The following is a 72,089-nucleotide window of genomic DNA, read 5'->3' as shown; positions in this document are numbered from 1 at the left end:
TGTTCTCCTTCTAAGAAGGGCTTAAGCATCTGTTTTCTATGGTATCTTCTACATTGGAGAATTTCTCTTCTGTCTCTTGTATTCTGTTGTTGATGCTTGCATCTATGACTCCTGATCTCTTCCCTGGGTTTTCAATCTCCAACATTGTTTCCTTTTGATTTCTTTATTGTTTCTACTTCCATTTTTTACATTCTGAATAGATTTGTTCAATTACTCACCTGTTTGGTTTCCTGTATTTCTCTAAGGGATTTATTAGTTTCATCTTTAAGGACTTCTACCTGATTACCTGTGTTTTCCTATATTTCTTTAAGGAGGTTATGTAATTCTTAAAGTCTTCTATCATCTTCATGAGATCGAATTTTAGATCTCAATTTTATTTTTCCTGTGTGTTGAAGTATTCAGGGGTTGCTGTGGCAGGAGAACTGTGTTTTCATGCTGCCAAGTAATATGGGTTTCTGATGCTTATATTCTCATGCTTACCTCTTACAATCTGGGTAGCTCTGATGTTAGTTGGCTTTTCTGTTTCTGATGGGAGCTTGTCCCTCCTGTGAGCCTGTTAGCCTGTCAGCATTGGTGTATCAACACTCCTGGGGGACAAGGTTTCCCAGGGCAGGATTGTGGTGCAGAGATCTGTGGCACAGAGTCAGCTCCAGGGCACAGATATAAACAGAAAGGTTCCTGTCCCTGGCTGCATTGTGGTTCCTGGGTCCACTGGGCCCTGGGCTAGTTCCACTTGGGCCAGGTACTGGGGTGGTATTGGTGGTCTAATTTGTGTGCTTTCAGTGTGTAAGCATTCCTGGGCGACAAGGTTTTTTGGGGGGTAGGATTGGGGTGCAGAGGGCTGTGGCACAGGGTCAGCTCCTACCAGCAGATAATTTCAATTTATTGTCTCCAACATATATAGTATTGTTTATAAATTTGCAATGTATACAAATATGTTCATTATGCTCCTAGTCTATCAAGAGTTTTATCATAAAAGGATATTGAGTTTTCACCAGTATTTGCTGAATCTTTTGAGATTAGTGTTTGATATGTGCAGGTAAGGCCATTTATTTTTATAAATTACATTCATTGAGTTACATTCTTTGAAATATCTTAGCATCTGTAGACTGAAGTTAATTTGGTCAGGATAAATGGTCTTTCTGATGTGATCTTGGCTTCAATTTGTAAGTACTTTATTGAGGATTTTTGCATCCACATTCATCAGAGAGATTATTTTCTAATTATCCTTGTTGTTTCTGTTTTGATTTATAGCTATAATGCTTGCTTCAGGGAAATAATTTGGAAGTATTCCTATCTTTCATATAAATGCAATACTCTGAGAAGAATAGATTTAAGTTCTTTAAAGTTTTGATGAAATTCTGCACCAAATATTTATATTGGATCTTAGCTAATAAGGAGATGGTTTATTACTATTTCAATATTTGTTTGAATTTTCATATTGAAAACTCAATATTGAAATACTGAATTTCAATATTACTCCTTTGTTATTTAGTTGGTTGCTGGTCTGTTAAATTATTTATTGTAGAAGTTTCTTCCTCTCAGGCCCATGCTCTGAGATATAAGACACAGATTCAAAATATATATTTATAAATACCTTAGCCATTTAATTAGACTCTTTTCTGAAGAGATCATAACCTAAAATAAATCATGTATTGTAATCTGCATTTTGCCACATGGTTGGTTACCTGGGCTCAGGTACCATACTCATGTCTTGTCAAATTTTCTCAGGTAAATCTTTCATCTGGCACTATCCCAGAATCCCTTCTGCCTCCACAATGTTCCACCTATTTCTTGTCTGATCTATAAAACACCAGATATATTATTGACAGGTGCCACATCCATGCAGATACAAGATATTCTTTCTACAGAACATCCCAGTTTTAGTTTAGTTGATAGATAATATGCTATAAGAAATCTTCCATTTCTTATTGATTTTCCAATAGTCAAGATTATATAATCTAAAAATATTTTTGTTTTAGATATAATTTGAGCATTTCTTTTTAATAGTACATGCAATCTATTCCAATCATAGTTTCTCTCCCTAACCTCTTCCCAGGCCCTTTTTATCTCCCTACTCCCTACTGATCCTCTTCCATACTTTCTTTCTCTCTGTGTGTGGATAAAACAAACAAATCAAAAAACAAAAAACAAAAAAACAAAACAAAACAAAACAAAAAACAAAGAACAAACAAATCAGAATAAAACTAAATAAATAAAACATCAGAAATCAAAAGAAATATACATACTAAACAAAATATACAAAAATGAGCATATAGGACTCAAGCTGCAGGAATGCTGTGGTCTAGACTCCACCTGGATCTGAAGGGACCCGGTCAAACAGCTCCCTGCACCCAAATCCCATGGGAGGGAGAGCTAGACCTTCAGAGGGGCAGACACACCTGGGAAGCCAGAGGAGACTACTCTCTGCCACATTTCTGACTCTAGAGGAAAATGTCTAGGGCCATTTGGGGCCCCTGTGCACAGGGTCCCAAGAGAAGGCGGGGCAGGCCCTTCTGGTTGCTGCCCTCATGGAGAGCTGAAATCCGGTTCTAAGGAGCGACTTCAGGCCTGAGACCAGAGGTAAGACCAACTTTTCTGCTCCACGTGACCTGCCAGGTGGACTCAGGACACAAAAAGGCAAAATTCCTCTGGGCACTGGGCACTTCCGGTTTCTAGCTGGGGCCTGAACCTCACTGATCCCGGCCCAAAGCTCCCTGCTCCCAAACCCCATGGGAGAGAGACCTCTTTGCCCAGACAGGTTGAGACTCCTGAGACTGCAGGGAAGGAGAGACTTCTAGTACTGCCCACCTTTGCCCACATCCCTGGCCTAAGAGGAAACTGTATAAGACCTCTGGGAACAGGAAGATAGGGGCACTCAAGCTGCAGGAACACTGCGGTCCAGATGCCACCCGGATCTGAAGGGACCCAGTCATACAGCTCCCTGCACCCAAATTCCATGGGAGGAAGAGCTAGACCTTCAGAGGAGCAGATACGCCTGGGAAGCCAGAGGAGACTACTCTCTGCCCCCAAGACAGAATCGCCTAGTGCCAGTTGTGCCCCCTGGGTGCAAAGACCTAGGAGCAATCAGGGGCAGTACCCTTTTGATTCCTGCCCATGCTCAGAGCTGAAAGACAATAACCAGGAGTGCCTATACACCTGAGATCAGAGGTAAGACCCACTTTTCTGCTCCAAGTGACCTGCCTGGTGGATTCAGGGCACACAGAGGCAGAAGTCCTCTGGGACAGGGCATTTCCTGTTTCTGGCTGTGCCTGGAACTGAACTGATACCATCCCACAGTTCCCTGGACCCAAATCCCAAGAGAAAGAGAGCTGAACACCCAGAAGCGCAGACCATCCTGAGACCACAGGACAGACAGCCACTTCTGCCAATCTCTGGCAACAACCCTGGTCCAAGAGGAAACTGCATAGTGCCTCTGGAAACAGGACCATAGGAAGAGTCAGATGCTGCTACCTGCAGTTCTGATCTGTGCCTAGAACTGAACTTAACTGAACTGAACTGGTCAAACAGCTCCCTGACCCCAAATCCTGTGGGGGAGAGAGTTGGACCCTCAGAAGTGCAAACACTACTGAGAAATCAGAGGAGAATACCCTCTGCCCACATTCCTGACCAAGAGGGAATCGCCTAGTGCCAGCTGTGCCCACTGGATACAAGGACCTAAGAGCAGTCAGGAACAGGACCTGTCCCATTCCTGCCTGCACCAAGAGCTGAAAGACAATCACCAGGAGTGCCTACACACCTGAGAGTAGAGCACCTGTTCCCAGAAACGGCTGAAAGAAAACGTGAAAATGGTTCTATAGGAGTGCTGACACAGACTACAGGACGGTCAAGCCACTGTCAGAAACAGCAAGATAGGCTAGCACCAGAGACAACCTGATGATGAGAGGCAAGCACAGGTACCTAAGCAACAGAAAACAAGACTACTTGGCATCATCAGAGCCCAGTTCTCCAACCAAAGAAAATAATGGATATCCAAGCACTGCAGAAAAGCAAGATTTAGATCGAAAAATCACATTTTATGATAATGATGGAGGACTTTAAGAAGGACCTACATAACTCCCTTAAAGAAATTCAGGACAACACAAGTAAACAAGCAGAAGCAATTAAAGAGAAAACACAAAAATCCCTGAAGGAATTATAGGAAAACACAACCAAACAGGTAAAGGAATTGACTAAAATCATCCACTAGAGAACTATTTAACCTGATAAACAACTTCAGCAAAGTGGCTGGGTATGAAATTAACTCAAACAAATCAGTAGCCTTCTTCTATTCAAAGGATAAACAGACTGAGAAAGAAATTAGGGAAATGACACCCTTCACAATGGTCCCAAATAATATAAAATATTTTGGTGTGACTTTAACCAAGCAAGTGAAAGATCTTCATGACAAGAACACAAATCTCTGAAGAAAGTAGTTGAAGATCTCAGAAGATGGAAACATCTCCCATGCTCATGGATTGACAGGATTAATATAGTAAAAGTGGCCATTTTGTCAAAAGCAATCTACAGATTCAATGCAATCCCCATCATAATTCCAACGCAATTTTTCACAGAGTTAAAAAGAGCAATTTGCAAATTCATTTGGAATAACAAAAACCCTGGAGAGCAAAAACTACACTCAACAATAAAAGAACTTCTGGGGGAGTCACCATCCCTGACTTCAAACAGTATTACAGAGCAATAGTCATAAAAACTGTATGGTATTGGTACAGGAACAGGCAGATAGGTTAGTGGAACAGAACTGAAGACCCAGAAATGAACCCATACACCTAAGGTCACTTTGTCTTTGACAAAGGAGCTAAAACTATCCAAATGAAAAAAGATGGCATTTTCAACAAATGGTGCTGGTTGAATTGGAGGTCAGCATGTACAAGAATGCAAATTGATCCGTTCTTATCACCCTATACAAAGGTGAAGTTCCAGAGGATCAAGGACCTCCACATCAAACCAGATACACTCAAACTAATAGAAAAAAAAATGTGGGGAAGAGTGTCGAACACCTGGGCACTGGGGAAAATTTTCCGAACAAAACACCAATGGCTTATGGTCTAAGGTCAATAATAGAAAACTGGGACCTCATAAAACTGCAAAGCTTCTGTAAGGCAAAGAACACTGTCATTAAGACAAAATGGCAACCAACAGACTGGGAAAAGATCTTTACCAATCCTATATCTGATAGAGAGTTAATATCCAAAATGTACAAAGAAGTTAGACTCAAGAGAGCCAAATAACCCTATTAAAAATGGAGTACATAGCTAAACAAATAATTCTCCGCTAAGGAATATCGAATGGCTGAGAAGTACCTAAAGAAAAGTTCAAAATTCTTATTCATCAGGGACATGCAAATCAAAACAACCCTGAGATTCCACGTCACACCAGTCAGAGTGGCTAAGATAAAAACTCAGGTGATAGCAGAAGCTCGGGAGGAACAATCCTCCATTGTTGGTGGGATGGCAAACCACTCTGATAATCAGTCTGGAGGTTCCTCAGAAAATTTGACATTCTACTAACTGAGGACCTAGCTATACCTCTCCTGGGCATATACCCAAAAGATGCTCTAATATACAACAAAAACTCCACTATGCTCCACTATGTTCATAGCAGCCTTATTTATTATAGCCAGAAGCTGGGTAAAACCCAGATACCTGTCAACAGAGGAATGGATTCAAAAAATGTGGTACACCTACAAAAAGGACTACTACCCAGTTATAAAAAACAAGGGCTTCAGGCTGGGGATTTAGCTCAGGGGGAGAGCGCTGGCCTAGGAAGCGCAAGGCCCTGGGTTCGGCCCCCAGCTCCGAAAAAAAAAAAAAAAAAAAAAGAACCAAAAACAATGGCTTCATGAAATTCATAGGCAAATGGAATGAACTAGAAAATATCATCCTGAGTGAGGTTACTCAATCACAGAAAAACATGCATGGCATTCACTCATTAATAAGTGGATATTAGCCCAAAAGATCAAATTACCCAAGATGCCATCCACAGACCACAGGAAGCTCAAAAAAAAAGGATGGCCAAAATACAGATGCTTCTACTCCTTGTTAAAGTGGGAACAAAAATATTCATATGAGGGACTATTGAGGCAAAGTTTGGAGCAGAGAATGAAGGGATGGCCATTCAGAGCATGCCCCACATGTCGTATCTATCTATCTACCTATCCTATCTATCTATCTATCTATCTATCTATCTATCTATCTATCGCCACCATATATATACACATATATGTATATACATATATGCACACAGCTACCAAAACTAGTTAAGATTGATGAAGCTAAAAAGTGCATGCTGAAAGGGACTGGATATAGATCTTTCCTGAGGGACACAACCAGAGCATGTCAAATACAGAGGTGAATGCCAGCAGCAAACCACTGAACTGAGAGTGGGACCCCCTTGGGGGAAATTAGAGAAAGGATTGAAAGAGCTGACAGGGCTTGCAATGCCATAAGAAAATCAGTGCCAACCAACCAGAGCTTCCAGGGACTAAACCACTACCCAAAGACTACATGGACTGACCCAGGGCTCCAACTGCATATATAGCAGAGAATAGCCTTGTTGGGGAAGCCCTTGATCCTGCCAACTTTGGACCCCCAGTGCAAGGGAATGTTGGGGAGCGGTAAGGAAGATTAACTGGGGGACACTCTTATGGGGGAGTGACTAAGGGACATATGGACAGGAAACCTGGAAAGGAAATAACATTTGAAATAGTAATAAAGGAATATATCTAATAAAAGAAAACAAACTGGAGTTCAATCTAATAAGAAAGCAGTTGGCCACACCTTTAACAGTAATGTAATTCTTTTGTGGGTATTTGCATTGAATATTTAGGTGTGGGTGTTTCTTTTGAAATACTAAGTGACTGGAGAACAGAAAAGATGTTTGAGAGAACCTCTAAAAGAAAATCACACAGATTGAGGTAATAAAAGGGTTAATAATGAAACATGTTTAAATGTAGTAAGAATAAAGGGGAGGGTAAAAGGGGAGTACGATGAGAAATGATCAACACTAAATTCCTTTCAAAATGCCATATGGGTACCTAATACTGTAGAGGTTTCCATAAATATATATATATATATATATATATGTAAAAAGAGCTACATGGAATTATGCTGAAATAAATTAGGGCTATATCCCAACTAGGTACCATATAGTAACAAATAAAAACCCTGTAGTATGAATTGGTTTACCTCTTTCTAGCCAACAATGTCCCATAGACCACCAAATATTACAGGGTATTGTCTTTCCTCCTTGTTAGCCTCCAAAACTTGGTAGCCAGGCCCCACTGCTGAAGACGGTGTATTCTTGATTCAAAACCAGGTCATGTCAAGTTGCTACTGACATAAGTTTCAAACCTATTTGCTATATTTTCAAGTGTCTGAAAGTTGCTGAAGACAACATATTTTTGAGTCAAAACATGGTAAAATCAAGTTGTTAGAAATCTGTAAACTTCAAATCTATTGGCTAGTTTTCAAAGTTTCTGCAAGTGTTATGAATGTCACCAGAAGAGGAAGAAATGTTTAGTTTTATTGAATTCCAAATTCTTTGAAAAAATATATATATGTCCACTGATACAATAGTGGTGTGAGTGTTATTGAAGCAGCCGACAATTTTACAATTGAATTTAAGAAAAACTTCCTGAGATGAAACTCAAGCCTGACATCATTTCAGGGCCAAGAACCTGTGAACAGTTAGGTCATAGTACCTAAAGGAAAACCTAATATCACTAAGCTAAACAGACATATAAAAAGGAGGAGGAGCAGGGGGAGGAGGAGGAGGAGGAAGAGGAGGAGTTGGAGGAAGAGGAGGAGTTGGAGGAAGAGAAGGAGGAGGAAGAGGAGGAGGAGGAGGAAGAGGAGGAGGAGGAAGAGGAGGAGGAGGGAGAAAAGAAGAAATAGCCTAATGACTGAGTTGCATCCCTTGAAAGAGGAATTTCATCTGGCAGTTCATAGCAAGTAACACAGAGACTCACTATTGCTCAATGTAGAGAATAAGAGTCAACAGTAAAATGAATGTCTTTATAACATCTCTCTTCTCAAGAGACCACCACTGAAGAGGTTATTGAAAGATTATAATACCTAGAGGTGCAGAATGAGTATAAAGAAACAGTGTCTTCTGAATACAAAAGGGCAATTGCACATATGAATTCACAATAATTGTGTCAGTGTGTACAAGGTACAATTGCCACTTTTATTTCCTCAGATGAAATAATGAGATTGGAATACATGGCTTGGGCTGAGCTCAGAGTATTTTTTTCTCAGTTCTAACTTTTCCTAGGCCTAGTCCTGGAAGTTTTTATCCTCCATGTAATTTAATCTTCCAAACAATCTTCTGACTGATTCACAGCTTTTCTTGGATTCTGACTGAATTCTGCCTGACCTCATACTAATTTTTGCAATTTGTTGTTATCTTCTGACTCTTTCTCATTCTCTGGTTAATACTGACTTCACTTATGTCTAGCTTGTTCTCTCTGTAATCTGTCTTTGTAAAGATGTCATTTGCATATACTACACAGCATACCACCTTCCTTTTTTATCTCTTATTCTCTATTCTTCTGATGTTTTCTTGTGAATTTGGCTTATTCTGTATCTGATACATTCTCTCAACTCTTTGTCTGATTTATCACTTTGTCTGTCTGTCAATTAGATATCACTTTCAAACATGGATACTACTTTCTACAAACTAACCTTACCTTCATTTTTAGGAATTAAATGTATGTACTAAGAATGTGACTCTATTTTAGCCACATCATACTAGAATCCAGGGTGTATGTGAGTTCTGTCCAGATCATATCTTTTGATGTGATCCCTTGCCACAGCAGCCATGTTGTTGAAATAAAATTGCTCTGTCAATCCTACAGAATCTCAAGTCTGGCAAAACCTAGATATTGAATGTTGTAGATTTCTGTTTATTGCTTATATAGTGTTAATTGTGCTCCCAAATTTCATGATAATTTTCAAATCTGCATGAGAGACACTGATGTTCCCTTTCTGCAGCTGGTTCTAATTGGTAAATAAAGTTTCCAGTGGCCAATGACTGGGCAGGGAGACAGAGGCAGGACTTTGAAGTTCTTGTGGAAGGAATGCAAGGAAGGGAGAATTGACAATGCTGGGGAGGAAAATGTCCGAGTCTGAAACATGTAGAGACAATGCAAAGATGTGAGTTGGGGTTCATGTCCCATAAGGGTTACAGGCCTAGGTTCATGGTGGCCAGGGTAGAAAATAGGTTTTAGTAAGTATTAATTCAGGAATATCAGAGGCAAGAGTCTGTTAATCGCTGGGAGGTTTAGAAGTACCCAACCATTGAGCTGTTTAAAGCGTATTAAAATAGAAGACTCTGGGGGTTGGGGATTTAGCTCAGCGGTAGAGCACTTGCCTAGCAAGCGCAAGGCCCTGGGTTCAGTCCCCAGCTCTGAAAAAAGAAAAAAAAAAGAGAAGACTCTGTATGCATGTGTGTGTGTGTGTGTGTGTGTGTGTGTGTGTGTGTGTGTGTGTGTGTGTGTGTGTATTTCACTCATGGATCCAAAACATTTGGGCACATAACAAGGAACAAAAGCAGATTAACATAGTATATCTCAGTGGAAGTAGGGAGGCTAACTTACAGCCCCTCCATTAGTTGAAGTACAAGTAGTAAACGATAGCTGCTGGAAAAGGAGATTCAGTTTCTTTTATGAATCTGACTTTTAGTAGGTCAACCAAACTCTAGCAAAGACCCCAAAACCAAACCTTAGGAAGCACATATTGAACTTAATGAGTTTAGAACACTCAGGAGATAAGGGCAGAAATTGAGTAGGTGGCAATAATAAATCTCTCTGCAAAGAGTTGTGAAAGAATCTATCCCCATCCCTTAAGATCTTTCAGGATTTGTTTGCTTATTTGTTTTTGTATTCACACAACTCTTTGAAGATAGTCATAGTTCTTCCTATTTCTGTGTCTTGAATGTTGTCTGGGTTGTTATTATTTGGAACTATTACTAAGGAGTGAGTGATGTGGAGACAAGACATATCGTTCTGGTTTTCATATTGCTTATGTTTGTGCAATGGGATCTGGAAAACTGGTGGTATTAGATGGGGCTTTTTCTATAAATTTTTGGCTATTCTGTGTTGAATGAGTGTACAAGTCTAGATTCACTGTTTGACTTAGCTGGTATGAAATCAACTATGAAATATTTAAATCTCAATCTTTTGCATATATAGGAACATAGATATTTAATTAAGTTGCTTGTTATGTATTTTGTATAAAGTATTGGCTAATAACCTAGGCCTTGTATGTTCCTATTTGATCAAGGATAGCAACTCGAAGATGAAGGAAGAAGAAGGAATGCAGTTTTTTTAGAGAGACATGAGAGGGACAAATTGGGAAAAGAAGCAATGACATTATATGGCCTTGTGCAATGGTTATAGGTTCATGAAAGTGCAGTAGGTAAAAGTTTTGAGTATCCTTAGGGCAAGGGTCTAAGATCCAATAGCAGAAGCACCTACTAAGTGTCATACCTGCTGGAGGGTCCCTGGAAGATTGTGCATAGTTTGAGAGAGTCCAGAAGTCAAAGGCTTCTGAGACCTCATGTGAAAATTCATTGGTCAATATCCTTATTTTGGAGACAGAGTCTCTCTGAGCCTAGAATGTCACAAGTTAGCTAGGTATGACAGCCTGTGACACTTCCCAGAGGTGTGATCATCAGGGCATGCCATCAATCCTTTTACCACAGTCATCCTTTAAAATGTAAGTTCAGGAGATAAGTATATCTCAGCTCCTAGAAGTTACAAAGAAAGAACTTTACTGACTTCATCCATCTGCCCAATCCCAAATCTGAGGCATTTAGAACTTCATTGTCCTCCCATATCTATATACCCATTTCTAGGCTAAATATTATTTTTTTAGCAAGAAATCTCTTTTACTCTTATTTTCTAGATTTTGAAAGCAAATAGAACTTTTCCTAGATTCTGCTTTGTGATTTTATCTCCTTTGCCAGAGAGAGGGCACTGACCTCCGATGGAGGCATCTTTGAATTTTTGACTTAAAAAATCCTTTTACTTAAATCCTTGACCAAAATTAGTGATTGCTGAACTTCTCATTTTAATTTATCAGTTATATACCCTTTATTTCTACAGATTTGCTTTCAAGCTCTTCCTCTTTCATTCTTTCTTTCTACTACATAAATATACTAAGCAAAATGCACCATTATTTAAACTTCCTAACTTCAACTGTCCAAATATCAGTGGTTATGGATACAGTGATGCTGACACAATATTTGATTCAGTACAAAATTTTAAACTATGGTTCATTCAATAGAAATTGAATACATAAAAAAAATATTAATTTTAATCCATTTAATTGTCCATTGTTTTTGCTCTTAAAGCTAATCTTATTATCCAATATTTTACCAAGACTTGACTTCTGTGTTTTTAATATAAGTTCTTAGATGAAATAGCTTATAATTTCAAATAATACAGTCATCAAACCAAAGATGTTTTGATATTTTCAATAAATTAAAACACAACTGTAGAATCTAAATGTAAATCTTAGTTAATAACTACAACCCAAAAGAGGAAGTGTTTTAAAATTTTATATTCTTCTGATGCTTCATACATAAATATAATTCATTTAGATCATATCTACTCTACTTACCTGCTCCAACTCCTCTTGAACCTCTTCATAGTCTTCCCAAATTTAACACAGCAACTTCTTTTCTCTCTCCCGTTTGTTCTTCCTCCTCTTCTTCTTTTCTACAAATTATTGAACAAAATCAGTGATATTATGTTGGTTATATTTATGTCAACTTGACACAAACTATAATCATTTGAGAGGAGGAAATCTTGATTGAGACAATATTTCCATAAGATTGAGCTGTCATCTGTCCTGTAGAGCATTTTCTTAATTAATAATTGATGGAGTACATCCCATTTTTAGTAGTGTCATCCCTGGGCTCATGGTCCTGAATTCTATAAGAAAGCAGGCTGAGCAAGCTATGTGGAGCAAGATAGTGTCAATATCGTCGCTCTACTGCCTCTGCATCAGCTTCTGCCTCCAGGTTTCTGGCCTGTTTAAGTTTCTGTACTGGTTTCCTTCAGTGATGAATTACCACATAGAAGTATAGGTGTAATAAACACTTTCCTTTCCAACTTGCTTATTGGTTATAGTGTTTCATCACAGTAATAGAAACATTAACTATGATAGATGCCAATTTCTGTGCTTCTAGTCCCATTCAATGAAACATGGGAAATTACCCCATGAGACACAGTGATAAAAAAAATTAACATTGTCAGTTTATGCTTCAGAAGTCATCACCTGCCCAACGTACAACCATTAGTGGTAGGATCTCATGGGTTTTTCTCTCTATCCATGTTGGAGAATTGTATGTCTTGAACTGGTTCTGATGCTGTGCAGATGACCAGAAAGACCATAATTTATGAATACAACAATCATGGCATGCCCAGAAGATACTTTTTTACCTCAGTACTTTAGAAGATCTTGCTCTTATAGTTTTTCTGTCCTATTTTCAGTGATCTTTCCCAAATCTTAATAGAAAATAGTGTAATAAGGATTTTCTGTTTGGTACTAACCACTCCACAGTCACTTATTCTCCACATTTTCACATACTGTGAGTGTCTTTATGAACTTTCATCTGCTCCATCAGGAAGTTTTGCTAATGTATCCTTACATTAATCTATGTGTGTAAGGATAAATACCTTGAAGGCGATTTGATATTATGCACATTTGACAAAAGAAGAGTAGCATATTCTCTCCAAACCTATGTCCTCAAACTCATTCCAGCCATGGCATGGTATCCTTGTTTACATGTTTACTTTAACAGAAGTGCATTTTATCTTATGAAGTGGATGCAATACGTATTAGAAAATTATTGGTCATCCTCATAAAATCCATGCCACTGTTATACCAAGTATCATAGCTCACCATGCCAGTCTCTATTGTAGTTTACCCATTTCACAGCTAGGTAAGACTATTAATGACTTTTTTCCTCTTCTGGCCAAGGATATTACCATCAATTCTGGTGGGAAGCCAAGAGCCATAGCAATAGCCCCTATTGTATTAGTATAAGTTGTAAGAAAATGTGTAATAATAAATAAATATAAAAAATAAATAAATAATAAAAATTAAATTATGAACTTAAAATAAAATGGATAAAATTTACAATTATTATATCAAGTAGTATACCACAGTGTACCTTGGAATTAGAAAGATAAATAAAAAATAAATACTTATTAAAATCTCATAGAAGCAATGTAAATGAGGACACAAACTAAGACATGACAAAACTTAAAAAAATGTCTTCTCTGATCAAAAAGCATTATTCAATTCAGATCACTAAATGTCTTCTCGGTGTGACTTATATCTAACAGTTTGGAAGATTAAGTGTCTTCTCCTAAAGGAAAGGGCTTACTCTTTTCACAATGTGCCTATCCTATGAACTAATTTAGAGCCTTCATCACAATAAAATAAGATCAATGTTGGAAATCAGGGTGTGTACTATTAAACGTTTGCATATGTGATCTTAATGTTTCTAAAAACAAAGATGATGATTTAATCAACCCTGTTCACTCATATTTAGGTTTCAATTTATTTATTAATTAATTTGGTTCATATTATTTATTAACACAAACAACCACAAAACAACAGATAAAGCTGGTGAATTAATGCAGAAAGTAGAGGAGAGTTTTGCACACTAGTATTCAATGAACACATTTTTTTTCCTTGCTAAAAACAGAACCACCTGTCTTCTGCCCTTGGTCTCTATGATAATGAGAGAATGAATGCAGTTGCCAGAGTAATAAGCCTTAATTAGACTAATGAGATGACTCAACAGGTAAACACACTTGCTACCAAGCCTATAGCCTCAAGTTGTATATGCAGTGTGATGGTGTAAAGAATTATGGAACCCATAGCCTCAAGCGTTTGAATATGTGGCTGATAGGGAGTGGCACTATTAGGAGAGGGGGCCTTGTTAAAGGAAATGTGTCATTGTGTGATGGGCTTCGAAATCTCATATATGTTCAAGCCACATCCAATGACACTTTGTCCTGCTGCCTATGGATCAAGGCATAGTACTCTTAGCTCCTCTAGTATGCCTGTTATACTGACATGTTTCTCACCATACTGAAAATACACCAAAATCCTAAAATTGTAAGCCAGGCCCAATTAAATGTTTCCCTTTATAAGACTTTCTGGGGTCATGTCTCTTCACAGCAATGAAACACAAGACATTCAGAACTCACATGGTAGAAGAAGAAATACAAATTGTAGCAGCCATATTTTTAATAAATAGCCAGAAACTGGAAAGAACCCAGATGTCCCTCAACAGGGGAATGGATATAGAAAATGTGATACATTTGCACAATGGAGTACTACTCAGCTATTAAAAACAATGACTTTATGAAATTCACAGGCAAATGGTTGTAACTAGAAAATATCATCCTGAGTGAGGTAACCCAGTCACAAAAGAACACAAATGGTATATATGTACTCACAGATAAGTGGATATTAGACAAAAAGCTCACAATGCTCATGACATTACTCAAAGTCCATATGAAGCTCAAGAAGAAGAAAGACAAAAGTGTGGATGCTTCGGTTCTTCTTAGAAGAAAGAACAAAATACTCACAGGAGGTAGAGAGTAGGAAGGACTTGGGAGGAAGAAAGAGGGGGGATGGGGAAAGGAGGAAAATGTGTATGGGAGGAAATGAGTGTAATATACAGAGGGTCGGGAAATTAGAAAAAGGTGTGTATTAGTGGGGAATAGAGAACTGGGGGTAGCCACCAGGTAGTCCCAGATGCCAGGAAAGCAAGAGGCTCCCAGGACCTAATGGGAATGACATTAGCTGAAATTGCCCAACAAAGGGAAGAGAGAACCTGTAGAGATCATATCCAGATGTCAATGAGGGTGCTGAGGGTACCTAGGAGAGAATGGGGTACAAGAGACACGAAGAAGGACACCAAGACAAGAGTCTGATCAAGGCAACAATTTTATTTTTTTCCAAGACTGAATTTATACCATAACAGGGGTAACAGAGGGAGTGGGTAAGTGTGAAACATTTCCACAGGCCAAGGACACAGTATTCGTGTGGTCAGCTGATGTCAACCGGATGTCAGAAGAGTCACAGGTTTGTCATATTATTACTCAGCAGGATGTTGGCTTTTCAGAAAGGTTACAGTTCATTACATTGGGTATCTTGACATCAAATGTATTTCTCAGCAATGTCAGAACTTTATCATGTCACTACTCATCCTGACTACCAGATTTGTATTAGTCTTTTGCAGTTGGCTGGGAATTTTCCATGAACTCAGTCATACTTAACTCTAACCATAATATTAACATCAATAATGGAGGGTTTCAAGGGCATCACTCCGAACATCCCCCCTTTCTTATAATCAAATGAAAATGTGACCAAATGGCCATGCTATCCTGGAATGAGCCCCTCGGGAACTGTGTCTGTCTTAGGTTGGAGTGATATTTGTCACATGGCCAAGAGAATCTTGTGGCCAGGGTCTGTCATGGGATAAGGCAGCAGCTAATGGCGGCCCTCCTCTCTTAGGCCCTTCACCCATCATTGACTGTCCAGCTCAACACGGAGGAGGGTTGACAATTCATTGATTCAGCAAAGGTATAAGGACAGCAGGCAGAAAAGAATGTTGGCCTCATTTGGCTGAAGGACAAAAATGTCCTTGCCTGAGCTGGGAGGAGATGTGTAGGTGAACTTGGCCCTCATCAAAGGCATCATCCATAGCTAGCCTATGATAACATACCTGAATAGATCTTACTGCCATTTTATCTACCTGTTGTTTAATAAAGCTAGTTAAATTATTAAATGCCCAAGGGCCAAAAGATATAAGCAAAAGAAGGCCTATTGGCCTATTAGGGGGCTCAACAGAGAGGGAAGCAGGTTGGACAACCAAGGGGAGGTGGAGAACCAATTTTGATATCAGCTATCAGATTCTTCTCTTCCTCATTTTCTCTTTTCCAAGCCTTTTCTGACCTTTTTCATACTCTCTTTAACCATATTCTAAGACACAGGAAGTATCCAAGCACTGCCTTTCTCTCACAAATCAGAATTCACTGTGATTGCTCATAGTTGGGAAATTAAAGGTAAAAAGTCAATCAAATAATTACACTTGTTAGCATATATGGCTTATGTAAAAGTGGGGCAGACAATTGTTCTTTTTGATTAACCTCTGACTCTTAAAGACAGTGTGGGTCAAAATTAAAATAGTCAGATATACTTAAAACACTGCTCCATTTTTGATAGATATGGAAGTTTAAAAATTGAATGAATTTATATGATTGTAAATGTTTACCATGAAATATCACAGAAGGGATGCCACCAGGCAGGAAATTACAATTTTAACTGATATTAAAAATCTTAAATAATTTAGAGAAACCTCAGCATTGAATTATAACCATCAGAAAAAAATAAAGACATAAATAGGTATCCCATGTATGTCTTGTAAGAAATAAACAAACCCCATGTCAGTACAGTATAGTATCAATGACTGAAAGTTAAATAATATGTTGATACATAGAAGGAAAAGATAACAAGTTGACTGCCATTGTTGAAATTCCCAAAATAATTCTAATAGACAATTCAATTTGGGTTCCTGCAATAATCATAATAATGTTATTCAAAAAGCCAAACCCTACGAAAGTTATTGTATTGTGGAAGAATACATATCTCAGCTGTCCTGAAGTGGGTGGTTGAGCTCCCAGTTCTTCTTGTGCGATGGCAATGGACTCGAAGCAGTGCAGTTCTTTGAGCAAGCAGCTCCTCTTTGTGGAGTGCAGGCTGTAGATGAAGTCATGTGTGCCCTGCACGGTGTTCAGCGCCTCCATGGGCTCCTTCTTGGGATGAGTGCCCAGAAGCTGGGGAGTAGGAATATACAGGCTCTTTTAACAATTTTATGGTAAATATAATCCCTGTATCAGCACCTGATTGAAACATTCTATGACCCTAAGTATATCCAGGTGTCCCATCCTGCTTTCAAACCACGGAAATAAATTTAATATTTAGGGGGATGCACCATTCCCTTGTTTTAGAATTAGAACCTTCACAACGGGAATCTGGGAACATGTATATTAGTAGAACAGGAGATATTATAAGTCAAACAACACAGTGTATCAGGTGATAAAATTCTTAAGAACAGAGGAAAGGGGGCCAGGCAAGAAAACTATCGGACGGCTGGGTGATAGCTGGTGGAACAACCAGATCAGGTGACAAGTAGCATTCAGTCACACAGCTAAATGAGGAAGCTTTCTTGGGATGAAAAGGCCAGTGCAAAAATGAGCACAAGCTTTGTGTCTGTGAAACAGAAAGGCAAGCAGAGGGGCAGCTGGAGTCTGTTACTGGTTGTCTCTCTGGACTTAGATTCCCCTTTAAGGAGTACCTCCCTTCAGCGTCAGCCTGGTGGCTCTACCTCTCAAGAGACCCAGCCTCTAAATGATGCTAGGCTTCCAGTAAGAACTAATAACAAATGGATGGAGAGATAGTTAGGACCTGGATGCTAGATGCCAAATGACTGACAAGAGTTGTATGGCTCGTTCGCTTTAGGGGGGAAGTTTCTTCCAGACTGCCAGACACACCTGGCGACCTTGAGTCAAGAGACCAGGAGTAAATAGCATCTGAGTCTCTAGAGTGTTGAAGTTAGTGGCTTGTCCAGCGGGGGTGTGATCCGATTGAAGCCTCAGGTATCAGAGAGTAGGCTAAAGTTAGAGATAACTCGTTTTAAGGACTCTTTCTGCTGCCATTCCTGAGGCAGGAGTCCACAGTTGAGAAGGCTTCCTGCCTCTTATCCAATAAAGAGATTGGTAACACAGGAATAATGAACTTTAATAGAGCTACAACCCTCCCCGTGCCACTGAATTGCAGGACTTGAGTAGCAGTCCTTCACCAAGCTGTCTCACTAGGTTAGAGGGCCATGAAAAAGAAAACATTGATCCTGACCTTGGCCACAGCCTCCAATTGGAGTAGGTTGAAGAGCCCGTGCCAAGACTTTCTACTGATATCATCCTAGCATAAACACAGCCAAAGGCTGTTCCGAATTCTGTCTGACAAAACAAAGTTACTCACAGTCTGCTGCAGACTCTTTCTGAGACTACTTTAGGGGCTCCTCTGCCCCCTAACCTGGGGCATCTTGACCTCAGGGGCAGGAAATGACTGCTGTGGGGATAGGATCAGAGGCATTCTCTATGTCAGTGATGACTAATGGGGAAGGTGACTTAATGCTGAAGATCAACTCCTCTCTTGGAATAGGGCCAGCAGACAAGGCAGGCTCCCTCAAAGAACTTCTCTTAATGAACGTTCTTCTTTTGTGAGCAAGTGTTGAAGATCTGGCCAATGAAGGCAGTGACTGTAATTTTTTCCCAGGGCCAAAAGTCTCATAATAGTCTTTAAAATAATCACTAACTCTCCACTATCTTTTTGCTGTCAAAGTGTCAGCCCCGGCCGGCCTTATCAACTTGAAGCTCCTCTTACACCTACTTGGCCTGAGCTGAGCTGCTGCCCATGCACCTGCCACCCGTAGCTCCACATTTCCCTACTCTGTGCTGTCCCTCCCTTAGCAGCTGTGAATGTCTAAGCAACAGGGAGATCCTTTCTTCAGAATCTAAGGCAAAGCTTTCAGGTTCTTGTTAATGCTTGCTTCAGACACCATCACTCAATAACCTGGAGTCCTTCATACACAACTGTTAACAGCAGCTAGACTGGGCAAGGGGCACAAAGGAAGGGGCATCTGTCTTGGGAAGGAGGCTCAAGAGAGAAAGACAAAACTCCGGGGCAGAAAACAATTTCTCTCAAGCAAATTATTTCCAAGTTAAGCACCAAGAGGACCAAGTTAAGCTCTAACAAACAAAACAAACAGTTCCATGATTTTAAACATAGTAGTCAGTCCAAGTCCAAAAATGAAACAAAAGTCAAAAGAGACATGACAATACCACAGAAAACAAACTACAAAAACAAGACCAAGACAAGGCATCCTATAAGTGATTTCCACAGATGCCTGACACCTTCAGTACCTGGCCCAAACTGCACTGCAGCTTAACCTTAGCTGCTTCTGGGATGAGGAGGACCATCTGATCCCACCTTCCAATGGGATTCTAGAGTGTCCTCTAGATTCCCTTCTCCTCCTAGAGCATCCTTTAGGGCCTGTGGCCTGTGACAACTAACTCGTTTGCTTGTCACATCCGTAAGCCCTTCATGGGACCCACAGCAACCACCAAGGGGACTCTAACCCCTCTTCAGGGGGGACTCGAACTCCCCTCTGTAGGGACTCGAACCCTTCAGACAGTAGACGGGGACAACACAAGACAACATGAAACAAAGACGAGACAACATGACACAGAGACAAAACAGAAAGTAACCCAGAACACAGAACATAGAACACAGATTTGCTCGAGCTTACCTCTGATCTCTTGGCCAATTGTGGTCTTGGGAGAATGGAATTCCCGGCCAGTGCACCAAAATGTTGTAAGACCCCATAGTGGCATTACCTCAGGAGCGCAACCCACAGAGCACAGATTGACAAAGTGGCTGCTGCAATAGCATGAGTGTATAAGGTTTTTAATCCACATATGTAGGGTTGTTCATCCACACAGGGAGAGGCAACCTCAAAACCAAAAAGCACACAACTTTTATTCATTACAGAGGGCAGATTTCAGCAACAGGTGAGCTGGTCCATAAAACAATCACGAACTCTGCACTGTCTTTTGTATCAATTGTTCCCTCCTGGAGGAACTGTGGACACATATTTCCTTCAAAGTATAAGAATTTCTTTAAATCTTTTTCTTAACCCTATTCTTCATGTCTTGAATGACTCCTCTGAGTCCTGTCACAAAAGGTGACTGTAGAATGCTTGTCCCATCTGCGTCATACGGGGAGAAACACATCAAGCTTCTGGTCCAAGGTCGGGCAGTCCATGGTTGCAGAAGCAGGGGGAGCAAAGGCTCTAACGAAGAAGGAAGACAGGCCTGTCTATTCATAGGGGATGACGTTCTCCTCCAGGAGACCTCCAAACAGCTGCACACTGGGTGCCATTTGTCCGCGAGGGTGCTGAGGGTACCTGGAAGAGAATGTGGAACAAGAGACACAAAGAAGGACGCCAAGACAAGAGTCTGACCAAGGCGACAATATTATTTTTTTTCCCCAGGCTGAATTTATACCATAACAGGAGTAACAGAGGGAAGGGGAAACATTTCCACAGGCTAAGGACACAGTATTCATGTGGTCAGCTGATGTCAACTGGATGTCAGAAAGGTCACAGGTTTGTCATATTATTAGTCAGCAGGATGGTGGCTTTTCAGAAAGGTTACAGTTCATCACATTGGGTATCTTGACATCAGCTGTATTTCTCAGGAAGGTCCGAACTTTATCATATCATTATTCATCATGACTACCAAATTTGTATTAGTCTTCTGCAGCTGGCTGGGGATTTTCCATGAACCCAGTCATACTTAACTCTAACCATAATATTAACATCAGTAATGGAGGGTTTCAAGGGCATCCCTCCCAAGATCCAGAGCTTAGGCAAGGCTCCTTACTAAGTGATGGGGCCACCCACTTATTTCTAAAATTTTAACTCAGAATTACTCCTGTCTAAAGGAAATGCAGGGAGAAAGTGTGGAGCAGAGACTAAAGAAAAGGTCATACAGAGGCTGCCCTACCTGGGGATCCATCTCATATGCAGACCCCAAACCCAGACACTATTGCTAATGCCAAGAAGTACTTGCTGTCAGGAGCCTAATATAACTATTCCCTGAGAGGCTCTGCCAGAGTCTGACAAAAGCAGACATGGATGCTTGCAGCCAACCATTAGACTGAGTGCTGGGACCCCAATGGAGGAGTTAGGGGAAGAACTTAAGAAGCGAAACAGGGTGGCTCTTGATCCTGTAAAGGCTCAATGCCCCAGTATAGGGGAATGCCAGGGTAGTGAGGTGGGAGTAGGTGGGTGATTGGGATAGCACCTTCATAGAAACAGTGGGAGGGGGTGGGATAGGAGGGTTGTGGAGAGAAAACTGGAAAATGGGATAATATTTGAAATGTAAACAAATAAAATATCCAATAAAAATAATAAAAATCTATGTAGGTTGTCCTCTTGTCTCTTTTCATACACTGGAACATATGGACAGGCACATGGATACACAGACACACACACACACACACACTAAATATTTTAAAAATAAACCTTGATGTATCTAAAACAACCATAATATTTCATTCTTCAACATCAACTTAGTAAACATAAAGCAGAGAGTACATAATTTAAACCTAAATCACGAATCATTTTAACATCTAGTTCTATACAATAAGAAATACCTAGTTTGCTTAAGCCGCCATGTGCAAATTCTCCATCACAGGCAGAATACATTTACTATTTAATAGTTTGGTTCATATGGTTTAGAACAAATGTCACCAATTTTACTAAACTTTTTATACTTGAACTAAAAGTAAGTATATTATGTTAATATCTCAGATCTTCAGAAAATTTTCTGTGAGGGGAGTACTAAGTAAAAAATTTCTCACTGACGACTAAAATCAAACACAGAACTCTCCATTCCTAAACAAATTCATGATACAATACAAATACTATAAGATTGGGAAACCAGAACTGTATGTATTATTTTATGTAATTACATAATAGACATATACAAATGTACATAGTTGTAAGAGAAAAATAAAGAGATCAAGTTGCAAATTTCAAAAGTCTCACAAAATCTGAAGTAAACTCATTAAACTAATTTACATGCCTTGTCACAAAGTTCAAGAAAGAGTATTATAAAAACAACAGATGACATGACGTATCATATGATCGTTTAGAAAATGCTTAGGAATCCGTGAAAGATAAAATGATTTTGGCATTGAGTCTTTTTAAGGACAGGGAAAACATTAGCAGGCAGTAATGACTGCTAGTGAAGGGAAGGCTGCCTAATCTGTGACTACAGAAATGATTTTTCCTTAAGAGTAAACTAAAATCCACTCCTGTGTTGACATGACTTCTTAATCACCTTGAGGTAAGGTCCAAGCACAGACCCCCTTATGCAGCACCTCACTCTCAGAGGAGAAAGGAGATAATCCCAAACATAATGCAAAATTTTGGAAATAATGTGTGCAAAATATATGGATGAGCAAATGGGGATTAGCTTCTACTAAATTTGTTTGAATTTACTTTTATCTCAACAATTTCAGGTCACCAAAATAAAAAGTACCCTTCAGATGTCCCCTTGAAAAGTTTAGAATAAACTGCAAAATTGCTTATTTTATCTCGTTGCATACACATTCATCGTCACCTGGAACATGGACATTTATGATAATTCTGCTATTTTAAACATCACCCTAACAAGAGTGCAGCTGCCTATTAAAAGAGCTATCTAATCAGTACCAAACACTCCAGACATGTGCAAAATAAATACATAAATAAATATCCTGCCAAACACCCCATCCAGAACAAAACTTACAAGGTCAGCAAATAGGCATCTTCAAAAGAATGCAAATTATTATAACCAATATTGTTTTATCATACATTTTAATTTTTCCCCTCTATTTGGAAATTGTTTAAACTTGTAAATTTTCTAAAATATAATAGATACTTTTCAAGCAACTTCTTTGAGAAGCAACATGTTTTTTTTTTTACAACTATTTAAAAAATGAAGTAAATGGAAACGGTATATTACCAAATGTATAGAATACTATTCGAAATCTTGAATATTTTAAGACATTAGAAGAAAGCCATTGGGGATTCTGGAGACAAGATTAAATTTAGCACAACAGGACCCACAGTTCCTGTGTACCTCACATTTCTAATTCTTAGGATAGAGCCAGGCTAGCATATAAAGATAGCAAACAACCCCCTTAAGATGAAAAAGAACAACTTTTTTCATTTGCCAAAGAATCCTTGCCTTGTCTAGCTACATCTAATTCACTTAACATCTATAGTGGTTTGAAAGAAAATGGCACCTATGGGTCTACAGGGAATGTCACTATTAGGAGCTGTGGCCCTGGAGGTGTGGCTTTGTTGGAGGAGGTATGTAAACAAGGGGTAGGCTTTGAGGTCTCAGAAACACAAGCCAGATATTTTCCTGCTTCCTTTGAATGTAGAACTCTCAGCTCCTTCTCTAGTACCATGTCTCTCTGAACACTGCCACACTTCTCACCACGATGATAATGAACTAAACCTCCGAAACTGTCCAGTCCCATCTAAATGTTTTCCTTTGTAAGTGTTGCCATAGTCATGGTGTCTCTTCACGGTAATAAAAACCCTTAGGTTGAGACAACCTCCTTAGAAGTTTGGATTTTAGAGGACAGAGTGAAAACTATGATGGTGAAAATATCTTTATTCATCATGGCCAGAAACTGAAAACAATATAAATGTCCCTCAACTAAAGAATGGATAAAGAAAATATAACATCTCAACAGTGTAATACTATTCAACTATTACAAAGACATCATGAGTTTTGCAGGCAAATGGATGGAATTTGAGAATATCATCCTGACTGAGGTAACCCAGAACCGAAGAGACACGAATTGTATGAACTCTCTTATAAGTGGACATTAGCTATAAAGTGCAGGACAGCCAGGCTCTAATCCACAGACCCAAAGATACTGGGTCACAAGAAGATCCCAAGGGAGAATGCATGAGTCGCACTCAGAAGGAGAGATTAAATAGTCAGAGGTGATGGATGGAAAGAAGGAAGTGGGTAGGAAATGAGATGAGGAAGGCAACAGGGATGTAAATCAGGTATGGGGAGATGAGGTGGTGGTGTATGAGAGGGCTATAAGTAAGAATGAAAACGAGCATGTGGGGCAGTCTGAAGTTCTGTCATATTCATACAGTACTCAGTGTCATGAAAATATAAAGTGTCTACTTAATCATAGTGTACTGCAGGCTCAAGAATAAGAATCTATAAAACAATTCATTTTAATATTATATTCTTTTAAATATGTGAATGATGGATAAAAACTTTAGAGCTTCTTATCATGCAACCACACATAGTTTTTAAGAGAAAATAAAATTTAAGAATCTACTAAGAATTTGTGATTTGTATTTCTCTCATGATGAAGTAACTCAGTGAGATTAAGTTTGCTATCTTACTTGCTAAATTATTTTTATTTTCATAATTCAGGAATCATCCAAAGACATAACTCTCTCTTACTCCATTCTGACACTAAAATTTTAAACATTAAATTAAAGCTAATATGACATTTTAAATCTTAAAAATATACATACATAAATTTACTATTGGTACTTTAAAATAAAGCAACATTGCTATGCTTTAGTAGGGTCTCAGATAATTAGCACTCTTGCCTTCTGCTACAGTGTTGGTTGACTGAACATGCTTCTCTATTGCTAAATGATCTGCCTCAGCATTTAATTTGAATAATGTTCTGACAGCTTTAATCAACCATGAAATGTTACCAACAGAAAACAGACGGAACCCTTCGGATGAGTTTTGTATGTATTCAGTAGTGGCATAAACAGTACACATTGTTTGTGTTGTTCATTCTCACCCTACCTGGACTCTACTTGTGCTTTTCAACCGATATCAAGCTACACAATGAAAACCTGTTCAAAGATGATTAATTAACGTCTGTTCTCCACAACAATGGGCTCTTTCTATTCAGAAGTGAAACACAAGGAAATAGCTTTGTAGAATAAATTAGGCTAGGAAATCTCTTCTACTAAATAATAAAAATGTTTTAGAAATTAGTATTCATGAATTCAAATGAAAAATATATACTGTTGGTATATTGACCACTCCGGTGAAATTTCTGTACAAAGGCAATAGTAATAAAAGATCAGGGACAAATCCCATTGTATTTTACTTCTGTTAAATCAATTAATTAAGTATGCTTGACCTGTTATACCTATGTGGGCTCTATCTGTATAGCAGGTTGTTAACTGTCGCAAATGACTTAAAGAAGGATGACAGTTTCAAATCCCTATTTCCTAATGAGAGTGTTTTAGTCCTTTATTTCTGTAATCTAACATCGGGAGAGCACTCATTCATTGGTAGGATGGTCACAAAAGAACATTGTAAGTTCTCTTTCTGCTATTCCAAGAACAATTCTGACAAGTCATCATTGCTGACAGCTGCTTCTTGGTGTCAAATATGACAGCAGAGAATTCAGAAGAACAGTTTGTAAGTAAGGGTAAAGTAAGTGAATGTTGATGAGTACGGGCAAGTGGCTAGTAACTAAGATGTCCCCTAATAATTAGGTAGCAAATAAAGCAGGTCTGACTCAGAAGAAAAAGGCAATGATTGTTCAGGATGTTCAAAAAAGGACAGAGGTTTTGCCCCTAATTGTGCCCCAAGGGACTTCACATGAGCATAGATTCCTCCGGTTGTTTCTCAATTCTGACAGACTCTTGGTCTGACACATTTCTTATTTTAGTGGGACATCCAAATATCACAAATGCCTTATTTAGTTTATAAAATGTCCATGACATATTGATTGATTTCTCATGTATGTAAAAAATAGTTTAATTTCTCTATCTTTTGTGTTTATTCCTTATGTAACATATTTAAAAGTAGATAATATAGATTTAAATGATAGAAATATAGTTTTAAATGATAGAAACAAAACAATGAACTAGACTTACTACTGAATTGATAAAGAAAGGAATTTACACAAATGCAAAACGTTTTCCAATGGCAAAGAATTTTTACTCTGGATATAAAGAAGGAAAAGGAGCATTCTATAAAATCTATTTTAGTCTTACTTCATCAGTAATAAAGTCCAGCTGATCCCTTTACAAGGAGGAGAAACATGAGTGAATGACAGTGAAAGACAGAATTTAAATTACTTTAAAATTTTTCAAACTGTATTCTAAATCAGTGTGTTTGATGAAAATCACAGTAATACTATTTCTAATCTAGGTAGGGCCAGTTTTGTACTAAATACTTTAAAGATGGCTGCAAGTTTTTAGGGAGATTTTCAAAACAAAGGAAATAAGATGTTAAAGGTCATTTGTAACATTACCTCAAACATAATCATTAAAATTACTAGTTCGTAGACTAGTAGATATGTTTTGTAAAATACCTGCATATAAAACAAATTCTTAGTACATTGCATATAAAATATGCACTCTTAATCCTGCTAGTTGTAAGCAGACTGCATTTTCAGGCTAGAAACCATTAATTTTCACATTGAAAATATGTCCTGTAGCCGCCGCCACGGAGCGTGGTGGAGGTACCCTGCAGCTTCAGAAACCAGCTCTTATGAAAACCAGGCCCAAACAGCTAGGCGAGTCTTGTCTGGACACTGCCAGCATGTCCACGAGAGGAAGGCGACTCCAGTTCTGGGCCCATCTCGCCTGCTCGGGCTGAGTGACTGTGGTAGACTATGCCAGCTCGGATCCAGTGGTTGTGAGGTCTGGACTGGTCAAGAAAGCGGTGGCCAACTCTGTTCAACAGGAAGTAAAATCACTTTGTGGCTTGGAAGCACCCCAGGCTCCTGATGAGGAGGCTCTTTCTGGGGTGGGTGAACCATGTGACATCATGGACAGCTGTGAGGAGATGGATACCCAGGAGGAAAACACTCAGGAAAGATCTGTCTCCAAAAACAAGAAAATCAAGGAACATAAAGAAGACCTGGATGGGGCTGTCAGCGAAGAGTATCCGATTGATATTTGCCTGCTGCTGGATTCCTATATCCGTCCTGCGGACATTGTGAATTTTTCCCTGATTTATAGGAATGCTTGGACCTGAACTTGCACTGTGCCTTTTGGCCAAAGGCATGACACTCTACATGCTTCTCTACCTTTGCAGCTGCGACCAGAATCCGTGTAGAAGCTGCGCTGTCTCCAGGCATGTGTGATCTCATCTCTGTATCATATGTATGAACCGTTTGCTGCTCCAATCTCCAAGATTCCAGTCATTCTTGAAAGCACCCCCGGCACACTGAAAAATTCCAAATGCTTACTTTGGAAAGATTGTTGGGAACACACAAGATCTAATGTGGGAATTCAACTTCAAGTTCAAAAAATAGTCCTCATCGCTTCTCGACCTTTTGGCTAAGATCAAGTGCAAGAAATAGTCCCCTAGATTAAAGAGCAAGTTTATGGAACGGTTGCAACTGGCCCATTCAATATCAAGATGTTCATACCAAACCTGACCAGGACTGCTGCCTGCTGCAGGTTACTACGCTCAACTTCATCTTTACTCTTGTTATCATGGGAATGATATTTACCTTATTCACGATTAATATGAGTACACACATGCAGTATCAACGAGGAAGACTGATGTTCCAAGATTCTCCCGTACGTGCTGGTCAGAATCTGCACTGTGAACAGGGTGTGCAAGTCGTCCTGTGCCAGTATTCAGCTCTTTGCCTGGTGGTATCCGCAGAATCCGTTCTTCCTGAGAGCATAGTTCCTGCTTCCTGGTCCTTGGGATAGCTTCCAGTCTAGTCCATTAGTAATCTGATTCTGTTTGGAAGGGACAGCTGGATTGTGTAGCTGATTAGTGATGCAAAGGATTTTTGGGTTCCTGGGGCTTCTATTACAGGAGGCGTAAAGGCTGAATCAAGAGGAAAACCAACTATGATTTATAAACATTTTAATGTAAGATTTGCATATTTGAAAGGAGAAACCTGGCCTCATTTTCTGTGTTAAACCTCAGTTGGTGCTGTTGATCCTACTCTTTGTCCTTTGTCAGGAAAAAATTTAAACTCTTACTCCTCAAGGTAGAACCTTTACCCTTACAGATTAGAGGAACCCAGAGGCTTAAAATGGTTGCTCCAATGTTGCTGCTCCTCAAATTCAACTGAATATTTTTTCTTTCCCTTTACCCTTCTCCAGAAACAAAGCAGGTGACAAGGTTGTCAGAATCTTAGAAGACTGACTTGTGCATCTTTTTAAAAGAGTGCTTTTAGGATATTTATTACACGAATATTGTTTTGAAAAAAGAAGAAAATCTGTCCTGCATAAAATTTCTTGTAACTAAACATCTTGTAATAGCCTTATATTTTGTGTTAAGAAGTCTATTATATGAATATATGCACATTGTATAATAAACCAAATATAGAAAATTATACAATGTGTTAAAGTGGCTAACATACATAAAATCAATCTTGTTAGTTCACAGAAGAATTGAGAGGGAATCTGAATTCAAGTTTTACTTTCTGGTTGAACCATGAGTTGGTGGTATAGAAATATAGCATTCTGATTGGGTCAGTTTGATTTATTTTATTTTGGTGTCAGGTAAAATACTTACGCCTGTGCTTACAAGTTTCTGTATCCCATTGATTTTCTAAACTGAGTAGGAAAGTGTTATTTTTGAAACAGTAAGGAAGTGTCATATGGTAAGCAGAGAGTTTCTTATTAGCCATCATATTATTAGTCTTTTATTGATTATTAGAAAATTCATAGCAAAAATTATACTTTACTATATTTATATTTTTGACTACTACACCAGTGAAAACTTTAAGACAGCTAAGAAAGAAATTCAAGAATCTAACAGAAGATGGTAAAACCTCCCGTGCTCATGGGTTGATAGAATTAATGTTAGGGTAAGATCATCCTATTCAAAGCAATATACAGATTCAGAGTAATGGCCATAAAAAGTACCAATTCAATTTACCTAGAGAATTTTTTAAAAAGCTTAAAATGTATACAGAAACACAAAAGAACCAGGATATTTGAAGCAGTCACATTCAATAAACATAACAAAAACAATAGAGATTTTGCCATCACTGATTTCAACTTATTCTACAGAGATATAACAATATAAATCAGCTGACATAAAATTAGGCAGCCTGATCAATAGAAAGGAACTAAAAACAGACAATGTCCCTTGTTTCCACCCAATTTGCAGCAGAGGCCGTAAGAAAAAGACAGCATCTTTAACAAATATTGGTTGGTTAAGTGCAGGAGAATGAACGTGAAAGCTTTGGAGTCATACCACACCGTGAGCTTGAGAAAGGAGAAGGAGGCACTGTGCTTGAACTCAGTGGCATAGAAACAGAACTCCTGCTCCTGTTAAGAAACAAAAATGATAGAATTCTAATAGCACAGGTATTGAGACGAGAGAGAGAGAGAGAGAGAGAGAGAGAGAGAGAGAGAGAGAGAGAGAGAGAGGGAGAGAGAGGGGTGGGAGAACGTGAAACTAAACCTTCTGTACAGTCAACTGAAAAGTAAGTCTACAGAATGGGAAAAAATGTCCTCAATCGTTTCTGTTAGATATTTTTCCAGAAGAGTTAAGTATGTGATTCCCTGATCCAAAGTATAATTTCTAATTGCATGAACATTTCCATGAGTACTGTTTGCTTATTTACTTTTATTTACAACTATGTTTTATTTTTCTGAAAATAATCATAAAATGCAAGTCATTAGAAATGTTTACATCTATTAAAATAATTAGGAATAAGTCCTGCTCTTCAATGAGAGTGTGCATACAATATTCCTGATAGTGGCTTTATAATTACTGATGCAACTTCTCTTAAATCTAGGTTCACTTGCAGCGAGACACATGTGTAATTTTTACTCTAAGAATCAATTGACAGTGCTTCGGTCAGTGAGTTTAAGCAGATAGTGACACTGTACATTGGAGACTAATTTCCAATAATATATTTTTGAAAAGAAATGCAAAAGAACTAAATTTCAATTTGAAGGCAAAGCAAAAAATAAATTGAATTTCTCTGTCTCAGTACCCAAACACTCCCCAGTGGGCTCTACACAGTATCCAACAACACTGCAGAATAGCTTCCAATTTATAAAGCAGACACTTTTGTCATAAAAATATACCCTCTACATAAGCATAAGTAGTACTTGGAGACATAAAAACATGTTTTTGATTTTTAAAAAAATTATAAATATACCATTCATGCTTTCCCTTTCCTCCCTTCAAACCCTCACATGTGCACATTCTCCTTGCTGTCTTTAAAAACATGGTCTATTTCTCTAATTATATGTGCATATATGTGCATAGATAGAGAGATAGATGATAGATAAATAAGTAGAGTATAGATATATAGATGATAATGATGAAGATAGATGATAGAGAAATAAATAGATAGATACATAGATGATAGATAGATAGATAGATAGATAGATAGATAGATAGATAGATAGATAGATAGATAGATGATAGATAAATGTTCTTAAATCATTTGCCTTCTAGATTATTGTCTAGTTTCAGTTCTGTCCACTTAGCTAAAGCACACTCTCTTGATAATGCTGGATGATTCTTGGTAATCTTTGAATCTAATGTTAGTTTAATCGTCATCATAGTTCTACCATCGTAACATCAAGCAATCTGGATACAGATTAAATTTATCACTCATTTTTAATGTATCACTTCTCTCTGTTTTTTCACAGATACTTTGCCGAAACAGAATTTATGTTGAATATATGATTTTATTCTCTCAGTAGAGGATGATTGATTGAGAAAATACAATTTTTTAAAATTTTTTATTAGATATATTTCTTTACTTAAATTTCAAACGTTATTCCCCTTCCCAGTTTCCTGTCCATAAGTCCACATTCTCGACCCTCTCCCTTCCCCTCCCCCATACGGGTATTCTGCCTGTACATCCCCCTTATTGCAACCCCCCCATATTCTCCTGCACTGGGGGTCTAACCTTGGCAGAACCAAGGGCTTCCCCTTCCACTGGTATCCCAACAAGGTTATTCTCTGCTACATATGCAATTGGAGCCCTGGGTCAGTACATGTATAGTCTTTCAGTAGTGGTTTAGTACCTGGAAACTCTGGTTGGTTGTCACTGTTGTTCTTAGGGGGTTGCAAGTCCCTTCAGCTCTTTAAAACTTCCTCTAATTCCTCTAAACAGGGTCCTGGAGAACAACACTTCTGAGATAAACATTTAAAAATCTGAGAAAAATGTTGAAGTGTGTGTGTGCTTAGGTGAGCATGTGTCTCTGTGTGTGTGTGTGTGTCTCTGTGTATGTGTGTATCTGTGTGTGTTTGAGAGAGAGAGAGAGAGAGAGAGAGAGAGAGAGACAGAGACAGAGAGACAGAGAGACAGAGAGACAGAGAGTCACAGTCCATGTGTGGGAAAGTCCTGAAATGGTAGATGACTAACTATAGAAAAAGAGTCACTAGATGAAAAAATTATATTAACTAATGAGAAAAAATTGAAATCTTGTTTTTCTTGGAGGATTTTTAGAGGAAGTGGAAAGTAGATTTGATCAAAGAATATTTTATGCACATATGAAATTCTCAAATAATACATTTTAAAAATGTTTCTTATAACACAGTTATTGCCTAAAGCCATAGCAGCACTATAAGCAACTTGAGTACAATAACTGTCTTTTGTAGGGAGTGATATTTTTCACTGAAGGGTTATGAGGAGCATCCTTATGATACAAAAATATTATAATAGTCTAGATAACCATACCGTCTCAGGATATTGTCACATGTTCCCTGGTGATCAAAACTGCTTCCCAGCTGATAATCTGCCCGAATTATGATAAACCTCTGAGTTTGTTAGAAATAGTGGCAGGCCTTTGAGAGTGAAGCAAAAAATGCTGTTGTTGAAGACATTCAAAATGTGCTCCACAGCATATCACTGGAGTACTATTATTCACAGACAGAAAGTAGATATAGTAGGAAAAAATGTAATAGGACAAAGCAAACAAATACAGCAAAGAACCAAAGGCACAAAAGACACATACAGCTATGAAGATACATATAGTTTCCCTTCTAGGAGTTCTGTAAAAAAGCAAATTTGCATATACTATATATGTGAAAGACCTGTAAAGTTATTTTGCTCTGACACTTTATAAGACACCATCACCATCAATGATGGTATTGTGTTCATTTTGTGTAGAAATTCTCCTGCTGGGCATAGGTTCTACCCTTAAAAGTAGTTTGATTCCCCACTGACTGAGACTGCAAATGGTTTCCAATTGGATCTACCTTCTGGGTTAGATACAGTAGAATCTCAGCTGTAGGATCCAATCTATTGCAAACAATGTGCAGGCCCTGTGAAGCCCCTTATAGTCTTTCTGCCTTCTCTTTCAAAGAGTTCTCGGAGACTTTAGGGAAGGAATTTGATGGAGATATCCAAATACTCTCTGCACATTGATTGTGGGATTCTGTATTTGTTCCCATCTATTGTCGGAGGAAGCTTCTCTAATGATGCCTTTAAAAGGCACTTATGAGTATAGGAGAATGTCACTAGTAGTCATTTTACTGCTACATTCCTTTAGTATAACAGTAGTGTTTTGCGTTGTCCTAAGCTTCTGCCCTAGGTTGTCTTTGGTTTCTGGAAACCCTAGCAGTATCAAGTATGGGTCCCATCTCATAGAATGCATATGTACCCGTTATTCCCACAACCTTTGTGTCACTATTGCACCCGCATATTTTGCAGGCAGGCTACCACTTCAGATTAAAAGGTTTGTATTGTGTGCTGGAGAGATGGCTCAGCAGTTAAGAGCACTGACTGCTCTTCCAGAGGTCCTGAGTTCAATTCCCAGCAACCACATGGTGACTCACAACCATCTGTAATGGGATCTGATGCCCTCTTCTGGTGTCTGAAGACAGCTACAGTGTACTCACATACATAAAATAAATAAATTAAAAAAAAAAGGTTTGTGTCTGTTAGAATTTACCTTTCTCCTTTCGTGGCATGCAGAGTATCTTACAATACCACCAACATTAGTTTGCAGGGTGAAGGATATAGTCACTAGCTCAATATCTTCATGTTCAATGAGCTCTACGGGTATTTTTTCAACAACAGGGCCTTGTTGTCAGTTTGTAGAGAGCAACAAGTAACCTCCACAGCAGCCTGGATCATTGGGTGAGTCTCATGAGACCCAATCGCTTATAACTCAATTATGTCATCCATTCCCAGTACTGGAACCCTCATTTGGTAATGAGAGATTTCCAATTGGGGTTCTGTTTTCCTGGTTACTTGACAATTTCATTTAGATCAACTCCATGCATGTATATATTTCAGAAAGCTTCTATTGGATTAAGTAAGATTTTCTTAGAACTCAAGTGGTCCTTAGTTTTAGGTGTCCCTCTCTCCATTCCATCCCTCGCTTCCCCTTGGCACTCCTCTCTATGTTTGGTCTTCCCATTCCATTTGGCCGCTTGTCTGTTTATAACTATCTATTGTTTCCTCTTCTTAGAGAGGCATTGCTTCCCTCTAGTTCTTTACTCTATACCTAAAGTGTGGTTATACACATCATAGCTTCCTTAACCTTGAGGTAACAGCTAACATCCACAAATAGGTGAGAATGAGCCATATTTGTTTTGGGCAGTCACCCAGCATGATTTTTACTAGCTCCATCTAAATGGAGCTTAGAATTTTTTCAAAACCTACTTTTATTTAGGGTTCTTAAATGTTTCAACTTCCCTTCTAACTCACTGACCAGAAGTAGAGAAAGGTAATAAAAGTGTCATGGACCTGTTTAGAAGTAGTTCCTTGGGGTTATTCCACTCTTCATTGTCAGGATCAATAGCAACTCAGTTCAATGGTAAACACTAAATGTGAATAAGTGGTCAGAATCAGTTGGAATACCACAGACTTTCTTTTGTACATTTCAATGAATGAAGTGAAGATCATGAAGAGCATCAAAGACTGGCAAAACAGCAATGAAAGAGCACCCTTTCACTGTTTGTGGAGTTGCATTTATATTCTTTTTAACCATCATGTGCCCTCTCAAGTGTCTGTTTTCAGCAAAATATTGCAGTCCCTCTCATAAGACAGCTTCCAGGAAAATACCATGTAACACAACTGATTTCATAAAGAAACCAGAAATTTTCACTTCACATGTGTGAATTTTATGATTTCATTTTTTAATGGCAGAGTAATATTTTATTGTGTAAATATACAATATATTCTTTATCCTTTTATTTACTAATGGATATCTAGGATGTTTCTATTTCCAGGTATTATAAATAAAACAGCAATTAACGTAGTTGGATGCCTCTGTGGTAGGATGAAGGATCCTTTGGGTATAGCTGGATGTTGAGCTGCACTGATTCCCAGATTTCTGAGGGAAATATCACACTGATTTCCATAGTGGCTGTACAAGTTTGCACACCCAACAGCAATCTCACCAGTAGGAGTTGTCATTTCATTTATTGCTTTTTGCAGTCTTGATGAATAGACAATGAAATTTCAAAGTAATTTAAATTCACATTTCCCTGATTACCAAGGATGTTGAATATTTCAATAGTTTTCTCAGCCATTTGAGTTTCCTCTATTGGAAATTCTCTGTATTTGTAAACCATTTTTAATTGAGTTGTTGACTCAAAGTTCAGGTTTTTTACTTCTTTATATATTTTGGATATCAGCCTTCAAGTGGATGTTAAAACATTTTTCTCATTACATAACATGCCACTTTGTCCAAGTGATTATGCCCATTGCAATACAGAAGCTTGTCAGTATAATGAGGTCTAATTTGTTAATTGTTAGTGTTTATTATAATAGTGTTCCATTCAGAAAATGTTTTCCTGTGCCAGTGAAGGAAAGGCTGTTCCCTAGTTTCTTTCTATAATATTCATTGTACCTGGTCATATGTTGAGATCAAATGGTCTTGGATCCATTTGTATTTGATTTTTGTGTGAGGTAATAAGTATGGATCCACTTGGACTCAGCTACATGTAGACATCCAATTTAATCAGCATTGTTGAAGCAAAACAACATTGTTGAAGATGCTAGCTTTTTTTTCAGTTCATACTTGCAATTTCTGATTTCTTTAAATAAATAAAAAAATAAAAATAAAATGGCCAAAGGAAGCGATGAAAAGATAGTAAAGAGGACAAGAGTATGTGGATTGATTTATAAGTATTTCCTTAGGATAAATCCAATCTCTATTCATCAGGAAACCAGCAGTCCAATTTAGTAGTGTCAGAATACCAAACATCAATCAGCAGCAATGGTACAATCCAGCAGAAACTGCCAAGCCTCCACTGAATTGGAACAAACGGAACAAGATGGGACACCAGGAGCATTGCCATACCTCTCTTTCTATGAAGCAAAGATTAGTGAAGATAAAGATGTGAGACCACTTAGACATTACAAAGCTAGCTATGCAAGCAAATGTACCATCATTGTCCACTGCATCCTATTTTTACTTTCTCCAAGCATTATATATTCTCCAACGGGTCTTGCCTCAGCAAAACATCAGGTGTATCAGCCTCACTGCAGGAGTCAGTCTCAGGATATGAGCCTGTATCAGTAAAATATCATGTGAGTCTGCATTACCTGACATATCCAGAAACATTTACTTCAATTGAGGGAGACCTCAATTGTTTCATTACCCAATATTATCTTGGGTAAATTGATATATGTGTCTCCATATAAAGTTGAAAATTGGTTTATTAAGATCTACAAATAATTGTATAATTGTGGTGGAAATTTGATTATATTGATTATATTATATATATAATATATGTATATATATATATATATCATTAAATTTTCTTTGGTAAGATGGCCATTTTTACTATATTAATTCTATAGAGAATTTTGCATCTATGATTGTAATAGAAAATTGCATTTTTTTGTTTAATTATTTTGTTGGGACATTATGTAGTTTGAGTATCAGAGTAACTGTTGACTCATAACAGAATTGAGGAATTTTCCTTTCTGCCTCTATTTTGTGGAATAATTTAAGGAGTATTAGCACTAATTCTTCATTGAAATCTGGTAAAATTGTACATTAAAACCATTTGAACTTGGGTTGTAGGGTTTTTTGGGTGGATGTGTGGATGGGCGTTGTTTTGTTTCAGTTTAGTTTAGTTTGTTTAAATTGGTTTGCCTTTTAATTACTCCTTCTATTTCACTAGTAGTAATAGGTCTTTTAGAATTGCTTATCTAATTTAAATTTGGTAAAATAATACACATACAAACAAACACACACACACACACATATATATATACAAATTCATTTACATATGATATATATGAAATCTAAATTATATATGTACACACACATATACATATATATGTGTATATATATATATATATGAAAATTATTTGTCTGTTTGGGGTGTTTCAATTGGAGAAATACAGGGTATTAAAGTATGTCCTTATAATTCTCATATGGGCTTGAAATCTGCTTTTTCATCCCACTTTTCCTCTTTAATTTGTTAAATATGTATCTTCTCCACTCTTTAGTTAATTTGGCTATGGGCTTATAAATCATACTGATTTCTCAAAAAACCAACTCATTATTTTATTGATTCTTTGATTTTTCCACCAGATTTCTATTTTATATCTCTGTATATTTCTTGCCATCTATTCTTTAAGGTGTTATTTCTCCTTTTGCTCTAGAGTTTTCAGATGTTCTGTTAAGTTACTAGTGTAAGATCTTATCAGTTTTACTTTGTATGCATTTAATGTTATGAATTTGGCTTCTAATATTGCTTTCATGTTTCCCATTAATTTTGGGTATGTTCAGTTTTCACTTTCATTAAATTCTAGAAAGTTTATTTTTCTTAATTTTTGTCTTGACCCATTTTTCATTCATTGGTAATTAGTTCAGTTTCATGAGTTTGTAAGCCTGCTGTTTCTTCTGTTGTTAATACACAGTTTTAATCTGTGAATGAGGTGTATTATTCCCATTTTCTTGTATTGTTGAAAATGTATTTGTGTCCAAGTATGTTGTCAATTTTGAAGAAAGTTCTATTGGTTGCTGATAATAAAGTCTATTCTTCTGTGTTCAGGTGAAATGCTCTCTAAATGTTCTGTAAGGTCTATTATTTGAATTATGTTAATTATTTAGCTTCAGTTTTTCTATGCTTAGTTTCTGTCTGGGTTACCTGGCTGACAACAGTATTGAAGTTGCTCATCATCACTGTGTGAAAGTCACTGTTATTTAAGTTGAAGTAGAGTTTCTTTTATGAACTTGTGTGTTCTTATGTTTTGTACATAGATGTTAATGATCTCATTCTCTCAGCTGTTTCTCCTTTGATGAGTCTGTTGGGTCCTTCCCTATCCATTACATTAGTTTTGGTTTATAATACATAACATTATTGAAATGACTACACCAGTTTGCTTTTTAGGATGTTTTTGGAATGTCTTTTTCTATCCTTTACCCTTATATGCATCCTCGATACAAAACTGTACTTGATCAATGAAACAGGAATGGGTGCCATGTTTCCTCTATTCTATTAATCTGTTTCTTTTAATTGGGAAAATAAGACCATTGACATTAAGAGTTATTACTGAGCAATGTTTGCTGGTTCTTGTTTCTTTGTTATTTTTGTGTGGGTCCCCACTCCCTTTGATTTGTTCGTATGGAATTCTTTATTTCTTCAGTTTCTTCAGTGTGGTTAGCCTATTCACAGTTTGAAATCTTCCTTTCAGATTTCTGTCATGCTGGATTTTTAAGTAGATACTGTTTGAATTTCATTTTATCAGGCCATATTTTTCTTTTTTATGATGCAATTAAAAAATGTATTGATGTCTAGACAGTCCAGTGAGTTTAGGTTCTAACTTTTATGCCCTTAGCCTAGACTATTCCTTAATACTTCCACATGAAATCTAAATCAAAACAAAACATGTTAAGAACTCAATAAGGCATCTATAGGATACCTAAAACTTTGGAGGATATTTTTTTCATTTCAATGTATTTTTTTATTAGATATATTTATTTACTTACATTTCAAATGGTATTCCCTTTCTTGGTTTTCTATCCATTAGCCCCTATCCCTATACCCTCCCCCATATGGGTGTTCCACCAATCCACCTCCCTGCATTCCCCTGCACTGGGAGTCCAATCTTGGCAGGACAAGGGCTTCCCTTTCATTGGAGCCTCAACAAGGCTATTCACTGCTACCTATGCAGTTGGAGCCCTGGGTCAGTCAATGTATAACCTTTCCGTAGTACCTGGAAGCTCTGGTTGGTTGGCATTGTTGTTCTTATGGGGTTGCAAGCTCCTTCAACTCTTTCAATCCTTCCTCTAATTCCTCCCAAGGCGGTCCTGTTCTCAGTTCAAGGGTTTGCTGCTAGCACTCACCTCTGTATTGGACATGTTCTGGATGTGTCTCTTAGGAGAGATCCATATCCAGTCCCTTTCAGCATGCACTTTTTAACTTATCTTGTCTTGTCTTGGTGGCTGTTTATATATATGGGCCACATGTGGGGCAGGCTGTGAATGGCCATTCCTTCAGTTGGTTCTCTAAACTTTGGTTCCATATCCCCTCCTATGGATATTTTTCTCCCTTTTAAGAAGGTATGAAACATCTACATTTTGGTCATTCTTCTTCCTGAGCTTCCTGTGGTCTGTGGACTCCATCTTGGGTAATTTGAGCTTTGGGCTAATATCCACTTATCAATGAATGCATACCAAGTGTGTTTTTCTGTGATTGGGTCACCTCACACAGGATGATATTTTCCACTTCACTCTATTTGCCTATGAATTTCATGAGTCATTTTTTGATAGCTGAGTAGTACTCCACTGTGTAGATGTACCACATTTTTTGAATCCATTCCTCTGTTGAACAGCATCTGGGTTCTTTCCAGCTTCTGGCTATTATAAATAAGGCAGCTAGGAACACAGTGGAGTATGTATGTTTGAGCATCTTTTGGGTATATGCTTAGGAGAGGTATAGCTGGGTCATCAGGTACTGGAATGTTCAATTTTCTGAGGAACCTCCAACTGATTTCCAGAGTGGTTGTACCAGTTTGCAATCCCACCAACAATGGAGGAAAGTTCCTCTTTCTCCACATCCTCGCCAGCATTTGCTGTCACCTGAGATTTTATCTTAGCCATTCTCACTGGTGTGAGGTGGAATCTCAGGGTTGTTTTGATTTGCATTTCCCTGATGACTAAGGATGTTGAACATTTCTTTAGGTGCTTTTCAGCCATTCGATATTCCCTAGCTGAGAATGTTTTGTTTAACTCTGACCCCATTTTTCAAAGAGTTTTTTGGCTCTCTGGAGTCTAACTTCTTGATTTCTTTGTATATATTAAATATTAGCCCTCTATCAATTGTAGTATTAGTAAAGATCTTTTCCCAAACTGTTGGTTGCTGTTTTGTCTTAATGATAGTGTCTTTTGCCTTACAGAAGCTTTGCAGTTTTATGAGCTCCCATTTGTCAAATATTGACCTTAGAGCATAAGCCATTGGTGTTTTGTTCAGGAAAATTTCCCCACTGCCCATGTCTTTGAGACTCTTCCCCACTTTTTCTTCTATTAGTTTGAGTGTATCTGATTTGATGTGGTTTTTCTTTATCTATTTACTGTGATTGAAAATTTTGCTGAGTACAGTTATCTGGGTAGGCATTATGATCTCCTACAGAATATAGAACATCTATCTTGTTTGACCCCTCTGAGGTTTTGGCTCTCCATTGAGAATAAATAAATTTCTCAGAAATTAAATGGTATTTTAAGAGAGAAACAGAGAGACATAAAGATAAGAGAAAAACAGAAAAAGAAATTCAGAGACAGACAGAGTCTCTGGGACATAAAGAAAAATAGAGCTACAGACAAAAGAAACAAAAAAGAAAGAAGGAAGGAAATAAAAAAAGGAAAGAAGGAAGAGAGAGGGGAGGGAAAGAGGAAATGATAGAGTAAGGAAACAAGTGGGGCATTGAATCATGTTTTAAAAGAAAAACTGGCATAGTGGCATGGATTTGTAAAACCAGAGGTAGAACAATGAAGAGCATCATATCCCCAACTTTTTCTTCTGGACAATGTAATCTACTGATGAGATCCAGGTCTGAGAGAGCCCCTGTCTCAAACAACAACAACAACAAAACAAAAATAAAAATACAAAAAACCATGGTGTTTGGCACTGAGGACTACTGATACCTAAAGTTTACATCTGGAGTCTAGTCTTTTCATGCACACACGTGAGCACAGGTGAACATACACACATACACTCACACACGTGCACACTAACATGCACATAGAAGAATAAAATAATTAGATGTAGAAAATTACTTATATTGAAGCATAAATTTGTCTACATTCTGAATCATTTTAGAAATTCTCTATTCAGTATACACAATATGCTTCACTCAGAAATATGGACATTTACATCCATACTACCAGATATACAATTACATTTCATGGACTTAATGTCACACCTAAGGGACAATAAATTTCGGTTTGATTTTATGAAATATACAAGATAGCTGTTAAAACTGTAGTGTTTTTCAGGTACTATAATTGAGCCCTTCATTGTGCTTTAGAAAGTTATCAACTTTCTGAAGAGCATTTGGAAAGAAATATTAAGAATCTGATAAGCTATAAGCCAACTATTGTCACCACTGTCTTTTACTTTAAGAAAGAATAAACACAGATAATGATTTTGTGTAAGTGATTCATACATTTTTAGTGTAAAACCAGAACTAACCTACATATCCAGTAATAACAATGCATGCAAATTAATGAAAATTAATGCTTCTACCTAGATTCATACGCTATACATAACATTGTGTAAAGAATGACTCAGCTCATACATCCTACACATTGAGAATTAGAGCTTAAAGATTAAAAGCAAAAGTTAACATCTAAACTCAAGGGCAGTAGCACGCTAAACTGGAAAACTAATCTGTGGATAACTGGTACCTTTTTCTGATAACTGATTCTTTAAAGAAGCCTCGCTTATAACTACCTCAAGGCATTTGTGCATTTGTGCACCAGTTCATCCATATTATCTGTATTACTGTTTTTATTATGCACCATTAGCATCAGACAATTTCATTATATTTATTATGTTCTCAGTATTTTAAATCATTGCACTGATGTCTTTCTCTTTAATTATCTGTCACCTCTGGTAAAATATAATCTGCATGAATAAGATATATATAGATGATAGATAGATAGATAGATATAATATATATATATATATATATATATATATATATATATATATATATAAACCACATAGAAAACCTGGGGAAAATATATGCACAGGTACTAAAATGAATAGTTTTTAATAAAAACTGTAAGTACATTTAAGAATTTAATACATGAAAGATATTTAAAATGTTGAAGCAATATTCATGGGAATTCTTTATAAGCAAAAATATTGTTTTTTTTAAGTATTTGTGAGACAGATAATAATATAAAAATTATATAGTTAAGATGAACAAAACTGTTTTGAATGATATCTTTCCAACTTTATACCAAGTATCATTAAGAATCTATTATGCCATTATTCATCTAGTATCCTTCAAAAATGAAATATCTATCCCCTGAAAGGTTCTCATGACAAATACAGAGGTGAAAGCTTGCAGCCAACCATTGAACTGAAAATGGGGTTCCCATTGGAGGAGAAAAAACTGAAAGAGCTGAAGGGGTTTGCAAGCCCATAAGAACAACAATACCAAACAACCAGAGCTCCCAGGGACTAAAGCACTATGCAAAGAGTACACATGGACAGAGCCATGGCTCCACCTGCATATGTAGCAGAGGATGGCCTTGGTTGACATCAATGGGAGGAGAAGCCCATGTTGCCAAGGCTGGATGCCCCAGTATAGGAGAATGTCAGGGTGGGGAGACAAGAAGGGGTGGGTGGGTAGATTGGGGAACAACCTCATAGAAGCAGGGGTAGGGAGGGTCAGATAGGGTGCTTATAGACAGGAAACTGGGAAAGGGGATAACATTTGAATTGTAAATAAAAAAAATCCAATAAAGAAGAAAAAATGTTTTTAAAAAATAAACAGCAATTGATTAAATTTATATACCTGCTTAGTTACAAACTATTATGAAGGAAACAGGAATCTGGATGTAATTTAAAGCTTTGTTTTATTCTCCTCGGAGGTAGCCACTATATCCTTATTTTGTGTATTCATATTGTGGATATAACTCTGATAAGCTATAAATCCTTCTACAGAAATAAGCATTGTCTAAAACTCATCAGTAGCATGTTTCATTGACCTAAATATAAGCTTTTGAGTGTCACCACTCACTACTTAAAGTTATTAGTTACCATGCTTAATAGTATGCAGAACATACAATTATTGGTTTATTAGAAGATGAGTTCTGGTGTAATTTTCAGAACAAATTAATAAGTACACTCTATTCCAGAGTAGAAATGCAATGATACCATTATTGTACTGAATCAAGTCATTAGAGTGAATGCAGACTTCTTTCAATTAACAATGGCACTACTTTCCCCACTGGATATTTTTTTCTTATACAGTTATTTGACATAGAAGAGAAAGAATTCTGACAGTCAATTAAAACTTATGTACTTAAGTAATAATACTTACTAAATTTCATGAGATCGGCTAGGTTATTTTTAAGCTTGACATAAATGAACAAAAGCAGAAAATGTTCATTGAGCAAAAGTACATTAAAATTTAATATCATAAAATGTCAGGGTTTCTTTTAACAAAACTAAAGTGCTTCTAAGATTTTTTTTTTTAAAAAATGCAAGGACAGGAATGGTATTTGAGCCAGACAATAGTTTTTTTTTAATTAATTTGTACTCTAATACTGAATACAGCTAAATATTCATCTTCTCCTTCCATGTACACAAGTGACAAGAGACAGGATTCTACAAAGGCGCATGTAGAATGTATATCACCCACCTGAAATGTCACCTCTGCAGGCCAGGCTCCATCTTTTGTGTTTTTTAACTTCCTGTTTTCTTTACTTTCCATATACTGCCCGTAGGGGTACTAAAGACAAAAATCCCATTTAAGCAAAGAAGTTACATCTCTACATTATTTCACAGTTAATACTTATTTCTTATGATTTCTTTTTCTTTCATCAATTGATATTCAATTAGAAATTATAGCATTAATATGTTGTTTTAAATATTTCAGACAGAACGTCCCAGCATTTTTATATTAAAAGAAAATATATAGTGCTGGCCGTGAGGCTTATTGTAAGTGTATTTTATATACACACTGAGAATCTTTAAAGGACACTGGTTCCCATTGCAAGTGAGTATAAATTACACATAGTCTCTCACTTAGAGATGTAGCCACATGTCTACTTCTCCCTCATGGCTAACATCCTGTCTTGCATGAACCTGTAGAGTACCTGTGCATGCTACTGCAATCTCAGTGAGGTTATGTGGCAAGTTTTGTGCGTCTGTGTTTGCTCTGTGTGTGTGTGTGTGTGTGTGCATGTGTGTATGTGTGTGTGTGTGTGTGAAAGAGAGAAAGAGATTGATAAAGTTATTCTGATTTGTTTGCTTAGGTTGGTTTTGTTTATTTTGTTTTGTTTTGTGTTTGTTTTTAATATTCTTTTGCATTCTAAAATGAAAAAGACAGGTCATTGATATCAGTGGGTAATAAGGTCTGAAGGATCTTGGAGGGGTCAAGGTAGAAAAATCCTAATCAGAATATATTCTATGAAATAAAGCTCAATAATATTTTTGAAAGAATATATACTTACATTACTATAAAATATTACTATTTTAAAATATCTAAAATAAGACCCAAAGGTGTTAAAATAGACATGGAGGGTCATCATAAAAATAAGATACATTATTAATATTCTACCTTGCTCGCTAAAGGTATCCACTACTGAGAAGCGTCAATTAAGTCTGTGACACTGAACTACAAAACAAGAACAGAAACAGAATTTGGACAACCATGAGTACAAAGTGACTCTGTTCAATAAAAACCAAATTCCAGTAAAATCATAAAGCTAGAGAATTGCTGATTCTGCTCATCTATCAAGGCGGTATACAAAACCATGAGATAAGAATGACAGAGTTGAATATACAGTCTGAGAAGAGAGAACTTACTGACTGCTCAAGTTCAGGCTGATGTCAACATCTATATGTTTACACGATGTACTCCATGTCAAGAAGTTTAAAAATGAAGGCCATGCTTCACCAGTGAATATTTTCTTTTCATCCCCAATTATCCTTAATCCTCTGCCAGAGCCTGACAGAGGCAATTGCTTGCAGCCAACAGTTGAATTGAGAACAGGATTCCTAATGAAAGAATTAGAGAAAGGGCTGAGGTAGCTGAGGGGTTTTGCAACCCCATAGGAAGAACAACAGTATCAACTAACTAGATCTCCCAGAGCTCCCAGGAACTAAACCACCATTGAAAGAGTACACATGGACAGACCCATGGCTCCAACCTCATATGTAGCAGAGGATGACCTTATCAAGCATCAATAGAGAGGCCATGCTTGAGCAGTGAATATTTTATATTCATCCCTAAATACCCTTAATCTGTTAATTAATTCATTTTATTTTTTGCATTGATGAAGTATCAAAAGCAGAGCCTTTATTGTGCATTCAAGGCAAACAATCAACCAACTTCCTATATCTCTAACCATAAAATGTGTTCTTAAGATAAAATTTCAAAATTTAGCCCTATTTTTCCCAGTCTACTGTGCACAAAGTAGTAAGATAGGATAAAACAGCTCAGAGTCAAGATGCAGTCACTGAGTAAAAGTAATTGTTGTATATGCACATGGCCTCCAAATTAGATCCCTAAAATCCCACATAAAAGCCAGACATGGTTGTATACCTCTGTCCCCAAGATTATGGGAGAGAAAGATAGGAGAATCTGTAAGGTCTCCTGGTCTCCAATACAACTCCAAATTCAGTGAAAAACCCCATATGAAGGAAATAAACAGAAAGAAGGAGATATTGCTGAGTATCTAATATCTTCCTCTTTCCACTGTGCACACATCTAGGCAAGTGTATACCCCTATGCATGCACACACACACACACACACACACACACACACACACACACCACTGCCTACCCACATATGCATGAAATCACTTTGATTTCAATGGTGGTCTTATTTTAGCATACAAAACTAACAGAGATGCCCATATACATACAAGGAGCACACAGAACTCCAAAAAGATTGGACCAGAAAAGGAATTTCTCCCAACACATAATAGTCAAAACAACAAATGCACAAAACAAAGAAAGAATTTTAAAAGCAGTAAGGGAAAAAGGTGAAGTAGAATATAAAGGTAGACCTATAAGAATTACATCAGACTTCTCACCAGAGACTATGAAAACCAGAAGATCCTGGGCAGATGTTATACAGACACTAAGAAAACACAAATGACAGCCCAGGCTATTCTATCCAGCAAAACTCAATTAACATGGATGGAAAAACAAAGATATTTCATGACCAAGCCAAATTTACACAATACCTTTCTACAAATCCAGCCCCACAAAGGATAATAGATGGAAAACACCAAAACAAGGAGGGGAACTACACCATAGAAGAAGTAAGAAAGTAATGTCATTGCAACAAAACCAAAAGAAGAGAGACACAAAAACCTAATTCCACCTCTAACAACAAAAATAACAGGAAGCAATAATCACTATTTCTTAATATCTCTCAACATCAATGGACTAATTCCACAATAAAAGACATAGAGACTAACAACCTGGTTCGTCCCCCAGCTCAAAAAAAAGAATTAAAAAAAAAAAAAAAAAGACAGAGACTAACAACCTGGATACCTGAAGAGGACCAGAATTTTGCTGCATACAGTAAACACACCTCAGAGACAAAGACAGACACTACTTCACAGTAAAAGGCTGGAAAACAACTTTCCAAACAAATTGACCCAAAAAACAAGCTGGAGTAGCCATTCTAATTTGACTTTTAACCAACAGTCATTAAAAATGGTAAGGAAGGACACTTCATATTCATCAAAGGAAAAATCCACCAAGATGAACTCTCAATCCTAAATATATATGCTCTAAATGCAAGGGCACTTACATTCATAAAAGAAACTTTATGAAAGCTCAAATCACACTTTGCACCTCACCCAATAATAGTAGGAGATTTCAACACCCCACTCTCATCAATGGACAGATCATGGAAACAGAAATTAAACAGAGGGCGCCCGGAAGGTCAGCGTGTGAAGGTGGCAGTAGCAACGCGGGTCTTCCCACTGTTGCTGTCGGGGCCATGGCCGAGCACACGACCCCGGCCTGAGGTGGTGGTGGGAAACCCACCGCTGTTTGCTGCGACCTCATGGAGGGTGGCGGAGGAAGTAGCAACAAATCCACCGGTGGGTTAGCCGGCTTCTTCAGAGCGGGAGGAGCAGGTTACTCGAACGCTGATTTGGCCGGCATCCCGCTGACTGGTATGAACCCCCTGTCTCCTTACTTAAACGTGGACCCACGCTATCTCGTTCAGGATACAGATGAGTTTATTTTGCCAACTGGAGCTAATAAAGCCCGAGGCAGATTTGAACTAGCTTTCTTCACCATTGGAGGATGTCGCATGACAGGGGCTGCATTTGGGGCACTGAACGGGCTTCGTTTAGGATTGAAGGAAACTCAGAGCATGCCCTGGTCCAAACCAAGAAATGTACAGATTTTGAATATGGTGACTAGGCAAGGGGCACTTTGGGCTAATACTCTAGGTTCCCTGGCTTTGCTCTATAGTGCTTTTGGCGTTATCATTGAGAAAACACGGGGTGCAGAAGATGACCTCAACACAGTAGCAGCTGGAACCATGACAGGAATGTTATATAAATGTACAGGTGGTCTTCGAGGAATAGCACATGGTGGCCTGGCGGGACTGACACTCACCAGTGTCTATGCAACTGGGAGCACATGAAAGGTTCCCTGCTCCAACAGTCACTCTGAAGATGTCTGCCACCTCAGGAATGGGGGACACTTCATAGTCATCCAGATCAAGGAATAAGTCAGTCTGGAGCTGCTTTCTCTCTTGCACCTACAATTACTTTGAACAATTGGAGACTCTGATTTGCTGTGACAAAGATCATGGATGCTTAGCCTGGACTGCACTGCTTGCCCTCAGTGAGTGGAAGCCAAACCCTTGGTGGCTCACTGAGAATGTGTTCTCTTCTCCTTTGGAGATGACCTCGCACCTCCTGCCACCAAACTGGAAAACCACTTACTCTCCAAATTTATTACCATGTTAATTCATTTAAAAATCTAAAACTTAATATTGCCCTGTTTTCCAAATAAAGGGTGAAAATACAAAAAAAAAATAGAAAGAAATTAAACAGAGACATAGAGAAACTAACAGAAGTTATGAACCAAATGGATTTAACGGATATTTATAGGACATTTCATCCTAAGACAAAAGGATATACCTTCTTCTCAGCACCTCATGGTACCTTCTCCAAAATTTACCATATAATTGGTCACAAAACAGGCTTCAACATATACAGGAAAATAGAAATAATGCCATGTATCCTATCAAATCATCATGAACTAAGGCTGTTCTTCAATAACAACAATAATGACAGAAAGTCCACATATACATGGAAGTTAAACAATGAAGAAATAAAAAAATTTAAAAAATAATCATGTAAAGTCTGGTTATAGGCCTCAATAAAAATTTTACAAAAGAAGACATAAAAATGGCAGTCAACATGAGGAAAGGCCTCAATACCACCCATCATGAAAGATCTTGAAAACCACAAAGGTCTATCACCTTATTCCTGTTACGAGTTATTAGAATAGACTAGAGGTAAAAATGTTGGAAAGAAAATAGTGAAAAATGATCATGGCATGGTAAATTTGAACAGATATTATGCAAATAATATGGATGTTACCAACACAGCTAAACCTGGAATTACTAAGGGACCCAGAATTCCACCCAGTTGGCATACTGCTTCTCAACTAACATCTTACAAAAAATCAAAGGATTCACACATGCACAAAAATATGTAAAATTGACTACTATGCCTGTGAAGTCACCACTCAAGCTTAAGACAGGGACATTGAGAGTTATAGTTCAACTTAGGCTGCAAAGAATATTTAGAAAGAATAAAAACTAATCACATTTAAAATTTTATTTATTGGAGAAAGGATTTATAATCAAATTATCACCGCTCCCCAAAAGTTATAAATATAGCAAACATGCATATTAAAAGATAGCCTGAATTTAGTAAGGTAAAGCAAACCAAATAACATGACATAGGTAGGCATTGGTCATAATGGCAGTTTTTAATATATCTTAGCTTTGAGAGCAATAATATGTAACAGAACTCTTAGATAATGCTGGAGGGTTGTAAAATGCCAGAGATATTTTGGATAAAGTTTCTTACATTTCACAATGTCAGACATCTAACCCAGCAATCAACTCCCTAAATGTGACTGTTAGAAAAATAATCTGGTAGTTATTATCCCTGTGTTACTAACAGTATTATTTATAATTACCAATGGTACTAAGAGATCAGGATGTCTTGAGTTTTAAGTATGTGAAGAGAAATAAAAAGTAAAGTAAAATGACAAATATAGCTCAACCGTCATACCTGGAAAAGAGACTTAGATGTTTGTTTGTCTAAAATCACTGATTCTTCCTTTCTAAGGCTGGCAACCCTGGTGTTTTGATAAGAGACTAAAATAGAACAAGCACTCGGCATCTCTGCCTTCATGCTGAGACTGTCTACTTTGATCAGATGCCTGTTCAACCACATATTAACCACTTCAGGAACATTGTCTAAAATCAGTAATTTCCCCAGCATAAACAAAGTTTCTCAACACTGAGATGTTCAACGTACTGATTAGGGTTAACAGTGTAGTTCCTAAAGTCTTCTGGTCACTAAATACTAAACTAAAAAGGACACACTAACACTAAAAGAAACCAATTATTGTCTTAAACAACTTGATATTACCAATATTACCCATCCTTTCTCTGGTGCATTTTCTCTTGCAGTCTCCTTGAGGAAACCAGATATGATAGTCAAACATTTTGTAACTGGGGTCCAAGCTGTAGATAGTGTTGTTGTCTACCCTGAAAAGATGAAAACAACTGATAGTAGTGGGGAGAGACTGAGGTTCAGAAAAGATGTAACAGCTTCAGTCTTCAGCATTGCTGCCTGGGAATGAAAGCTTGTCTGATGACAGCTGGAGCTCTAATAAAATAATTTACATGCTGCCCCACCTTGAGCCATCCTTGTTACTTAGCATTTTTGTGTGTGTGGATTGTAGCATAGTTACCCTTTACAGCCAATATCCAGTAATAAGTGAGCACATACCATGTTTGTCTTTCCGAGTTACTTCATTCAGGATGATATTTTCTTATTCCATCCATTCACCTGAAAATTTAGGATGGAATTGTTTTTAATAGCTTATTAGTACTCTATTGAGTAATTGTACCACATTTTCTTTATCCACTCTTTGAGAGACATCAAGGTTGTTTCCAAGTTCTGTCTATTATGAATAAAGTTGTTATGAACAAAGTTAAGCAATTGTCCTTGTTCTATTGTGGAGGATCCTTTGGGTATACGCCCAGGAGTATATAGCTGGGTCTTTCCCCATTTTAAAATAAATTACCAAACTGATTTCCAAAGTGGCCATTAAGTTTTCACACCTACCGGTAATGAAGGAGTGCTTCCTATATTCCACATTCTCACAATTCCTTGAGTTTTTGAGCTGACCAATTATGTTGGTTGTAAAATGAGATCTCAGAGATGTTTTGATTTTCATTTCCCTGGTGGCTCAATTCTTTAAATGCTTCAAGATCATTAAAAATTCCCCTTTTGAGAGTTTTTGGTTCAGATCTGTAGCCTACTTCTTAGTTAGATTACTTGGATGGTTGATAACCATTTTCTTGATATTTTTAATATTTTTTTATATCAGCCCTGTTGGATATGGAGTTGGTGAATGTCTTTTCCAATTCTGCAGGCTGCCATTTAATCCTCACTGAGAGGGAAAAATAGAATAAACATCGTGGATGGATAGGGAGGGAGACAGACTGGAACTGGACAGGGATGAGGATGCAGATGGCACAGCAGGGAAGACAGAGGGAGAAAGTACTACAAGAGGCAACTGGAATCTTGGGGAAAGAGGCATCTCTTGGAAAAGGTAGAGACTGAGGACAGGAAACTCAAAGAAATCTATGAGGGTGGCCCTAACTAAGTCTCCTAGCAATGGGGGGACATGGAACCTGAACCAGCCATCTCTTGTAACCAGGTGAGAATTCCCATGGAGAGATTAGGACACCAGCCCAGTCACAAAACTACTGACCTAGAATTTGTCTCCTGCCTACAAAATGTGCAGGAATAAAGATAGACCAGAAATTGAACGAATGGTCAATCAATAAATAATCCAGCTTGATACCATGAATGGGAGCCCACCCCTTACACTGTTAACGATATTTAGGTATACTTGCAAAAAGGAATATAGCATAGGTGTCATCAGAGACATTTCAACCAGCAACTGATAGAACCAGATGTAGAGGCCCATAGCCAAACATTGGTCAGAGCTTAGGCACTCTTTGGAAGAGAGGGAGGAAGGATTATAGGAGCTAGAGTGGTCAAGGACACCACAAGAAAACATATAGAATCAATTAACTTGGACTAATAGGAATAGAGAGACTTAACCACCTATGGGACTGACTTGGCCTTCTGCACATATATAACAATTCTGTAGCTTTGGCTTCATATGGGACTCCTAACAACAGGAGCAGAGAATATCTTTTACTTTGCTGCTTGTCTTTGAGACCCTTTTCCTTTACTGAGATTCATCTTCTAATCTCAACAGGAGAAGATGAACCTAGTCTTACTGCAATTTGATATGCTAGGGCTGGTTAATACCCATTAGAGGTCTCCCCTTTTGTGAAGAGAAATGGAGAAGGAATAGATGGGGGAGGGAGACTGTGGGAAGAGGAGGGAAGGCAAACTGTGGTTTGGATATAAAGTAAATAAATGAGTTATTTTTAAAAAATACTGAATTACAAGCAAACATAAAATATACTAACTAAAAGGAAAGCTTTGGAATGCAAAAATAAATTCACAAGAATATTTGATATAACATTTATACCAAATAATAATATTAATGTCAAAAGAAATATATAAACATTCCAGATACTAAAAACAAACAATTCCCACCAAGACAAAGCAGCCTCAACATTGTAAATGGTATAATTCTCTGACAGACCATGCCTAGGCAATGTTGATATCATACAACCTCCTGACATTTGCCTTGTCCCTTCTCTCTATGACTTCCAAATCATCACTACCACATCAGAAAGATAGACTCAGAGATCAATCTCTTTTTCTCCCGTGTCCACACACTAAGAAATAAATTATTTTAACGGTGTATTTTATTAATCTGTTATAATTATGTTGATTATGAAGTCACCCTTGAAGGGGAAGGATTCCCAGTGCCAAATAGTCACTAAATGATTAACACACAGAATTCTTCTGACCATAAGTTTAAGAAAGAAAAGATAGCAAAGTCACTATGAAAGGAGAGACATCATGCTTGTATCTTCTTCTTTATCATCCATCAGGTGCCTTGTTGGCCCAAGGGAAGGAAGTGCAGTGTTTCTCATCGAGGCATACTCTAAGCCCCTGTTACAGTTGTTGGGACTAGGTGGCAAAGTGAAACTGATTAACTCATGGACAGAGAGCAGCAGAGGACAGAAGAGACTACTAATAAAGGTAGTTAGGGTGTCTGATGGGCAACCACTCACATGCACTGACCCTCTCTGACAATGGAAACACTCAAGTCCCAAGAGCAGAAAGTGGGCTGACAACAGCTGTCCAAATAAGAGCAGAGTGTACGAAAGAAATAAAAACATGAATTTAATGAACATGCTTGCTTTTCACATGGCAGAGTCCTAGTATGACCAACCCATGAATGGCATGTGGAAGCTTGCAAAGATTACAATTGTGAACAGCTAGGAACTTACTAAGAGTTTGAAAACTCTTCCCTTATTGGTCCAAAGCTCACCTCATTGAGTGTATCTGACCTTTAGCCAATCAAGGCCCAGCTGGTTTCTTACTAAATGCAGGAGTGCCTAAGGCATCAACTTTTTTATTATTATTTTTTTTTTTTTACGGTGGAACTTGTAGGAGTGAGACAGAAAGAATTCAGTGCAAGACTCCTGGCTCTCCCTGAGGATTTCAGCCTCAGATTGCCTGAGCCTGAGGCTTCTGCCTCCTTAAGGAGCTCACTGGAGATGGACACTCTGCAAACTCCCTAAGCCTAAGGCTTCTGCTTCAGGCAGAAAGTTCTCTGAGGCCAGCCTCCAGAAATCAACTATCATCTCTAGGCAGCATATTACTTCCAGAGACTTCCAACTTCATCCTTCATGTCATGCTGCCATCAGGAGACATGGCCTTGTCAATTCCATCAGTCACTTGTATATATACAGCTGCAAGTGTATACCTTAAACCCTTCATCTTCAACTCAGGCACCCAGAAGCACTCTGGGTACTTAGAGCTGGGACACTTGCCAGTTCTTCCGTTAGCACACTCTCTTAGTACAGAGGGCCCTATGTTTGTTTTTGCTTGTTTGTTTTGGTTTTTTTTTGTTTTTCATTCCAACAGTTACCTCCTGCATGGCTATGGCAAATAAAAAGTTACTCTTATTTTTCCTTTGTTCTACTTACCTCATTCCTTGTAGGAATGACAGAAACTGGTTGCAAACTTTAAATGGTGTGTGTCTACAAACGGTTTCACTGTGGTCCAAACCTGTCATTTGAAGATTTGGCCTTTATGATCTAAACAATTTCTACTAAGTCATACTCCTTAAAAATTGCCCACCACCTCCCAACAGCAGCATTCTGGAAAGCAAGACCCAAATTGTAGCAAATAACAAAATGATGCATTGCTTGCCTCACACATAATTGGTAAAATTAAGTGGCTGTGAAGTCTAATTATAAATGACCTCATATTTAGTAATAATGAAGAAGTCTTTTACTTGAGAAAACTGTTGCCTCTGGGAAATGTGTGGCATTATCTGGAAGCAGTCCTCGCTGTAAATGGAGAGAGGACTACAACATCTCCTCATTTGACGTTTGCAGTGTGAGAATGAAAAGATGTTTTGACTCACGTATCTGCACAGGGAAGTTTACACAACAAAGAATTTTCAGCACCAAATGTCAAGAGTAGTGCTGCTGAGAAACCCTGCTGTAGTGCAAATGGGTTCTCCCAGCATTGGTACTGAGAAGGCAAAATGATATATGCATATCACGAAACACTGTGGCAGTGTCTTACAAAGGTAAATTTGAACGTAGCACATGCCCCAGCAATTCTACATCTAAATATTTACTCAGGAGGTATGAAAATACATTTACACACAAAGACTTGAATGGGAGTGTCCACAGCAGCAACATCTGTTACAGTAAGAAACCAGAAATAAGGACAAATAAGTAAACAAATTTTGACACTCATAAGATGTAAGTTTATGATTCAGAAAAACAAAACAAAACACATATCCATCACAGCACTGCAAAAGGAAGAACATTCAGGAAAAAGGCCAAAGACAGGAACACTTTGGTGCTTTCTTCAGTCATGTTTAATGGAAATTCTAGAAAAGGTAGAACCATCATGATGATATCAGATCAGTGGTTTTTTAGAAAGGAGTAGGGAAAGGGCATGAAAGAAAAAGACAGAAATGTGAGAGGTGATAGAACTCTTCTGCTTCTTAATTTGATTTTTCTTTTTATTGTTTGAGAATTTCACACATGCAGGTAGTATGTTTTCATCTAATCTATACCCCATTCTTTTCCCTCTAATTCTGTTTATTTCACTATTCCTTCCCAATGTCCTCGGATACTTTTTCAAACCTACTGAGTTCAGTCAGGGTTGGCTATATGTAAATAAGTGTTGGGCTATGCACTAGAGCATGAGTAGACTCTCAGGAAGAACATCCCTGAGGCCAGGTAATTTTCCCTCTCTTCATTAACAATAAATTCCCATGGCTCTTCAGTTAGGAATAGGGCTTAGTGAGTCTCTCCCTAATCCATGCTTGGATTTTGTCTGGTTTGATCCTGTACATACTGTTAAATGCTCGTGTGTACACCTGTCTTACAGTGCTACCGGGCAAGTGAAGTATTCAACAGTATTTCTTATCTAGCTCTTAACCTAGTTAACGAAGAGCAAACAGGATTGATGGGGAGACAGTGAGTTTATACTAAAGTTCTGTAACATCAACTGCGAGTGGTTCACATTTCTAAACTGATTAACAGCACTAGAAAATAGATTCTTACATGTTCCAATTTTTTTCTGATGGACTTGTTCTGGACAAACATGAGGAGGAATGAAGGAAAGTGAGACAACTGGTACTGTGCAGCCATTTCCTATGAACTGAAACATTTCCTGCTGGAGACTCAAGGGGGTCATCTAAAGCTGGGAAATCTCTTCTTGCAAGTCTCAGGAATGTTAGGAAACTTAGCAAGCTCACAAAGCCCTGAAACTATTGGATCCACTATATCCACACAGTCATAAAAGCAGGAGTCAATTGCCTGGGAGCAGAAGCTCCTGCCTGTTGTAACTGCCATGCAACTTATGCAGGAGCCTGGTGAACTCACTGTCTTAGGGCTACTAACAAATGCATGAGTACTCCTGTTTCAATAACAAAAATATGTAAACAAATAAATACACATATACCCCACCAGTACAGACTGAAGATTGGAAAGCAAAGATGGTTCCAAGGTCCTGAGTTGGGCACCCAGGGATGAACCAATATCTGGGCAAGCCAGCCATGCCCATCATTGCTTACTCCCTCCATGGTTGTGCTTTGCTGGGGACTCAGATAATGTTTGTGGCACACATGACCACTGAGGACCGCAAATGTCTGTAATCTTTGCGGAAACCTGAAGTCATGTAAACCATGCTGCCGCTGAGGCCCATACTGTTTAAATGGCCTGTGAAACCAGCTTGGGTCATGGTGATGTCCAGACCCATAGTGCCACTGAGGCGCACAACTGTGTCCAGGGCCTGACTACAGCTGGGTGTCTCCGTTGATGTCAATGGTCCTCATTACCACCAATGGCCATGCAGCAACCTGAATTCAAGTTGATGTCTGTGGGCTAAGCGGTTGCCACGGTCCTGGTTTATGAACTGGGTAGCCTCCAGGGGTCTTGGATGGACCATGGTCATGGTTGGTTCTTTCACCAGAAACCATGTGTAGGCCCATGTTCCATGCTCCCAATGATTGAGAAAAGCAAGAAGGTTACTTTTGCTGTCATACTGATGACTGCAGACAAACAGTTGAGAGGGAAGAATAAGGAAGGTATCTGTAACAACCTCTACCCATTCCCCCTAAAAATCCACCATCACAACAACAACCAAAATGTAAGAGCCTAGACCGGAAGGGACAGAAGAGAACTCTTTAAACGTGTGACAGACATGACAAAGAGCAGTTCTCCACAGTTGAGGGCTTCTAATGAAAGTGAGGGTGGGGAAAGACTCAGTTCTATTTAAGAAACAGCCCATGGAGAGTTTGACCATATACAAGTGAGTGTATGAATATTATGAAGTGCAATTCTCTTTGGGTTTTGGTTTTCTGGTTTTTTTTTTCTTTTTTCCTTATTTTTATTTCTTACTTCTTTTGGAGGCAGGAGGTTACAGGAGAGATCTGGACATGTAAGAACTGAGAAAGGATTATGATTGTGGCGCATAATGTGAAACGCTCAAAGAATCCATAAAAGTGACATATGAGGAAAAAACGACTCCAAAACACACAGAGGTAAACTTGTAAAAACACTGAGCATACATAATTTAACTTTTAAAGTCTACTAAAATCACAGCATATTCTAACTTCTATTTGAATACCTTGTCATATAAATTAGAAACAAAAGAGTTCAAACTCTTAATTCTATTAAACCAAACCTTCAATATTTCATGCTTGCAAAGTAAATGGAATTATTCTATTTTTTAAAGAAGTACATGCATACACATTCAACTATTTGAATGCATATCTATTATAGTTGACATATTTATAACATAAGGCTATTGAAAACAATAAAGAAGCTACAATTTTCAAATTATTATTAATTAAAAAACACATTTCTACCTGTTTAAGAATCACCCATAAAATTTCACAATTTATTTCTACTTAGTATTAATGTGTCCACAAATGCATATATGCATGTGCTATTCAAATATCAAAGGCAATTTTAACTATAACGTAGAGTTACAACATAGCTACTTATCAACCCACTTTTAATATTGTTTTATAAAGGATACTTTTTAACAAATGATACTGAATTTCCCCAATTACAGGTCAAAGTAACTTACAAGAAAATATCGATTACTTCAAGAAATAAAAGATTAAAAAAAAACACATCTCAGTACAAGCTTGGCTACACAGTGCTTTTGAAGGTAAGAATTGCATTTGTCTAGACTTTAAAACCCAAGTTTAGATAAAGAATCCAGCAATAAATCTGAACGGCGTAAGGGATAAAAGGGACAGGGTTTTATTAATGCTTATCACTCCTTAGGTCCTTGCAGTTCAATGACAGTTTCAAAAGGATGTGCTGATAAAGGATTTGCCTGGAGTTGACACAGTGTGCTACGCTTCCAGTAAGCCTCTTGTGGAACAAAGAAAGACAGACACTTCTGAAGTGAATAGGAAAGTGACAGCTCTGAACCCAAATGGAAACCTTTCCCTTAGGCTTTTTAAGTGATGTGTGTGTGTGTGTGTGTGTGTGTGTGTGTGTGTGTGTGTGTGTGTGTGTGTGTGTGAGAGAGAGAAAGAGAGAGAGAGAGAGAGAGAGAGAGAGAGAGAGAGAGAGAGAGAGAGACTGTGGTAGTTCAATAAAGCTGCACTGAAAATTATTTTCCTGTTTTCCACAATCATTGAGAGCATATGCCAAAAGTCTTAATATTTGGCAAAATAGCATTGTCTGCATTTTATTGCAGGTCTAAATTTCTCTGTATTTTTCTTAATCACATCACTGAAAATGTCAATGTAGTAGTAATGATAACCTCACCCAACAAATGCTTAAACTGCATTTTTTAACCCAATCAAACATCAAAATATGTAACGACAGAAAACATCATCTGAAATTAAAATCTATATATACAGTGCACCATGTTCTAATAGACAAAATCCAAGATGGTAGATTAAAGCTGAATTAAATTTTATTCATTTGTTCTAGTAGCTAATGCTATATATCTTTTCTGCAGGGTTAACTTGAATGTAAGAAAAAGTGTCTTGAAAAATATAACAATTATACACTTTTATTTCCTTTGGGTTTGTACTAATAATGAAATTATTAGCTTTTATTTATTTGCTATTTTAATATAAATAGCTATATACTTTTATATTATATAATCTGTGAATTATTTGGAGTTTCTATTTCTGTGATGAAACACTGTGACCAAAAAGCAAGTTGGGAAGTAAAGGGTTTACAGTAGTCTTACACATTCTCCTTGTAGTCCATCGTTAAAGAAAGCAAGGGCAGGAACTCGAACTAGGAAACTAGATGCAGGAGCTGATGCAGAGGCAAAGGCTTTTTACTGGCTTGTTCATCATGGCTTGCTTGCTATGCTTTCTTATAGAACCCAGGACCACCAGTCCAGAAAGAGTCACCCACAGTGGCCTGGTTCCTCCCACATCAATCACTAATCAATAAAATGTCCTACAGTTGAGTACTTATAAAAGTATTTTGTCAATTGAGAATCCCTCTTTTCAGATAACTTTAGCTGGTGTCAAGTTGACTAGGCAGGACAATCTGGAAAATATAAGGATACTTCATCTTCCATAGTAAGGTTTGGGGATCACTAACACTGTAGTATATATGGTTATTTTTTTCTTTATAGTAATCAAATAATCATGATATACATTCTGGATCTTTATGTCTCGGTGAAATTTTCATAAGCATGAGTCAAATGATAAAATAATTGTGAAATACTGCTAAAACTGGGGATAGTTTTTCACAGAGAATTTTTAAGCTATCCTGAAACTATATATATCATTGGAATTATTAGAGTACCTAAAATTTAATCTTTAAATATTAGAGAATAAAGGTAAGGAAACAACTAAATATGTTCGAAGTAAAGAAAATTAAAATTTATGTGAGATTTCTCAGAATCACAGTCACTAACTCAAGAGAAAGTTAAGCTTATGCATACATACAGTGCTTTCAGGAAGTGTTGTCTTTAAGGGGAGAAAGTGGTCCTTCCTTTATCTTACTTACTACATATGTTTGTTTAAGTTACTATAAAATATGGATACATACCTATGCCTTAGTCCCTGTTCTATTACCATGAAGTGACACCATAACCAAGAGCACTCTTACAAAAGAAAGCATTTAATGAGGTGCAAGGTTCTTGCTTATATGTTTCAAGGATTAATCTTCATGGCAGGAAGCAGACAGTCATAGTGCTAGAACACTAACTATGACCTTAGTATCCTGATTAGCACTAGCAGGCCGAGAGAAATTAAGTTTCAATTTAATTTATTCAACCTTATGCACAACATATATATATATATATATATATATAATTTGATAATGCTGCTATGAATGTGGAAGTGCACATTAGTACTTCACATACATGATTCCTTTGGAAATATGATCAACAGTGTAACTATTGAATGAGATAGTTCTGCTTCTGGTCAGTTCTTGAGGAACACTCATGCTGTTCTTCCTAATTTCTGTACAAATTTGGATCTCTATAAACATTTTAAAAGGTTGTCTTTATTCACATACTTGTCAGTATGTGCAATCTATAGTATTTTTGTAAACAGCTATTCTTACGGAACTGATATGGTATCATTGTGGTTTGATTTGCATTTCCTTAATAATTAGTGCTGCTGAGGATTATTTTTTTCATGTACCTGCTGGCCTTTCATGTCTTCTAATAAGAAACACCTATGTCAATCTGCTGCCTGGAATTGACCATGTGCCACAGCTCTCCACACCCCAATCCTGGCCCCAAGATAGCTTGTCCCCCAGAACATCTGATATACCTCAGCTCATAAGTGAGACCACCACTACTGTCACAATACTTAGCCCAAGTGGAACATGCCCAGGATCCATAGGACCGAGGAACCATGGATCAGCAAAGTACAAGATCCTTCGGGTTTCCATCTGCTCCCCTGAGCTGACCCTATGCCACAGCTCTACATACACCAATGAAACCTTGAGATAGCTTGTCCCCTAGGAGTGATGACACACCTAAGCTCACAGGCTCACAGGCTTACAGGCTCACAGGCATACAGGAGGGACAAGCTCCAGTCAGGGACAGCAGGACCAGCTAACCAGAAGGCAAAAGGCAAGCAAAAGAATGTAATCAATAGAAACCAATGCTACCTGACATATCTAGAAAGCCCTGGATACCCCAACACAAAAGAAAAGCAAGATTCTGATCTAAAATCCCAGCCCATGATGATTATAGAAGACTTCAAGAAGGAAAAAAAATGATTCCCTTAAAGAGAATACAAGTAAACAGGTAGAAGCACTTAAAAAGGAAACATATAAATCCCTTAAAGGAATATAGGAAAACAAACAAACAGGTGAAGGAATTGAAAAAAAAAAAAAAACATCCAGGGTTTAAAACTGGAAATACAAACAATAAAAAAGTCACAAAATAAGACAACCCTAGAGATAGAAAACCTAGGAAAAAGATCAGGAGTTATAGATGCAAGCATCACCAACAAAATAAAAGAGATAGAAGAGAGAATCTCAGGTGCAAAACATACTACATAAAACGTCAGCACAACAGTCAAAGAAAATGCAAAATGCAAAAACCTCCTAACCCCAAACATCCGGGAAATCCAGGACACAATGAAAGAACAACCTAATAATAAAATGTATAGAATATAGCTAAAATTCCTAACTCAAAGGCCAGTAATATCTTCAAAACATTTTAAAAAAATCCTTTCTAACCTAAAGAAAGATATCCATAAACACACGATGATAAGCCTACAGAATCCTGCAAACCAATTGAGAGGCCAGAAAGAAATTCTCCTCATCATTTAAAATAATTAAAGGAATATTAAAATCATTAAGGAAAATGGCAAAATAAGCAAAAAAGGCAACTTATAGATTATACCTGTTCTCCACAGAGACTTAAAGCCAGAAGATCTTCCCTCAGATTCATACAAACCCTAAGGAAAAAAAAATGCCAAACCAGATTACTATATCCAATAAAACTATCAAATACCATAGATGTAGAAACCAAGATATTCCATGACAAACCCAAATTTAAATTTAAATAATATCTCTTCACAAACAAAAACTCACCCTAAAAAGAGTAATAGATGGAAAGCTCCAACACAGAAGGGAAATTACACACACACACACACACACACACACACAGGTAATCTAATCTTCATCAAAAACCCAAAGAAGATAGTCACAAAAACAAGAGTTTACCTCTAACAAAAATAAGGGAAACCAACAGTCACTGGTCCCTGGTATTTCCCTTAACATCAATGGACTCCATTTCCCGTAATAAAAAGAGACATATTAACGGACTGGATATTAAAACGAGACCTGGCTTTCTGCAGCATAAAAGAAATACCTCAGTGACAAAGAAAAACAATACCTCAAAGAAAAATGCTGAAATCATTTCCAAACAAATGGTCCCAAGAAACAAGATAAAGTACACATTCTAATATCAGATAAAATCAAATTTCAACAAAAAGTTATTTAAAAAGATGAGGATGGGAATGTCAGACTCATCAAAGGAAAGATCAATCAAGATGAACTCTCAATTCTGATCATCTATATCCTAAATGCAATACCACCCACATTTGTAAAGGAAATGCTACTAATGCTCACAGCACACATTGAACCTCACACAATAATATGGTGCAACTTCAACACTCCACTTGCAACCAATGGACAAATTATGGAAACAGAAACTAAACAGAGAAATAGTGAAACTAACAGAAGTTATGAACACTTTATTCAAAAACAAAAGGATATAACTTCTTCTCACAACCTCATACTACCTTCTAAAATAATGACCATATAATTAGTCACAAAGAGGCCTCAACAGGTAAAATAAAATTGATGTAACCCCATGCATGCTATCAGATTACCACAGACTAGGGCTGGTCTTCTATAACAACAAAACCAACAGAAATCCCACAGACACATAGAAGCAGAACAATGTTCTACTCAATGATAACTTGGTCAGGGAAGAGATAAAGAAAAAAATTAAAGATTTCAGAATTTAATGAAAATAAAGTCAAAATCAAAATATACCCAAACTCTTTGGACACAATGAAAGCAGTGCTAAGAGAAAAACTCAAGATCTGAGTGCCTTCAAATAGAAACCAGAGAGAGCATATACTAGCAGCTTGAGAGGACACGTAGAAGCTCTAGAACAAAAAGAAGCAAATACACCCAAGAGGAGAAGGTGGTATGAAATAATCAAACTCAAGGATGAAATCAATGAAGTAGAAACAAAAAGAACTATACAAAGAATCAACAAAACCAGTAGCTGGTTTTTTGAGAAAATCAACAAGACAGATAAACTCTTAGCCAGACTAACCAGAGGGCACAGAGACAGTATGCAAATTAACAAAGTCAAGAAGAAATGAAAAGGAGATACAACAGAATCTGAGAAAATTCAAAAAATCATCTGATCCTACTACAAAACCCTATATTCAATAAAACTGAAAAATGGATGAAATGAACACCCTCTAGAAAGATACCAGGTAACAAAAGTTAAATCAGGATCAGATAAACCATCTAAACAGTCCATAATCACTAAAAAAGAAATAGAAGCTGTTATTAAAAGTCTTCGAACCAAAAAAAAAAAAAAAAAAAAAAAGCCAGGACCCAACGGATTTTGTACAGAATTCTATCAGACCTTCGAATAAGACCTAATACCAATACTCTTCAAACAATTCCAAAAAATAGAAACAGAGGGAACACGCCTTAATTTTTTCTATGAGGTCACAGTTGCACTGATAACCAAAACCACACAAAGAACCAAAAAGAAACAGAAGTTCAGAAAAATTTCCCTTATGAATAGTGATGCAAAATGATGCAATAAAATTCACAAGAACTGAATCTAACAACACATCTGTGGTGGTTTGCATATGTTTAGCGCAGTGAGTGGCACTATTAGCAGGTGTGACCTTGTTGGAGGAAGTGAGTCATTGTTGGGGCAGGCTTAGAGACCCTCTTCCTAGCTGCCTGAGGATGCTCCGTCAATTCCTGGCTTCCTTTGGATGAAGATGTAGAACTCTCAGCTCCTCCTGCACCTGGATGCTGCCATGATCCTGCCCTGATGATAATGGACTGAACCTCTGAACCTGTAAGCCAGCCCCAATTAAATGTTGTCCTTTATAAAACTTACATTGGTCATGGTGTCTGCTCACAGCAATAAGACCCTAACTAAGACAAAATCAAAATGATCATTCACCATTATGAAGTAGGTTACATCACAGGGATGCAGGTATCAAATAATATAAGGAAATTCATTGCCATAATTCACTATATAAACAAACTCAAAAAACCCACGTGATCATTTCAATAGATGCTGAAAATGAATTTAACAAAATTCAACAACCCTTAATGTTAAAATATCATGAAACGATCAGGAATTAAAGGCCCATACCTAAACTATCAACAAAAGAACTTCTGAGGGAATCACTATCCCTGACATCAAGCTCTACTACAGAGAAATCATGATAAAAACTGCATGGTATACATTCAGAAACAGGCAGGTATATCAATAGAATAGAATTGAAAAGTGCAGAATTAAACCTACACAGCTATGGTCACTTGATTATTGACAAAGAAGCCAAAACTATCCGGTGGAAAAAAGATAGCATATTCGACAAATGGTGTTGGTTCAAGTGGTAGTCAGCACATATAGGATTAATTTATTCTTATCTGCTAGTTCAAACCCCAAGTCCATGTGGATCAATGGGCACATGGAAAAATTTTCTGAACAGAACACTAATGTCCCAGGTGCTAAGATAAACAATAGACAAATGAGACCTTATAACATTGAAAAGCTTCTGTAAGGCAAAGGACAGTTTTAATAGGACAAATCCACAACCAATATATTGGGAAATGATTTTTACCAATCCTACATCCAGCAGAATGCTAATATCCAATATAGGCAAAAATTCAAGAAGGTAGACTCCAGAGAACCAGAGAACCAAATAGCCATATTGAAAATGAGTTACAGACTTAATTTTTTTTATCCAGTCACTTTGCTGTCAAGAGGAGAGATTATAAGAGCCAGTGGATTTAAGGAAAATACACATGGGTCTGACCTAGGTCCAGTGGATATATGTTATGATTGCGTAGCTGGATCCTTTTGTGCCTTCTAACATGGACCAGGGACATTCTCTAATTCCCACATTTAGGTAGCTTGAATAGCTTTAATAAAAAAGAAGATAACTAGTTGCATTTCAAGTTTATATACATTGGCTGGTTGATACCAACCTAGAATGGTCATTCTGAAGAGAAAGGAAGAGGGAATAGTGTTGAGCAGAGAGGTTGGGTGGGACCGGAAGGAAAGGGGAAAGGGAAAACCAGACTGGATGAATAACAAACAAAGAAAGAAACACAAACCACCTAATTCTCCCTCTTTAGGAAACTAAAGTCTCTTTCAAAAAGTTCAAAGTATTTCTGCATGACGTAGCACCAATGAAAACTAAGCAAAGTCACACAAATACAAAATACAAAAAAAAAGATCTTTACCAATCCTACATATGTGATGGAGGGCTAATATCTAATATATAAAAAGAACTCAAGAAGCCAGACATGTCCTTCAACAGAGGAATGGATAGAGAAGATGTGGTGCATTTATATAATGGAATACTACTCAACTATTAAAAACGACTATATGAAATTCTTAGACAAATGGATGGAAGTACAAAATATCATCCTGAGTGAGGTAACCCAGTCATAATATAACACACATGATATGCACTCACTGGTAAGTGAATATTACCCCCAAAAGCTTGGAATGCCTAAGATACAATCTATAGACCTTATGAGCTCAAGAAGAAGGAAGACGTAAAATGTGATGTTTTGGTCATGAAGACAGAACAAATACATACAGGAGAAATACAGAGACAAAAGGTGGGCAGACCCTGAAGAAAAGGTCTAATACAGAGATACTGGCCACATGGGTTTCCATTCCATATACAATACCAAAACAGTCACTATTGTTGGTGCAAAGTGCCTTGCTTTTAATACAGAACTGATAAGCTTTAATAAAAAGATAACTAGTTGCATTTGGGGACACCAATGGAAGTTTGAATATACATTGGCTGGTTGACTAAACCAACCTAGAATGGCTCCATTCATGTAAAGAGGGAAGGAAGTCTTGCATCAATAGTCAACAATGTGAGCAAGTTTAGGGGGAGCCAGTGTTGGGTGGGACCAGGCGGAAGGGGGAGAGGGTGGGAATCAGGAAAGACTGGATGAATAACAAATGCAAAAAAGAAAAAAAGTACAACAAAAATTTTCAACTAATTCTCCCTCTTCATCAGGGGAAAACTCAAAACAAAGTCTCTTTAACAAAAGTTCAAAGTATATTTCTGCATGGTTCCTCAGAAAATTAAACATGGCACCCAATGAAAACTAAGCAAAGTAGAACACATGTCAAATACAAAATGCAAAAAAAAAAAGACCTCTTTACCAATCCTACATATGTGATGGCAAAGGCTAGAAAATAACATCTAATATATAAAATGATTCACTCAAGAAAGCTCAGACATGTCCTTCAACAGGAAGGAATGGATAGAGAAAATAATGTGAAGATTTGCATTTAGGATATAATGGAATACTACTCAAACTAGCACTAAAAGCTATGGGAAGTTCAAATATGAAATTCTTATCTGACAAATGGATGAACTTGTGAACATAAAAGGTTTATCAATCTTATTTGTAGAGATGGGCCACCAAGTATCTAAAAAAAACAAAAACAAAAAACAAACAAAAAAAAAAACTAATATCTAAACAAATTCAGGGACATGATATGCACTCACTGGTAAGTGAATATTAGCCCAAAAGCTTGGAATGCCCAAGATACAATTCATAGACCTTATGAAGCTCAAGAAGAAGGAAGACCAAAATGTGGATGTTTCAGTCCTTCTTAGAAGACAGAACAAAATACATACAGGAGAAATACAGAGACAAAGAGTGGAGCAGAACCTGAAGAAAAGGTCATACAGAGATGGCCCCATCTCCTAACATGAAGGTAGTGTTCAAGTAGAAGGAAAGAGCTTTACACAAGCTGTCACTCAAAGTGTGATTACTGTCCTTGTGGTCTATTGTTTCACTACTCTGATAGCGGAAAGGAGGAACACGGGTGTTTAGAATATGCGTGTCACTGCCAAGCTGGTTATGTTCTCACTTTTCTTTCTTAGGTCTTGTGGAAGTGAAGTGCACAAATATCTTTTTAAAGTGTTGAATCAACTGCTGAGGAATTTTACTCACCCTTAGCAACCATGATATTTCAAATCAAACACTTCTGCTTGGTATATTTTTTTTCATGTGTACCATAGGAGTTTGCTTGGTTCATGTGTGTTCTGATCCCTTGCCATTGAGAATCTCATACTTATCATGTCTCAAAGATTGTTTCATAAGCAGAAGTGCTAGATTTTATTATTGTTTTCTTTTTTATACAGTTTTTTGTCACAGATTTAGGAAACCTCAATTTCATCAATTTCATTAAACCATTTTTTTCTTTCCTATATCCTATACATATTTGGCCTTTCACAATTAAGTATTATACTTATACATCAACCTGTCTTGAGAAGAAAAAGATGACGCATTATGACGTCGCTCATGTCTTGTATATACTGCTCTATATGATTAAAGCATTGTTGAATGAACATATTAATTTATAGTAAATGTATCTCTATTAAAGTAAGACCTTAAATTATTGTTCTCCTTTAACATTGTATTAGCTTTTTCTTCCACATCTTGATCATATAGAGAGATATAGTGTTCAATGTCCAATACAATTGGGTGTTTTCTTTATCTTTTATTTGTAAGACATACGTTCATTTTAATTAAGAATTAACCTTTCTTCTTCAAATTTCACTTGAATCTTATAACTTTCACAACTTTAAAATAATTATGTTGAAAAACATTTTCTTTTAAATGAAATGGAACAATCTTTTCATGGTAATGTAATTAATAAAATTTAAGTATGAATCATTTATGTTTGTTTTGTTTTTATATGTCCCACATTACATAATTATTTATCTTTTTTCTTGCTATTTTCATGTCATTTTTGCTTGCTTCAAAGACCATGACCCTGCTCCACACCAAAAAAAAAAAAAAAAAAAAAAAAAAAAAAAAAAAAAAAGCTGGTAAAAATGTCCTGAACAAAAGGGCTTTGTTGAGGCTTTATTGAGGTAAACAGAAGAATTGTTATCAGACAAACAGACTATAAGGGAGTTTCTATTTACCAGAAAAGCAGTATTCATATTTTTTTTCCTCTTCTTTCTGTTCCTCATAGCTGGCTGTGACAATTTGGGCACCCATAAACATTTCATATTAACCATGGAGTGGTTTGGTAGGGTTTTTTGCACCATCACTAATATTTTTTTTCTTTCTGTTATTGTTTAAACTAATCAGTTAATGGCACTTTAGAGATTGGATCAAACTACAGTAACTTAATTACAACGCAGCTTGAATTTATCTAGGATAGCCAAAAGAAATTAAAATGTGATTACCTTCCTTGTAGTGTTTCAACTATTATTGTTTCCATTAAAGTCTATTTTTGCTACTCTGAACATCATATACATTGTATACATGTAGTCTTGAGTCGTTTATTGTTGTTTTGACATATCAATGCTCTAATATTTTTGTTCATTGGTGTGCCATTCAGCTAGATGAATATCAATCATGTATCTGATTACTTAAAATTAGCTTACCACTGTAAGCATAGGATAATGTTATCTTCTTACAAAAAGTTTTTTGATGTCTAGAGGCAAATCATTTTTTTAAAATAATTTTAGATGCTTTAAAAAGATAATTTAGAACCAAGAGAACTTATTCAATTCTTTTTCCCCACATATAGCTATTTTAGAAAAGACACTAGTCTATCACTGATGCTTGCTGAACTGATACATGAGTATTTATTTACTAATTCCAATATTTTGTCAAAAAACTGTGATCTGCTCATGTTTGTTTATAAGGTGTCTGGACATGCCTCAGAAATATACATCACGTCCAGTGTTTTTCACTTATTTTGCCATTAGACAATATTTTGAGGGGTATGTGTTTGTGTGATTGTTTGCTTTTTTTTTATAAGGATGTTTTTGTTAGTATTTGTTTTAGGTTCTGCCCAATTGTTACGTAGCAAAAGCCAGGTAGGGACCTGGCTTGCTATAAAATGACTGTTTGGCCTCTCCTCTCTCTTTTTCTCTCTCTCTCTCTCTCTCTCTCTCTCTCTCTCTCTCTCTCTCTCTTCTCTCTCTCTGGATTTTTCTTTCTTTGGCTCCTTTCTCCCTCTCTGTCCTCTTCCCCCTCCCAGTCTCTGAGTCTCCAAGTGTTGTTCCCAGCAGGCTTCTTCTCCCTCTTCCCCTAATCCCCTCTCTTGCTCTGCCTCTACTCCTTTCTCAACCACCCTTCTCATGCCCCCAAATCAAGTTCATTTTATATTAGACCTGTCCTGTTCCCCAATATAGGATGCCTCAGCAGGGCCCACTAAGAGGACCCCCTCTTGCCACATCACACTGAGTTTAAGAAAACATCTGAAAAGTCCTGTTTAAACTATATGCCCAGCAAGTAAAATGTACTATTTATTTGTTTGTTTCTCATATAGCTCTTATAACTGAGGCTTTCCTTGAACTGTTCATCCTAACTTTCCTGTATGGGGATTACAGACATTTATTCCCTGGACTGGCAAAAATATTTAAGAAAATATTTTCTTGTATCTGTACGTTAAAATTCAGAGGAATTCTTTGATGGCATTTTTAATCTAGCAATTGTATCTATTTTTATATTTCCTAAAAACACTAGCCACTCGGTTGAGATGAGTGAATGAATAGTAGCATGTTTTGATTGTCGTTTTACATAACTTATTCTTTATAAATAAGCTTCGAAACCCTTCATTTCACTTTTTTCATCAATCTTTATCAAAAGAATTTCAAGTAGTTTTTTCTACTGAACTATTTCTATCAAACGCCAACAATGGCACTTTATACTAAATTCCATCTACTTGATTGCTTTTGAAGCACTTTCACTAGTTATCTTTTTTTACCAAAGAAAATCCATTGTTGAACTTAATCAGATATGGGTTTGACTTTAAATTTAAAACTGGATAGAACAGTATTATAGCAGAGCACTTAAAGCTTGGTGACTATGCAGAGGAATTGGAAGCTAACAGGGCCTGAAAGAAGACTTCAAATGTGAGTGTAATGGACTTAATAAACATTAAAGCTTAAAGAGATGTCTAGGAGTGACTTCAACAGACCAATCCTAAACAAAAGAGTGTTCCACACGTTTACTTGAAAATTGACACAAGATAGGAATCTAAGACAGCAAAGCATTTCATGTAAATTTGTAGAGAAGTATAGACCCAGGTCAGTGTACATACAGATAGACGTGCTGATATATATCCCACTCCTTTTGTGAATAAATCATAAATCAAATCCAAGGAAGTATATACTTTTTTATTTTCTGGCTTAAATATGAAATAGCAGATTCCCATGGCTCACGGTCATAAATCAGTCCCAATGAATTAGTTCAATGGTATTGTGAATAATATGAACAATAGACATTTATATAGACATGCAGTTAAACATATTCCAGGAATTACCACAACCTATGCAAAAAGTCAAAATTCCCACTCTAAAGAGGAAAAGAAATAATTTATTTTGGAGCCAAGAATTAGTGACTTTATCCAAATACCATGTTCCAATTTGAAAATAGTGTCATGAAGATTTATAACAAAGAGAAAAAAAAGACACTCTTCAAATATATAGATGCAAAATCATTGGGTATTCAGAATATAGCAAAGAGGGGAAAACTCAGCTATAGTCATAAGATATTTTTTTTTTCGAGAACATTTTTAGCATTTTGGTTGGTGGAAGCTAGGGGTTCACGTTAATATTTCAAAGGATTTGCTGAATAGTTACATCTCAAGGTAGACAATAAATAGCTGTTAAGGGTGCTGCCAATAACCCAAGATGAATTGTGACTAGTTTTTGAACCTACAACATTCCATCCTCTCCATGGTCATCAAAGTTCTAATTGGTTAATGAGCTTAGCAGAAGATTCAACTGAGTAAGATAGGGTTTCTTTCTGGGAAATTTTGTTAATACAACTTAAGAAATATCATATTTCTTGATACCTGTAAAATATTTAGCCTTAATTTTTCTCTTCTCAATTTGTTTCTTTTCCTCTAAAATTAGGGGGCTAATAAGAAAGGCCCCATTGGGTGTTGTGAGAGCTATTTGTCAGTTTGTATGATGTGTTCAGTACAAAGGCAATCTCATTATTATTTTTCAATAAATGGTATATGAATATGAAAATAAAGTTGTTCAGATTATTATCCAGTTGTTCTTATTATCCAGATATTTTTGTTTCTTTATTCTATAAGATTATAAGTGAAATAGAATAAGAAACTGTATCACACATCTATGAAATTTTCACATTTTCAAATGTTCTTAATACATTCTTCAACAATTTCAAAACATGTATATAATACATTAAGGTCAATTTTTCCTGTCTAATCATCTTTGATCACCTTCCTACCTCATTTATTACCCGCTTCTCAACAAGTACTCTTCCTCCTACCATGTCTTTCATTTACCCTTTCTTTGTGTTTTGTGGCTGACTGAGTATAACACACATAATCACATTGTAGAGCTGTCTACTGTGACAAGGTTATCTAACTCATCAGTAGCCTACATTAGTACAAAGATTCATGGAGGGCCCAGGAACTAAGAATAAACGACTACTGCAACTTATCCCTCAATTGAACATCCATACTGAGAGATAGAGTTTTAAATTAGCTCAAAACTCAGCAACAGGATCTGATTCAGGAAGAAGGATTGTTAAAAATGCAGTAGAACTGGTTCAGACTCACTGACACTTCGCTTATCACCAGACGTGAGTAAATGAGTAATGGGTTCTGTTCTGCCCCTGTGATGTTTGTTCAAGTCCCCATTGTGCCCTCCAACCATTGTGTCCTGCAGAGAATATTCCAGGACCAGCAGGTGGGCCAAGCCTAAGCAGATGTGTTTCAGATGCAGATGCCTCATCAACTCTGACAAACATTTACCCTAAAGGACAATCAAGATCTGTTCTCAGGAGAATGCTTGACCTTTCCCCTGATCTTAAGACCCTAGAGTCTTAAGAACAATCCTGTGACTTTGAGAGTTTCCCCTTGTGACATTTTTGGTATTTCCTTTTGACATCCCCACATCTCCTGGAGCTTGTGACTTCTTCCTTTAAAAGGCTCTTCTCCCAGCCACTCAGGGTCGACACCTCTGTCTCCTGCATGGGATACATGCCGGCCCGGAAATCTCCATAATAGATCTCCGTAATAAACCTCGCCTTTGCGTATTTCATCCAATATGATCTCTCTGTGTCTGGGGTCCGCAACTTCCGGAGACTTGAGTAAGGGTCTCCCTTCGGGGATCTTTCACATACCACCCCTTCCAATACTTAAAGAACATTATAGAAACTAGGGCGGAAAGAATCTAAGGGCCAGAGGATGAGAAGAAAGAAGGTGAAATGATGTTTTCTAAGCATAATTTGACAACAGCATTCATGAACTTTTAGATAGATAGATAGATAGATAGATAGATAGATAGATAGATAGATAGATGATAGATTAGATATAGATATATACATCATATAAAGATGCTGCTACAGTACAGAGAAGTCCTGTCTTGCTATGTCACCCAGCAGCCGCATCAACTGCCTTAAATACCTATGGTACAGAACAAGTGAAAGCATCCATCTCTAGAAAATGTAGTTAGAATTATATATAATCACCTCCATGGATCTTCGTAACTATTGCAGCAATAGAAATACAGACATACTTCACTATTCCAAGTATCTTCCTCCTCTTACAACTTTTATAGCTATGCCTAACTCTTTCCATCAATTATGCCTAAGCTTGGCCATAACTCACAGTTTTCTTGTGTCATTCTGTCATTACAAGAGTGGTATATACATAAAACCATACAGTGTAGGGCCACCAGAGATTGCTTTTGCCACAGTGTGTAAGAGCAATCCAAAATATGGCACTTACTTATTTAGCTTACTAGTGTGAGCTATTATACACATAGGCATAACATGTATATTCATATTTGTAGATCCATCAGTTTTCATTTCTCAAGGATAGTATGACTGCAGTGTTGTTAATATTTTAAATCAAGGCTGCAAATCCATTTCCACAGTGACTATGGTTTTAGATGCTAAAAGTCTACTAAAAATCCAGTTGTTCTAGTTTTTCACCAGTGGTTCTGTAGACTGTTTATTTTCATAATGTAAGTACATAATTGGTGGGTTCTTTTCTTTGGTTGTTTTTAAGTCTTTAATTCTTCCATGACTGTAATTTTCAAAATGCTATTTATAGATTATCTATTTACTTTTATTTTTAAAATCTCCTGTTTCTTGATATAACAAGTGATATTCAGATACCCAAGATATCACATACATGATATAATAAGCCTATGAACTTCTGAACTTGATTTTAGTTGCCTTTCTTTTCTACCACGAGTGTTAGGAAATGGGGAAAGATGAATCATCTTCTTTCTGGACAAATTTAATTCTTCTATAGATATTTTTTGTCATTGAAAGATGAGAGATTTTTGCCACTGTTGAAGGAGCAGTAACTTCTGCTAGTCACTGAGCCTTCTCCAATAGCACCTTCACCATAGTCTGCTTTAATCCTGAAAGTTTCTAGCTTGAATGGGGCCCTTTTCATACCTGTAAGTTCCTCCTGGCTCGTTGTACATAAAACATGCCAAATCTTAACTGGTTTCTTTAGGGGAATGGGAGGATGCATCTAGTACATCCCAGAAATTAAAAATATTCATTTGATTGATATGGGGGGAGGGTACAACAGTATTTATTCTTACAAATTGGAAGCATACAAGTTCTCTAAGGCAAGACTGTGCACTGACAATTCATTTCAGGTTCACTAGGTAAAGAGAGAAAAACTAATCTTTGGTTACTCTCAAAGCAAGAGTTTGGCATGATATGTAAATAGTCACACCACATGTGTGACACCACATGTGCCATAGTCCTGCTGGTTTATAAGTCTGATACTTAGCCCCAGGCATTTATGGGAAAGGAACATTATCTGGAAACATTTTCCTTTTATTCCTTAAAACTCATTGCACAAAACGCCAGATTCTGCAAAGATAGCTATGTATTGTCTGTATCCTGTGCTTACATAATATAGATATTTCTAGATATTTCTTTTATCTCTGCCCACTGCATAAATACTTTTTTCTACAAAGTTCTTTCATGTATTTCCATAAAGGTTCTTTTCCATGGAAACTGATAATACAAATTTAAACACACTCTTGTTTAGTCTGTACTGAGCATTTTACAATTCATGAAGAACAACTGAGTTT

At 37.3% G+C, this 72,089-nt stretch overlaps 1 protein-coding gene and 1 pseudogene across 1 annotated transcript; both read left to right on the top strand.

Moving 5' to 3' along the window:
- The first annotated feature begins 26,278 nt into the window (after nt 1-26,278).
- LOC116903000 lies at nt 26,279-27,385 on the top strand (annotated as a pseudogene).
- An 18,349-nt stretch (nt 27,386-45,734) lies between these two features.
- On the top strand, nt 45,735-46,852 carry LOC116902999 (mitochondrial import inner membrane translocase subunit Tim23-like). The gene has a single exon (XM_032905312.1). It carries the CDS (start codon nt 45,865-45,867, stop codon nt 46,453-46,455), a length of 591 nt encoding a protein of 196 aa, XP_032761203.1. The 5' UTR covers nt 45,735-45,864; the 3' UTR covers nt 46,456-46,852.
- The last annotated feature ends 25,237 nt before the right edge of the window (nt 46,853-72,089 follow it).

This window comes from Rattus rattus, chromosome 6, assembly GCF_011064425.1.
Source record: "Rattus rattus isolate New Zealand chromosome 6, Rrattus_CSIRO_v1, whole genome shotgun sequence".
In the NCBI taxonomy this organism is placed as follows: Eukaryota; Metazoa; Chordata; class Mammalia; order Rodentia; family Muridae; genus Rattus; species Rattus rattus.
This window is presented reverse-complemented; position numbering and strand designations above follow the sequence as displayed.

Coding starts and splice junctions, on each gene's coding strand:
- LOC116902999 (XM_032905312.1), top strand. CDS start 45,865: ATGGAGGGTGGCGGAGGAAGTAGCAACAAATCCACCGGTGGGTTAGCC.